Genomic DNA, 72,089 nt, shown 5'->3' on the forward strand with positions numbered 1-72,089 from the left:
CGGTTCGGTAGTTTAGGAGTCTATAGCGGAAAAACGACGTGACACGTAATTTATATATATTAAGATTATTATTTGCAAACTAAAAGTCATATCGAAATGTTTCTTGATTTGGATTTTGTAGCCTGTGTATCATCAAAATCGGTTTAGTTTCTGAGATAATGCTATCGGTTAAATTTATCAAAGATCGTTATATTTAATAAGATTTTTAGCTTGCGTGTGTTCAATTTGTTTAACACGTTGTTGCATAAATCTTAAACTTACAATAAATAATAGTGGAGCAACAGGCGGCCTTATCGCTTTGAAGTGATCTCTACATGGAAACCTTTTAATAAAAAATAAAATAAGGTGAACGCAAGAACGCAGCATTGCTTGTATATATAAATAACTATATACATATTTACTATAATTGTTAGGAACTGATTCACGCTGTCAATGGTATAAGTAGTGTTATTTCGGAATTTAACCGGTTGGAGTTGGCGCAATTCAAAAATAATTGAATGCCATCTTGTTTCCTGTTAATATTCCCCTTGAATCAAATTTGTTATACTTTTCCTTCAGTTAAAGAATTTGTATACATAATTGTTTAAAGTTACTCCAATAGCAGGGTTGTTAGGGTCTGCTTTTTAAAATGTTAATTTTTTTCTCGCTATATAATGGCGGCTCAAGGCTACTTCAAACAAGCTCATTAAAAATAACTTCTTGCATTAATTCAAGACTGGTATGGTCTATAATTTTAACGTTAATACGTTAAATGTCAGTCCCGCCTCGCAAAAAAAACTTACCAATAAGAATCATGTTGTTTTTTGATCAAGAGGCGGTGACTTCACAAGTAGGTACTTTACGTGCCCTTATTAAAACGAGATGCGAACCAGCATGTGGGGTGTACATACAATTGAAGTTAATAGGACAAGTTTTCGTAATTATGAATATCTCGTAACCCCCCAATGGCTCTTGTCAATGAAAAACGAATGACATTGTGTGAAATTTTAAATAACAAATAAAAATAAACCAAAGGTTGTAGCGCAACCTTTAGTTTTGTCCTCAGATTTTTGTATCTACATATTTATACTTTTCTCATGTTTCTCACAGTAAAATATTATATGTCGTTATAATATATTTAGAACATTCAACATAAAAGGATTGTTTTAAATCAATACACGGGTTATCAGAACTATACCTACTGTTGTCAATATAATTAGATAATTTTTGAAAAATTGATGAGAGTGAAATTTTGCGATGCGCGCGCACCGTGACACAAAATTAGCAGAATGAAGTTGCCCACTAATTGAAGTTCTACTTCTTTAGGCACGATATGAAAAATTGCTTCAATACAATTGACGTTAACTATCCGTATGTATTATTAATAATACCAAAGAAGTGTAACTTCTTACGCGCGTACATACCACGCACCCTTTTTTTTATAAGTGAATATATAAAGTTAGTGAATAAACCAGTATCAAATGTAATATATGCGTTGGAAAATGTTAAAACGAGAACACGGCTAAAACAGTTTTGCTAAATAAATATTCTAAATCCGTAGTAAAGCATTCTGTTACTTTATAATTCATGAATCAAAAATGTTCGTAATGTAAAATGTTATGTATTCGTACTTAAATTTTAATTAAATGAATATTAATGGATTTTATAACGGTAGGTTCGACATCCAACTAATCAATAATTGTTTCGGTTTAAGTTAATGACATGAAAAACATGACTTGTAAAAAACAAGTGTCGTAACGTTCTTCTACCGTAAAACGTAGTGTAATCCATGTATTGTCAAGTCTGTCAATTTATTCAGTTACTACTCAAGGGACCTCCTACCTTAAGTTATTACGTAATTAGCTTACCTGACAATTACTTATAGTGCTTATATAAATATAACAAATCGTTTATGTTTTAATATAATATATCTAGCTATGTTTGCTAACTAGTTATAATTCTGTAACTACTGGTTCAAATTTGAAATATACCGTGCTTATACCAACCCTGCTTGGTATCTGAAAGTTCAAGTTTCTAGTTTGACCTGATCTGTAACTCCTCCGGCCTCCCGATTCTGTAACTCACACAGCGGTTTTCGCATCGGCGGTCGCTCTCAAATCAGTCGTGAAGCAGTCATTTTATGATTTGGCATTCTGATAAACAATAAACTACAAGCTCCCACCTTTTCAGAATGCGTTCGAAAATGAGTTCGAAAAGTGAGTTACGGAATCGCAGGGCTGCTACGTGAAAAGGATTCCCCAGATAATACTTGCGTACAGGCTATAAAAAACCTGAAATGTCTGTCTATAGTTCGTTTTGAGCAAAAAATAACTTGCTACATCGTTAAATAATTCTGTTTATTAATTATTTTTTCCTCTCTAACTGGCAAGTATCAAAGTTATAATATTAATTAAAAAAGGGTGCGTGTACTTATGTACGCGCGTAAGAAGTTATACTTCTTTGGCATTATTAAAAATAGTTTTTGATTGCATGCAAATAATTAATTACAATTAAATAATCAAAGACTGGAAAAGGAGTCATTAAAGTCAATAAAGTTCAGTTTACATTTGAAAAATTAATTAAATAAATATTTATTATTATTCTCTTACATTAAACAAATAAAACACTATTTATCTTTAAAACATTTTTATTTCATTATACTATTTATTTTTAAGTGACTGTCTTCATCAGAATTTCGGTTTGTAATTTTAAATTAATCATTACTTGGTTGTGCATCTACGAGGCTTCTCCAAAACTAAAACTACTACTTGCTTTCTGCAACAAATAAGAGAATATTAATTTAAGCTCTGTCCATGCAAAACTTAAATTTTTTTATAATTCATATTATAAATTTTTTAACACATTTATATTAATATAATTATATAAATGTGTTAATAATATAATTTGTAGCACATACTACAGACCTGGATAGCAACTTTCTTTTATTCTATTTAGAGATAGAGATAATTTAAATATAATACCGGTGTCTTCCTTGTAGGTTTCTTTGGAGTTGTTTGGGGATTCTTGTTGTTCAGTTCGACATGATTTTCTTTAACCTTTCTTTAATCCTACAAAATAATGAAATTGTTAAGTTATGTTGTCACTGTTGTGCACACCTTTGTTTGGCTTTTTTAGTATTCAAGTTATGTCAAAACTGATTTATTACCTTGTCATTGTTGGCTTTTGGGATATCAATTGTTTCCAAAATGATTTTATTTGTAATATCCTGAAATATATAAATAACATCTATTAATTTAAGTATCATGGTGAGTGGTTCGCACTCAGGTATTAAGGTGTATTATACCCACTGTCCATTATAAGTGGGAATGGGCTCACTTCTGGCTGGACAGAGTTTCGGTACTACAAGTGCAACATGGATGTTTTGAGGTATTACAATATCTCTAACTACCTGTAGGGGAATAAAGTACTGTTGTGAGCATATGCCTATGCTTGAAAGGTTGAACCTTGAACATCACCATACATCATATTTATAATTAACATTCCTACCTCGACACCATCACAATCAAATTCATTGAAATCTACTTCAAACCGTTGCGGTATCATCTCTGCCATATCCATTGTGTCTCGAGAAGGTGATGGTGGCTTTGTTCCACCTCCAGTTTTAGATGTTTCACGGCGATAAGATGACAACTCTTTTTTTGTATTCAATTTAGTGCACTTCCACTGATTCATCAATTGTTTTTTGTCTCTTGTCCTTATATTTGCTAGATTTAATCTGAAAAATTACATGTTTTGATTAAATAATGTGGTCATTTTTTTGAGATGCAGGTACTTATTAAAATGTTTACTTCTCTGTTATATCGCTCCAAGCCTTCATTTTCTCCTTATTAGTATTCGTGCTTAAATCTTTGTTCTCAATTATTGATATATAGAATATTTCTAACACGTTGCTGTAACAAACGCAATAAACATAAGCAATGAATAATGGTTCATGTTTCAGTTTTAATCAACAATAATACTCGATAATACCTACGGATAGTTAACCTCAATTGTATTGAAGCACTCAGGAAGGTTGGCACAGTTTTTTCACAAATATTTTATCATATTAATTAGTTTTGATTTAGATATTAAATTTAAATCACTTCTGATTATAATTCAGACGCACATATAAAATTCGCACTTGTATAATGAAAATAACTAGATACATAGATAATCTTTTATTTTAAACAATAATTCAAACTCCTATATTTGTTTAAAAGGTAAATGTCAATGTCAGATGTCAATTGTCATGGATATTCAAAATTCTTGTTAAGCTGCTAAGCTAAGAAATAGAATATGCGTGAAGTTAGCTTATATTCTATTTCTTTTGTAGATTGCGCACGCTATAATCACACTCCGAATTTTGTGTCATAGGTGCGCGCGCATCGTAAAATTTCACTCTCATCAAATTTTCATAACGCGCCTAAAGAAGTATAACTTCAAAAATTAATACCTAAATAGAAAATTAAAACAAATTTAAAAAGTTCCTGTATTGCAGGCATCACCTCTAGGGTCATCGGTACAAACTTAAACTAGTACTGCGCTTAAACCCCACGACCCCAGAGTCTCTACTCCAAAGTCAATATATAAAAAAAAATGAATTTCAAATGCTTACGTCATATATAATATAATGTTTAATTTAATATGTATAAAGTATTCTAGATTATAATTGAAAACATTGTTACCCTAAAAATATGAATAACATACTACATGTTAAACAAACAAGTTTTTAAACATTTACGCATAGTTTTTGCTCACACGGCGCCACACAGGTCTTTCGTTCGTTTCGTTCATTCAGCGGTCTCATTCAATGAGGTATTTTAACAAGCAAGAAAGTGGACAGGTGCATGTAAGGTCATAAAAATGTATCATTGAGATCATTGACGAAACATTTTGAGGTCGAAATATTTTTTCTTGATTGTATATTATCTTTTATTTAAAACTTTCACAGATTTATTCGTAAAGTAAAAAGGTTTCATTTCACTTGATATGACAGCTAGTATTTTCATTCGGAATTGTTATTCCCGCCAAAAATTGGTTAGAGTTTAGTCGTTAGACATTTTCTAACTATATCATATTATAAATGCGCGTAGTTTAAACATGAATAATAAAAAAATAAAAACGCAAAATCTTGTCAAGTTACGAAGAATCTTGAATTTTATCCGCAGTCTAGTGTTCCAATAATATGAAGCGAAATTCTAACGCCATTTTCGCATTATTATGTTGTTGTCAGTATGTCAGAATACAGATTATAATCTAATAATTATTATCTGTGACTTTGACAAGCCGTAAGTGTTGACGTTTACAAAAAACGTATAAATTTTCAAATACAGAATGATTTCATGATAATTGACTATAATTAAAATATACATGCCATAGATAGAATATAAATCAGGTATGTGTCAGCCTACAAAATTCGAATATATATTCATATTTAAAACTTTTGTGAGGTAACATGTTACCTGGTCATGGGTTGATTACACCTTGTTATCTCCAGCTGAGTGAGGACAAGAGGGACTGAGGGTTATTTATGAAGAAGCTTGAATAATGAGGAATATCTTTATGACCCACTGAATAATATTTAGGTACCCCAAAAATTTTCATTTGTTGCGTAAGTTGTTCCGCTTTTGGATTACTTGGTATAAAGCCCTGACACGCAAACCCGTGTTCTACTTCCAGCTCTCGAAAAAATATAGTTCACTTTGGAATACTTGCTTCCTTGCTAAGAGAGAACTAGAAGATTCATATTTGTCCATACTTCCTTAGACGCCTTCATCATTAAGATTTATAAACGAAATTAGTGTTGATATAGACTAAGTTGATGTCACAGCCCTATTTCAAAATTTGACAGTAGACATTTTATAAATGACAATAGACATTTTATAAATGACAGTTGACATTTTGTATATGACAGTTGACACTTGGTCTATGTAAAACTGTGAATGTGAATCGTAATCTTACCTCCTGTTCTTTTTAATTTTAGCGCATGCATACAATTAAGTTAGCTAACGAGCGCAGAGTATTAATCAACCCAATTGCGCAGGGCTCATCTCTATAACAGCGTGGATATTACGCATTTATATTACGGATAATTTCATGTCAATTATGTCAGTGATTTAGCCGTAAATGCATAACATACAACCACGTCTTGTATACAACTTTGGATCCTGTATCTCGATGATATTCAGTAGTTTTATTTACAATAAAATGTTCGGATAACGTCAATTAGAGTGACATGTGTTTGTTGATGTGATTTACAGTCGGTCTGTCTGTACGTAACGAAGGCTTGTCTTTATATATATGTGCCTATTATATACAGTGGACCCTTTAACCTCAGTTGGCACGTTGGTTACCTCCCTCGTACTTTTGATTTCGGGTGACACAGTTTTTTCGAGTAGACGAGTATATTTATTTTAGACGTTTATCGCAATATTATGTGCCTTACTTGAAAAAAAACAGAGTTTTTAACTTAATAAATACCGTAAAATACATGATCCAAAGTTGTCCGTTTTTTTATAGAACAGGCCAATCTGATGTTAAGTGATATCGAGAGGGGTCGCGAGTGCGTTGCCGGCCTTTTAAAACATGTACGCTCTATTCTTGAAGGCCCCAAAGTGTTCGGAAATACAAATATTTTTAGAATTTGTTTTTATTTTTTTGATACATTATAAAAAACATACAACCCCTAATTTTCACCATTCTATGATCAACCCCTATTTTTTCTATAAATTTAATAGTTATGACTTGAACTCGGAGGTTAATATGTATAGGTACTAAAAAGGTAGGCTAAGTAAAATCACATTAAGGAGAAACGAAGTTTGCGGGGGCAGCTAATTAATATATATTATTGTGGCAATTAAGCTATCTAATTAGTAGAAGAATGTTTAGATTTGTATTTATTTTCATACAATCAAACACCGAATATGCTGCGGCCGAAATATGAAACTTCTGGTTGAATTACAGACAGCTGACCATCATTAATCGGATTTCATCTTGTTTATTTTAGTTCAAATTCACCGCAAAAGTTATATCGGATTTATCATTTGCCGCTGTAATCCTCTCTGATAACCTAATACTTTGTTATGTTTACATCAAACGAATTAACTATTAATATAATTATACCAATAGCTGATTTAGATTTATATAATTGGGGGATTTAATTACCGTTATTATATATCACATTTATCACCATATATTACTGTAGTTACTATGGTATAAAGTAAGCATTGTTCAATTTTGAAAGTTACATAGAAGAAACACTTGTAAAGTTATAATTATGTTTACATATAAAAAGTGTTTTGTTGTTAATAAGAAATAATAAATACGTAGACTAGCAAGTTTAATTTAATTATAATAATAAATAAACAAAGTTTTATTTAACTACGTTAAACTTTTGCGTACTTGAAGATTACGTTTATTAACAATCACACAGATTACTTTAGCGGTACAATCATTTATGGGTTTGAGGCTCAGATATCTGGGTTTGTTCTATTGTTATCTTTTTGACGTGACAACGTCTAATAAAACGATGAACGCCGGCTGCACGCACGAAATAGCACGACCCGTTACACTCATTGTCCTGTTACGCTCACTGTCCCGTTACGCTCATTGTACGCTTGCGCTGCATTTATGTCTCTTCCACTCAAAGATATAAGTATGAAATCATTTCATTAATGTTTTGTTATCGTTTAATTGTTGTTGTCACGTTAAACTATCGTCCGTAAACCGACTTTAGGCGAATGCTACACGCTCGATATTTATCGTGATATTTGGATGTGTAGTACATGCGTATCACGATCCGTGATACGGATCGCTGGATTTCTAGAAATCTAAAAATCCACGATCCGTATCAATTATCGTCGATAAATATCGAGCGTCTAGTCTCTGCTCGATATTTATCGCGTCAGTATTTATTCTGCCAGCGATGGAAGAGGACGCGCATATATGGAGGCGGAATAATATAGAGAATTCATACTTGTATTAGAAACATTACCTATAAGCATAGGCTGATTTACACGTATTAAGTTGCCAAGTCTTAACTAAATTTTAAGTAACCGTTTACACGTAAAAATACTAAATAATTAGTTAAACTCATTTATTCGCTCAAGATGGACGACCACAGAACAAAATATTATAGGATTTTCTCTTCCTGATTGGGGATTTACTGTATTGTATGCTCCAATACATGATTGTGAAGGTTCTGGGGACTCAACGTAATACGTATTTGAAGAAGGCGAAGGAGTAAAACGGCTACTATTATTCATTGGGGAAGCGGTTCTACTACTGTTCATTAATTGTTGTATACGCATATCGGACAAATAGTTTTGGATATGTTTTTGAGCTTCCAGCGCCGAAAGCAAAAGCATAGCTTTGCAATGACTCCGCCAGCTTATGCTTTTCACTTAAATTTAACTAAATTTTGCCTGTCCAAACGTGTCAAGTGATTAGCCACGCCCACCAACTTAACCGAAAAATAGACAAAATTCTATTCTACCTTGTTTAGTTGCAACTAAATTTTAACTTGCAACTTCTTACTAAATTCACTGTTTACAAGGGTTAAGTTACCTACTTAAAATTAAGTTAATATTTAGTAAATTTTTAGTCAACTTAATACGTGTAAATCGGCCATATGGGACACCTCAAATGCAAACTAGGCAAACTACAGAAAATAATTTAAAAAATAACAGATTTGAAACGATCTGGTGCTGCAGCGGAAAATGTTTACAATTCAAAGTCTTGGATATTGATGTATATCAGCATATACTGATAATAATAATAATAATAATGGCAACGCAAGCTTTCTTAATATTGTTACTCATATTGTAACACGAAATGTACGAGTGTACTCAATGAAATTTACCGTCGTACTGACGCGATCCGTATCGAGTGTGTAGTATACTAAAAAAATACAAGATAAATATCACGATAAATATCACGATAATTATCGAGCGTGTAGCATTCGCCTTAGAGACAACCATTTTTATAGACAACTAATCATCCTGTCACATATCGAATTTTAGATCTAAAGATCACGATGTTTCCCTTAACATCATTAACAATATTTTTTTCGAAGGGAATCGAATTTGGAAATCCCGTAAGGCAAGGCGCAATAGAAAAGGGCTGAGATAGGCGAAAATGAAATACAAACAAGTATTATAATACATATTGTTGAACTAAATCTTATATTTAATTAAGGTCCTTGAATACATTTTGTATTTTACTTTTTAACGCAGCTACCTGTCTTTGTATGACAATCAGCAACATAAATAACTCGTTTTCAACTTGTTTTATGCGCCAGCTCATACTTAAATATTCTGTTTTCACATTTGTTTTTTAAAACAAAATCAGGGCTTTTTATCCCAGCCTTCTCTCTATACGAAGCATTTAATTGCTGTCTACTGAATTGACAGTCTAATTAATAAACAAATAGTCTTTTAACATGTAAATACCAATGGCGCTACAACCTTTTTAGGTCTGGGCCACAGATTTCTGTATCTGACTCATGATCATTATATGTCAATCTAATAGGCAAGTAGGTGATCAGCCTCCTGTGCCTGACACAAGCCGTCGAATTTTTAAGTCGTAAGCAAGCCGGTTTCCTCACGATGTTTTCCTCCACCTTCACGAGTGTTAAATGCGCATATAGACAGAAAGTCTATTGATACCGGGGATTGAACCTACGACCTCAGGGATGAGAGTTGCACGCTCAAGCCACTAGGCCAACACTGTAAGTAAAAAATGAAGGACTGTACGTACTGCATTTAAATCCGTTAAAATAAGTTATAATTAAATTTTACAAACTTAATTATAGGAACTTTACGGATGCTATGTTCACTGACAGTGGTTAAGTCATACCTACTCCAGTAGGATACGTCTGACACCCCGTACGTCAAAAATGTTTAAGATTTTGACACACCATACATTGGTAGTTATATGTCACTGTCATTCTTCACATCACATCTGACAATTAAATTACCTCTTAATAGAAATACACATCACTTCTAACCCATTTCAGTACTGTTATCCGTGTGCCAAGCAAATTGTTGTGTGCGACAAGACATTGCTGTCCACCTAAAGTGTAGATATCTTATAGCTAGACAAATTAACTTATGTATAAACACGGTCCAATTCAATTATGCCCGATTAGTTAACGATTGGTATAACCATAGGGCATAGCAGTGACAAACCTTCACGCTTTCGAATGGATGTATTGTGAACTAATTTACTAAACAGCTTATCAGTCTAGTCACATCGTTTGAATATGTGTAAAACAAAATGATCAAATCACAGATTAACAATTCCAACTAGACGTACTCGTCTATGGTTTATAATGAAAATTGAAATATGAACTTTATCTATGATTCCCAGCACACACCGCAGAATTCAAATACATATATCCTTCAAGGGCTGTTACAAAATAGTCCTCGACACACATCAATCCTTTTATCGAAATTCGACTTTCCGTCATCAAATTTCACAAGAGTATTAAATGTCAAAGGCTCTGTTTTGGTAAGTTCCGGTTTTAGTGTAAATAAAGTATTTGCTGCCAAGGCAATTTCTATAGAAATACACTTTTTGTAGACAAACCTACCCCATATCTCTATTTTTCTTAGGTTACACTTGAAACTGACCTCTCTTACACATTGTTTCGCAGAGGTTTCTAAAAAATTTACAATAAGCGTGTTATCATTTGTGCTCAACGTTATAATTAGATTTTTCTCAATTCATAAGATGTTTTTAACCATGTTTTTGCATCTTAAATTATTTTTTGTATGATTCTATTTGTAAGATTTCACAGTCCGTTGGCAGACCGTTTTTTTAATAAATACTGTAGTGTAAACGTAGAAATTGCGAATAGTAGTTTAAATGTGGGCATTACACTATAATATAGTTATTCCGAATATCACTTTTGTTTACAATATTTAGTAGTTTGTAACATGTCATTTTCAACACTATTAAGAAGATTAAATAATGCATTCTCGCATAGAATGAGTGTTTATTAGTACTAATTCGCTTCTTTTATAGTAAATACTCAATTGTTTCGCATCGCAAAACTGTATAAAACTTATTTTTCATAGAATTACGGTTAAAACGATGAGTAACAGTAATAAATATAGGCCTATCCAGTGACCGTGTCTGTTGATAATAGTCGGCAATTAATTAAATGCCTGACCAGTTAATTTACATATTTAAATGGTATAAACAGGAAATGGAGAAGTATTGCCACTTTTATCAGGGTAGGCAACTGAGTTTGATATTTCTATATAATCGTCTCTTAAATTACTTTTGATGCAATAGGAAAATTATTTAAGTTTTAGAAGAGATTGGACTTGTGATTATTAGAGCCTTTTCAAGGCAGTGAATGGGTTGTAAAAATCTTTAGATTTGTGACCTGCTTAATTGAGTGGTATCTATAAATTTCGAAAGATTTACACTTTGCTTGATAATTACTACGATATTTGTGTAATGGCTCAGTCTACCTAATCACTCAATAAATAAGAGTATTTGCAATATACAGAAATAAGACGTGGTAAAAAAATCTAATTAAAATACACTTGCTTGTTAACAAAACTTTTTAATTTTTTTTATTTCATATAAAAACTCTTCGCGTACCATAAAATCCGTATGGGTTTATAGTTCACTTTATGAAGCGTCAACGAAGTTCGTATGAACACAGATGTTTTTTTTATTTAAGGATATTCGCGTTAGTAAACTAATATTAAATATTAATGAAATACTAGGTTATACGACGCTAGCAGCTTAAGACAAAAATGCGGTTTGAATATTTGTTTACATATAGTTGACAACCCTATACGTAATCAATATTAAAACTAGTTTAATGAGAAGACAGTTCTTCTAAACGGGTGTGTATAATTACATTTTTATTTATGTTAGGAATTTGACAGTTCAGATAAAAAAGATTTTATTAGAATTTAATATGACCTTTTTCTAATGAATTCGTATTAATCAGAGAGCAAGTCGTTATCTCCATATAAATTGTAACTGGTCGATGTCTACATATAATATATTAAGTCACACGAGGTACCTAGCATATAATTTTTTTTATAATTATTACTTTTTATATATTGCCGTGATAATGGTGATGGCATATAGTTGTATTTTATTTGATTACTGACGTTCATACGTGTACATAGCAGCCAAGGTCAATATGGCGGCGCCTATAGTTCGCAGCAGCTGACCGTGTAGAGTATAGACTATTATTTAATATGTGTATATAACCTAAATAATTGTTATTATTATGTGTATATAATCTAAATAATTGTTAAGTATTATGTATTTCGTACTCTCTAATACACAGAGTTCAATAAAAATATTAGTTGGAGACTTCTACTTTTATTATTTTCCATTATCATTCCAATTTTCCAGGTATAAAATTAAGATTTATAAAGCGATTTTTATACCCTTAATGGAATATTATTCCAATTTTTTTTAGTTAAATGTCTATAATGTGAAAAAAAGTTTCACTTTTACCGTGGTTTCATAAACCCACACAATCCTTTTTTATATGCACTTAAGTTTTGGAATGCCACCTTAATTTAATTAGAATAAATATAATATATTTATAATAATATATTTTGTTTTAGTGTTGTTTTTTGCTAAAACATGGTCAAATAAATAATAATTTTGATAACACAAATTAACGGACTGTTCGTATAGGTATAGTTATACCAAATGTTTGATAAAGCTGAGTTACTGCCGCTAACAACTTAGCTTGTTATATCGAGAATATTGGTTTAATTACTAAATAGAAGTTTCCTATAGGTACTGTATATTTCTTCAGCTGAATTTGGATTTCGGCTGAAACTTTGCTTACCTCGATATACCTTGATATAGAGATAATACTTAGACTAGTATGAAACCCTTAATTATGTCAAAAAATATAATAATTAAATAAATTGTGGAAATCGGAGGAATTGCGATCGAGAGGCCTGTAAATGAAACTAATAATTCAATTACTCTGTTTAATAATTAAAAATTACTTACATCTATAAACAATTTATTTAAAATAACAGTATTACAGTCTTTGTTATTAATAAAACTATAATTAATACTTTACAATAAATACTCAATTCAATCTGCAATCATTAAATGCAACAATTAATATTTACAACCTTAAATACGTAGACATAAATTCTATTCTCGACGAAAATATTTTTATGGAAAAAGATTTAAAAAAAAATGCGTTCAACGCTTTGAAATAAAAAAGCAAAAAAAAATCTATGGCGTGACAAGCTTTTAATACTAGATTCGTTGACACAAATAGTTCAGAAACGAATCTTGTCGACTTGAAGCCTCTGCCATCACCTATATCTAAATGACAAATGCATCTTAATTTAAGTCGAGAGTAAAAAAATCATATGTCAAAGTGACGTACGCAAATGACAACTGTCAAAGCTCTTGCCTATTCCTAATTTAAATTGTCACGAGAATAGTTTTAGGACCTGTCACTGACATTTCCAAACTTTCAACGTATCACTTGCAGTGCTTCCATACTCGGCTGTATTATAAAACAGGGACAATACAAGGAAAATACCTTAGTATTACAATCGATACATCGCTAAACAAATCTAGAGTACGTAAGGACAAGGTAAAGAAATCATAATCTGTGAAGAGAAAACAATTATTTATTACCTATACAGTATATTTTCGGAAATTGTTATGGCGAATCTTTTATATTTAGAAGCACTGTTCTTTCATAATTGAAATGTCAACGTCTTTCCTATAACTCGCGGTAACACAAAAATCACACAAAAACAATTCACTGGCTTCATCGCTGTGGCACTGTATTGGACGCTTCGTTCGGGGCTTGTTGGCGTTCTGAAAAAATATGTACATGAATGCGCGAAAATAGTTAACTTTTAGGTACCCTTGAAAACTTTGAAAGCTTTATGACTAAATAAACTTATTATTATTTTCGATTGCTTGAAAAATTAACTAATATTGCTTGGAAGTTCGGAACCAAAAACGCTGGACATTTTCAAAGTCAAATGTTATAACGTAATTTTAAATCTGTAAATAAAACATCATCCAGGATCGTTCCAATTTTAAAGCATGATTAATACTATGTAATACTATACTATTAATACTATATAATATAATACTATAATAATAAATGGGAGAATATTAAATGTATTCCAAAAGCATATCCTCAACGAATATCGTCAGATATCAACTTTCATTGCTCAACAGTTCTCTGAGCTCATCGCGAAATACGGATGGATAAAAGCAAATATAAACACATAATAAATACGCCTCAAACTAATATTCAGTTAGGCGGATGAATATTGCGAGTGCTTGCGTCTTGTTTCCAATTTTAGAACACAGTACAACATTCAGTATGCAAGTATTTGAGATAAACAATACCGAATACACATAATGTTTATTTTTGAAGTGAAAACTTCTTTAGCGGTGTTGTACACTTTTTTGGAACGGATAAAAAATGTTAAACTCGCGTCAGGACACGTGCCCTGTTCGAAAATTCGTAAGACGGATGGAGAGTAGACAGCTGGTGCGGCGTATTTAATTTAATATAAATTGTCATGTTTGTGTACGATAGCGCAATAAATAAATATTGTATTCTACCACATCAATGATAGTACTTTATACTGATTATTAAAGCAATTCGTGCAAAATTATTCCCTAACCATTCCAAAATATCAAAAATGCACAACGTTAATATTCAAGTTTTCACTTCTGCCGGCACTCCCGGAGTGCAACCCGTCATTTTTTTTTAAATATTTCTAAATGAAAGGCTAAGAAAAGCGGGGAAAACTCTTAAACAAAGACAACCTCAGCACTTATATATTTTTGCGTTGCCTATATTTGATGAGTGATTTCAATTATAATTGTTATTTCAATAGAAATTAGTATGAAACGTCTTTTATTATGCGTACAGCAATTCCGGAGTTAATTGAACAGTTAAGCGTAAAAATATACTATAATTATAAACAGTGCAGTTAATGTTAGTCTGGTGGTTCAATAAAATCGCGCGTCTTTCTTATTGTTCCGACTGCTCAAGTATTCTGCAGGGCTGTCACATCTAAGTAGGTCAGAGGTTGAAAAATGCAAGTTGTACACGCTTTTATTCAACGACATATTATGCAGTTAGCAGCCCTGACATATTATTATGAGAAATCTCGCAGTTTCTTTTATAGCGCTTGCTTTTATTCGTGACTTCATCTGGTATGAATGAAAAATGACAATGGATTTATCACGCATAGAAAGTTTCAAAACTGTATGGCGTGTGTTAGCAATATCAATATTTGTACCGTCAATTTAAGAGTTGCCACAAGCCTAATTCTAAAGCTAAAGTTCAAATAAAAACGAATAAGAATTTGAAATTAGAATCCTCGAATGTACTTGAAGTTATTCAAGTTTCATTTAAGTTCTGAATTTAGATTTCACTCAGCAATTTTCCCTCGTATTAGAATAAATTAAGGTTTTCGGAATTTTTCTTACTTTCATTTACCTTGGAATAATTTTATACTTCGTAAATAATAAGAAACCGCAATTTATCTGCAGTCCCCTGACGTAGTGTATTACATATCATATATCAAAATACATATATTAACGTACGTACAAGAACAGTACATTTACCATCACCTTTTAACCTGAAGGTCTGAGATCCGATTCTTGGCTATACCGATTCGTTTGGTAGGAATAAGACAACACAGAATGGATCAAGATAAACCTGCTTGCGTTAGAACATCTAAAGGGCCGTTCAAGTATTACGTAACCACTATAGGGAGGTTTTTGATTTTCATATTTGGTGATTACGTCATCAGTAATTATTTATAAATAATATTACCCACACATTGTCCTATATTTAAAAACGAAATGCATTTTCGAGGATTCCTACAAAAATTAATACGTTTAGGTACTATTATTTTTGAAAGCTTTGCTTACTTTTGCTGACAAGAGGGGGAGGGGGGGGATTAATTGCAGTAAATCTGCTTACGTAATACTTGAACGGAACAACACAAATTAGTTACTTCAGTACATTAGCTTCAATGTACCTGATGGGTACGTCAGAAAGCGACATCGTCCGCCGTTACTACATGTGCCCACAGCTAGGACTAACCTTCTGAAAAGGGCTCATGTGATTCGGTGTATTAATTTAGTTCACGAATTACATAGGTTAACGGACCTTTTTCATTGCCCATTGAGTGAACTGGCAAAAGTTCTATTATTTGTTAGTGCCTATAGTTAGTTAATTTCTTGTATTTTTTAAATATGTAATTTTGTTTCTCCTACTTAATTTGTATGTATTTTTTTTGCTTCTTCTTTAAATTTTTATTATTTATTTATTTAGGGCACGAGTGTTTTTTATAAATAAATTAATAGTTAAAAAGCAAAAAGTTTATTCTTACCATTCCCAGTGATTGGCTGTGCTTCATTCATTTGTGTATTATTGTATCTTGCTGTATTATTTTCGGGGTTTAATTGCAGCGATGGTGAGTATCGTTGATAATTCGACACCTCCAGTCGGCATGGATCCAGTTCCGGCATTTTGACCAATTTAAGGGGGTTCCGCTTGATGCTGCTGTATATTGAATTCGGCTGGGGCGTCAGTTGGTGTGGTGGGAGCTACGAAAATAAATATATGTTTAAGTGTTAAGAATTTAGTCTGTTCTGTTCTGTTCTATTTTATTACACTGACTACATATTATAATCTAGTCTGTGTAAAGTTTGAAAATAGAACTTTTGAATCTCTATAAAATTCTCGTGTCGCGGTGTTTATGGTTAAACTCCTCCGAAACGGCTTGACCGATTCTCATGAAATTTGGTGTGCATATGGGGTATAACTAAGAATCGGACAACATATATTTTTCATCCCCCTAAATGTTAAGGGTAGTCCACCCCTAAATTTTTTTAAAAATATTTAGATAAAAAAAAAATTATGATACAGATTTAAAGATACACACAACCACTAGTTTTTATTATAAATTATATACATGGCAAACGTCGTTTGCCGGATCAGCTTGTATTATATAAAATTCTCGGGTCACAATGTTCGTTCTCATACTAATCTGAAACGGCTCGACTGATTGTTATGAAATTTTTTATGCATATTCAGTTAGTCTGAGAATCAGCTACTATCTATCTTTCAAACCCCTAAGTGATAAGGGGGGTCCACCCCAAAATTTTATTTTTATACAAATTTTTTGTTTTTATTTTTTTATGATACAGTATACAAAAATACATACGTCTAATTTTCACCCCTCTACGCTCAACCTATTTTTTATTAGTTATTTTTATTGAACTAAAAAAAATGTTTCCTAGAAATAATATACATGGCAAAACGACGTTTGCCGGGTCAGCTAGTATAATATAAATGTATGTGTAATGTTATGTAACGCTGAATTTGAGCGTAGATAATGACCTAACTTGCCGAGGAAGACGTAGAGCGATCAAGAGGAATGGCAAGTGCTAACCGCCTACGCTGGAACTTAATACAGCTGAACGGTGTTACAGCGTAGTTTTAATATTTAATTTTTTTTTTTAATTTCTTTTGTTTTTTTTACTCCTATTGTAAGTGTTATTTATTCCAATATGTTTAATTTATTATACTTTCGTCTTAGTTGTACCTATATGTAACAATGCAATTGTGTGAGCAGAACAAAGCATAACATTTTCTGTCTCTATCTATACATATTGTGTTGTTTGCCACCACTGTTTGATACAGTGATGGCGGATTTTATACTACGTTATGTTTAACCCGTCTTGATACTCTTCTAAGCTTGTCAATAGTTTTTTTTACCATGACTGTAATATTCATTAGATTTGTATAGGAGCTTTAAATTTTCTCTGAATGTAATTATTAGGGATGCATCGATACGCCTTTTTGCCGATACGATACCGATACCGATACTCTTATAGAAATATCGCCGATTCCGATACCGATACCGATACTAATGCTTATTGAATTCAAATTAAATTAAGGTAAAATATATCAAGTCTGGTTAAAGTTTTTAATATTTATTATAAAATATAAACAGTTACAAACTTTGAATAAGATTAAAGGTTTAGTAAATAAAATTAAGAGTAATAGTTAAATTAAAATAAATAACTGTTAATAATTAAAATTAACATTGATAAGATTTTTGTAATTCTGTATTTTATTTAATTTGGTATTGAAAAAATACTCCGCGCGATAGCACTTAAAAACCAACTAAAGTGTCTAGCGAAATGCAATACGCGGAGACTAAGCGGGTGTGAGGGGCATAGATAGTCCGTGCCTCGTTTCCCACGCCCCAGATCAAACAAGATGCGCTTTTACATTACTTTTTTTAAAGCGCGAAATTTGAAAAGTATCGTTGTATCGGCAATTAAAATATCGCCGATACCGATATATCGGCAAATCCAAAGTATCGCCGATATATCGGTATCGGTATCGGTATCGGATGCATCCCTAGTAATTATACGAAAAAAAAAAATTACAACTTTTAAATTGTTTAAACGATCTATTAATCCCTCTTTCTGCTAGTACAACAAGTATACGAAGCGATAATTCGCTTGAATATTTATTATTCAACTTTCCTTGTACAAACTTTGAAATTCAAACTAAAATACTTTTGAAACTAGATAAACCCGGTTATAAAGTTAGTGAGTTGTGCAATATGAATACCTAATGTCTTTTAACCTTATTTTTACAAGCTCGGTTATGCGCTGGAGTATGTTTTGCTGATAATTTCTGTTATATTCAAGCGCTTTCATGATAGACGCAATTTCATTTTAAGATTTTAATTCCATCTGACGCGGTTTTATTTTATATGCTTTAAGCTTTATACTACTAATATTATATTCTCAGTAGCTACAACCTCTAGGTCTTGGCCTGAGATTCCTGTATATATTTCGTAATTAATTCTTCTTAAAGGCAAGTAGGTGATGTGATCTGTGTCCGATATATACCGATTTTTAGTTTTAATATCCATGACGTGAGGAGGAGAGCAGTGTTGGCCTTGTGGTTACAGCGTGCGACTGTCATACCTGAGGTCATAGGTTCGATCCCCGGCTGCGTACCCATGGACTTTCTTTCTATGTACGCATTTAACATTTGCTCGAACGATCAAGGAAAACATAGTGAGGAAACCGAAATGTCTTAGACCCAAAAAGTCGACGGCGTGTGCCAGGCACTGGAATCTGATCATCTACTTACATATAAAAAATTGATCATGAAACAGATTCAGAAATCTGAGACCAAGACTTAAAAAGGATGTAGCGCCACTGATTTATTTTATACATGACGCGCGAATGTTTAATTCTACTATCATACACATAATACAATCAATTTTGCGAAACATTTGGATTTATAATTTCGTTTTATAATAGCATTATTATTTATTGTAATTATTAATTACTGTAATTGCTTTTGATTTGAATTGACATATTGTTTTTTATATAAAACAGGCGGCTGGTAAGCGCGTTGCCGGCCTTTTTGTTATAACAGCGAATTGAATTAAATGATTTCTTTGGATATGTTAACTAGACAGTGCTGCAGGCTGTATACTGCAGATATAAACATGTACCTGGGAGCATATAAGATATTTTTCGTACAGTACCCGCGGGTGTACGTAGAACTTCATTTTATGCAGATATAGACACTGTATCATGTATTGTAAACTAACTTTACTTAGATATTCCCTTGGTTATTTGCATTTATATGTTCAAGATACTTAAATTGTGATTACAGGGATTTAGTTCATAAATTTGTCCCAACTATTACTAAATAAAAAATAAAAAAATGGGTGCGTGTTCTTATGTGCGCGCGTTAAAGAAGTTATACTCCTTTGGCATTATTAAAAATAGTTTTTGATTGCATGCAAATAATTAATTGCAATTAAATAATCAAAGACTGGAAAAGGAGTCATTATAGTCAATAAAGTTCAGTTTACATTTGAAAAATTAAATAACAATGTATGTGTGTAACATAAATTCTATTATTATTCGAATGTTGTTTTTAAATTATGTCCAATGCCGTAGCATCTTCCGTGGGTAACTTTATTCTGTTAATTTTGTGCGCACGCATCGTAAAATTTCACTCTCATAAATTTTTCATAACGCGCCTAAAGAAGTATAACTTCAAAAATCCCGCGTAAACACTCGATAATGTTAGCATAAAGTAGGATCAAACTACAGATTAAAAATGATAAAGAAAGAAGACTATATGTCATTTTGTACAAGTCTTAAATGATATGTCTTTGATAGGTGAAATAATCTCTGGCTAATAGGCGAAGCGGGAAACAGAAGCTGTTAGAATTATAGTTTCCTGATGCTACTGGTCTAACCGGATATTATAATTATTGAATTTCTCGGTGGATACACGTTTATTTAAGTGGAGTATGAATATTCAAACATAATTACTCACTCTATTTGCCTACATACTGACGTTCTAATGTCTGTATTAATATGATATGAACGTAAAGCGATCTCTTACGACTAAGCCATATTAATAAACAGTTGTTTGTGTTGATTCCTAGTTTGAAATTCGAACTAATAGATCAAGAGCCCAGGACTGCCAGACCTTCGTCATTTTATAAAAGCTGAAAGTTCTTCTGTGCGTGTCCCCTATACAGGTAAGATCGACCAGGGACTATAGAGTTTGGGTAGTGGTTACTTTGGCAGATAACAGGAACCATTAAAACTGCCCGGCTATTGAGGTAACATTTTTTCATAGGTCCCCAAGTAACATATATAAAATTTAGCTATTATACTCTAACGAAAGTATAATTATAATTTATTAAAGTTTAGGGGTGTCTGGCAGGGGGTAGCAACTGTCATAAGTGTCTGGCAATGGATGACGAGATTCCTTAAGTTATCCCTAATAAAATATAAAAAAATTGAGCTTTATACTTTAACGAATTTGAGGTACTATTTTATACACCTTTACTACCTGTTATCTGCCAAAGTAACCACTACCCAAACTCTATAGTCCCTGGTCGTTCTTACCTGTATAGGGGACACGCACAGAAGAACTTTCAGCCTTTCTAAAATGACGAAGGTCTGGCGGTCCTGGGCTCTTAGGATATAATTTCGAATACCAAATTAACTCTGCTACCAAAACGTTATGAAGCGCGAAAAGCCTTAGTGTAAACTGTGACCGCCGTATACTACACTTCAATACGTTTTTGACATCAAGTCATTTCTGAATCACCCTAAGTGGTCGAAATATCTAAGCCTTCCCCTTGAGCGAATCAAAGTCAGTGTTCGATCTTTGACATGAACTAAATCGTTATAATCGTTATTACAAAAATTAAAAATAAGGGGCCTCATAGCCTACCGGTCTTATTAAGTGGCAGCTAGGTGAGGGGTACCGGGTTCGATTCCCGGTTCGAGGGCAAGTTTTAATTTAATTTATATTTGTTCTCGGCCTTTGGGAGGGTTGTGCGGTACCGGGCGAGAGTGCCTAAAACCGTACATGGAGGTCGAATTTCTAAAGACAAGCACGAATTATAAAACATAACTACTTGACGCTGGCTAATGCACAAATCGTGCCAGAGCCATTCCCACAAAAAAAAAATGAAATCAAAAATGGCGGGCTGACTCTATTGAATAAGCTTTTTGGTAAATATTTTTGTACCGCGAAATTTTCTAGATAAAAATATACGTACCTACTCTTGCTTGTAGAAGACAAATAAAAATAATCCTTTAAAGACATGACTTTAAAGAATTATATTTGACAAATTGACCTTTGACCAAGTCACGATAAATATTCATTTACAAGCGGTCAAGTCGGTTCGAAGGACGTGTATTTTAAATATTTTTGGAAATATGGCGAGTTACACAGAATTGGAAATCGGTCCAGTGATTTTTTATAACAAAAATACATAAATTCACTTTATAACATTATTATAAAAATCAAAAACTTTTTGATTATACACGAATATTCAAAGCCAAATAATTTATTTCAATTAGGCCTATTAAAAGGCACTTTTGAAAGTCAAAATTACAAGTTATAAAATATTTAAAGAAATGACTAGTTGACCCTTCAAGCTCGTTTCATATGAAAAAGAATGGACAATAAACTCCATACTTACACTTTTAAATAATTAGTAACGCGTTTTAATCGTTAGTTTGAAATTGCTATCGAATATAAAGACATTATTAGAATGTTGTTGCTTCGCAATGCGTTAACAAGAACCAAGAATAAATGTTAATTATACTATGTGCTCTGTAGCATGGTGCGGGTGACAGTTGCTTAATTTTTCTTTCAATTTGATTTTATTTGTAGACTAGAACACTCTGGCTGGGTTAAATTTAAGCTACTACAGTTATTAATAAATTAATATATTACGAGAAACGTTACTGAAACTGTCACCCGCACTATGCTACTGCGCACATACTATAAAAAATTGTTAAAGACATCGATCTTAAACTTTTTTAAATTTGTTTTAATTTTCTATTGATAAATTTTCAATTATTATTATACATTATTCTACGAAGGTGAATAATATTTTAAATACTGTATATTTGTGTGTTGGAAATAAATAGTAACTATTTTTATACATTTTATTTTCAAACATAAAGTATTAAATACATAAACATAACATTATTACGTTCATTGTCCAGTAAGGAAGAGGTGGGATAGCCTGGCCAAGTAAATATATTACATGAACAGCTGAATTTGAATAAGCTTTGTCGTCGATAACAGAGTTGGATCGGATACCTGTTTTGTAATATATTGATGGTATGGGTAACAAATTTACACGTTGTATCATTAGTCTAAGTAAAGGCAAAATTTGTTCGACGAGTGAAAAATAATTAGTAATGTGTTTCATACACATTACAAATTATTTTTTAAAGTAATAACTTTCCAGTGGCGCTACAACAGTAAATATGTCTAGGCCTCAGATTGCACCCGTTTCTTTGATCATTTTTATCTCATAGACAAGTAGGTGCTCAGCCTTGTGTTTGAGTTTGAGACATGACGGTTTCCTCACTATGTTTGCCTTCACCGTTCCAGCAAGGGCACATAGACAGACTATTCAATTTGTGCACAGCCGTAATTTGAACGCACGACCTCAGGGATGAGGGTACACGCTTAAGCCTAGGCTAACTTTTTAAACTAAATTTAAAATAAATTATTGAATGTACCTTACTTCAACATACTACAAATAAATATTACATCAAAAGTTCAACTCACCAAATTACTTGTGTCCATGGGCAAAGCGTTCTTATACCTCAGCCAGTCTTCATACACCTTATCATGCGGCAATCGATACTCTGTGGGCAAATAACTTAATTCCAACGGCTCTAGACTCAAACTCGGTGTATTTGCATCGATGTTGTATGGATGCACATGATATTGCATGGGCCGAACTACATATTGGTCGCAAATAGGCCGGTCACAGCAATGCCCGTGAGTAAGTAACGGTTGCGCTGTCTCTGTCACGGCGATGTTCTTGGTTTCTATTGGTATTATGTCTGGGTTTGTGTCTGAATGTTTCTCGTCTTTCGCCTCTGATTTGTCTTCGAGGAGATCTTTGGTTGATTCGTCGCGGCCTTTCGCTTTTTCCGGTTTTTCTCCTAAGAAAAAAATTACAACGTATCAAGAAAAAATTAGGTATACCTATATCTAACCAAACAAGAAGTTCCACATGCGTGCAATCATAAATTAAAATTAAAAATAATCATTTATTGATGTAGGTAACCAACGTAATTTTTAAAAATGTATAACTGTCAGTAATTAATTCCTCTAAATTTACATTTACTGCCAGTTCTTAAATCAAGAACGTAGAACGGAGGATAAGAACTGGCAATAAACGCCCCCGTTCTTTTAAATCGCCAAGCTTTTTTTACATAATGTTTGTAACCTCTCACCAATACAATAATTAGAAACAGCCTTTTTAATTCTAAGTAGATTAGTTTAGGAATATGTGTGTGTGTATTAAAAGCACCATTTAGCTATAAACAAAAAAATATAACGAAACTTTAAAATTAAAGTGAATAGAAAGTCCACCATTGCGCCTAAAAGTAATTTTAAAAATATTAAGTTAATAGTTTAGTTATTGCGTTAAGATTTATGTAAATTATCTGTACATAAAAAATCTAATCAGTAATTACGAAAGCAGGTCACAACTTGCCCTAGAAAATGGAAATTACTAAACTTCAATATTCTGGAAAACGCGTCCCATGGGACTGCATTACCATTTTTAGCAAGCTTACATGGTTCATCGGAAAACCGTTAAAGCATTTTATGTAACATTTTTGATAAATAAGCGAATTTTAAAGACTTTGACATATGTTTTTAAGCCCTCCAAAACAAGTGAACTACGAACCGGTGAAAATTACACGTAGAAGCCTCTACTACGGAAATAGTACTATCATTTTTCATCAAAATTGATTATATTTTCACCGATTCTATAGGTTTCAGGCATTGGTTGAAAAGAAACGTTTTGACATATGACACTGGTGGGATAACATTAATTTTTGAAAATCGAAGAATCGTGGCGGTTGACTGTGATTGGCCGACGCTGTTAGCAAAGGGAGCGTTCAAGTATTACGTAACGCAATTTTTGGAGATTATTGACCTCCCCCCCATGTAACTCGCCGTAACGTTATAAAGTTACTATTATGTGGTGTAAGTCGAAAAAAATATTATAGTATAAGATCCCGCTATACAACGACCTTCACCGAGATGCTTATTTAATGAAACTTATTTTATATTTAATTTAATATGTCCAATAAATATAATCCATATGGGTTGCCTAGCAAATTTCAGTCCAGAGTATGTTTAATTAATATTTAAAAAAAATTTTTTTTTTATAATTAGCATGTAGTACATTTTTTGAACTTTTTTCAATCAATATTTTTAATCAGGGTAGTATTATATATGTATCACTATAACCTTCTTTTATACTAAAGATGTATATATACTTTAGTGACACATAAAAAATATACACATAAATAATTAATTGATTAAAAACAACCTAACTTTTGCATATTATATGGGCTTCATACTTTCGATTGGTATAGAATTTATCTAATAATCATACCGGTGAAATGTTTAAAAAAATATTTTTTTTTTAATTAATTCTGGACTGAAATTTGCTAGGCAACCCATATGGATTATATTTATTGACATATTAAATTATATATAAAATAAGTTTCATTAAATAAGCATCTCGGTGAAGGTCGTTGTATAGCGGGATCTTAGACCATTAACAATAACTCGTAATTTAATCCCCGCCCCGCATCGTAACGTTTTACAAAAGCCCCCCCCCCCCCCCCAAATACATTACGTAATACTTGAACGCTCCCCAATCAGAATCAACGCAATGTATGAATTTCAGTGTATTTCATTAAAAAAAAATGTACAAGCAGCGTTTTCATATGCTTTATAAAAAAAACTTTGTTAATAAATAGTAAGCTTTGCCTCACAAAACAATAAAACTTGTGGAACTTACCCCGTCTCGGCTGACAGTGCCGGTAGCACAATGCAAACGTTGCTAATGTGCCGACACAAATAAGTACACTCACAGCGCAGAGCACCGACACAAGCACGGCCGATAGTTGTACACTGACTGACGAAATACCTGTAAATATCTTATATTATTCAATGCAATTAATCAATGGTAATATAACATATACTGTTACAAAAAAACGGGCACCTTATTTCATTTATGTTCTAATGTCGATTTCAGTAAATTAAATTAAATTGTTCTGAAAAACGAATGAACGAACCGGTGAATATGACTGATTATTTGTCATTGATATAATTTTTACCGATTATTGACCGATACCGGGACCAAGTATAGAGAAGGGACAAGTTAAAAGTATCCATAATAACCCCCGAGCATACATGGTAAATGTCATAAAAGTAGATACAGCGAGAGATGTATGTAAGGACTGCTGCAAGTGGAGAACCGTGGCCTCTGCCTACACCTTCGGGGAAAACGCGGAATGATATAAATCAATATTATATGAACGGTGCTACGCTATAGTAATAATAGTTATCTAACTAATGATTTAAATAGGGGGCTTTCGGGTAGTTATTCCATTAATTTAAATTTTCTGTGACTCTCTCCCCCCACTGGTGAGATGTCGTGAGATTTTATTCAACCCCCTCTCCCAACCCCCAATCTCACGTGAGATTTTTCAAAATGTGGGTTTCTTACGTAAACGCGTTGGATTGTTATTGTAAAAAGAAAAAAAAAATTGCTTGCTTGAGTTAGCGGGAAGTTGCAGAGATGGCCATTAGGGTCAACCGTTTTCCTAATTTTTTTTTTCAATCAGAAAAAAAATTCCGTGATATTTGCGGAGACCCCCCCTCTGTCCAACGTAAGATTAAATGAGATTTGACTCGACCCTGTCCCCCCCCCCCCCCCCTAAACACCTCACGTAATTTATGGACGCCCCCTAATATAATAATTAAGTATTAAAGGGAAAATAGCTTTGTATAAAAATGTTTGACAGACCTATACAATAGCTTTCCTAAATAAATACTAAGGATAATATAGATCATTGTTTGCCCAAACCTCACTTCCGCATTGAAGAAATTACATTTGAATAAACATAAATTGGTTAGGCTAAGGGCAGGAAACGATAAATTAGCCAAATGCCAGAATTGGATTAAAATAAAGTGTACCCTGCTTAAATATTAACTCGAATAAACGAAAAGGGTTAGATATAATTTTAATAGAACATTTATGGCACGAACAATACTTTACACAGAATCGTTAAACTTTAAATAGTTTAAATATAGATAGGAATTATTTCAACATTTACTTTAAATTTTTGTATGATTTCGTAGCGCAAACAATACTTTTAATCGTGTTGTTTCTATAAGGGGAAGAACGTGGTTATGCTACGCTTGCCCCTGACAAGGGGAACCTTAAAAATATTCGGCAAATATATAAAGACATTTTTATTCAGACGAAAAAAACTAGAACTTAAACAAGACAAAATAGAGAAATGTAAGTCAAACTAAAACAAATCAACGGGAATATTATATAGCACTGCTAGTTGGTTTATAGATTGAGAGTAAGGTTTGAGAATACCATGAACGAACAATACCTTTAATTGGATAGTAAACGCAACCGAATGCTAACAAAAAAATTTAATACAAAACTGAGTAGCACTTTGCGTGTGCGCGTTTTAACTATCACATCATTACGCAATTGTAATGGGTAGTTATGTCATTAAATTGATAGAAAATTAATGGACATTTCCCCGGCTAATTTTTAATACTAAATTACCAACGCTTGAGTTGAATTTTCAAAAGCATTGCTCACTAAACCATATTCATACCGAATTATAGCACATTAAATTAATTTGTCATTTGAAAATATCGGTTGTCTGTAAAGTAGGTTTACTGACGATAGTTGAACGTGACAACGTCATAAGAAAATACTGATGGAATGGTTGCATTTTTTTCAAAAGAAAATTTTAATTTTATTTGTTTGATAGATATTTTGTATGGATATAGAGTAGGTAAATGGAAATCACAATTGAATTGATTAAGTTTCATTTATTTGTACGCATAAATACAATTATGTCAATTTTTGTGTGCAAGCGAGAGCGCGGAACGAGTGCTCTCGCTTGCACTTCAAGCCTTAAATGGAACGCCTCAGAGGTAACGCCGCATGAGTCATGTTTTTTCGTGCGTGCAGCCGGCTCCATCGAATTATAAGACGTTGTCACGTCAAAAATGTACTGTCATTTGACACCCAAAGCGGTACGAAACATTTCAAATTAATTAAATTATTACTAACCCGTATGCCGCTGCGGATGTTCCAGTAACCCAACAGTGACCGTATGGGGTTCGCTGTGCCCCACTCTGTTATACGCGTAAACTGACACGCGAACAGATTGCGCCCCAGACACGTTGCAGACCCTCCATTGTGCTGCCATGCCCGTCCTGTTCGTTATTAGCGCTCCATTTTCAACGATGAATACCTGCTTACAATTATTAGACTATATAATTCAATATTAAAAGGCCGACAAGGAACTTCCGAGCTCTCCGCGTGTATCATTTAATATCGGGTGAGCCTCCGTTTCATCCGGTTCCATAAAATACGTTTTAAGACAGATTTACATATGTGATATGAGAAAAATATCAAACGATATAAGGCCAAAAACAATGGTTGTAAAGCTTTTTGTTTTTTTAAAGGAGCTATCATGTGTAGATCACTACGCTGTAAAATATTCTATAGGATTCACATTATTAATTATACTATGTATAATATATTATTATACCAGTGTTGTTAGTAGACTAAACCAACTCAACAACAATAACAACTCTTCGTCAACAACTTAACCAAGAACTCTATTGACAAGAACTGTATCAAAACCCGTGATGACTTTATCATGATATTCGACTATCGTATACGACTTGGCGGAGGACTGAATGAAATGAAACATTAAATTATTTATATTAAATTAATTATCCAGTGATTTATAAAGACATCTTTGTAATAGATAAATGCTTGAGTTATTATAATTTTACTCATACTAATTAAGGTATAAATGTGGCCTCGTGACTTCAGCGTGCGACTCTCATCCCTGAGGTCATAGGTTCGATCCCCGGCTGTAGACCAATACTTTATTTGCGCATTTGACATTCGCGTGAACGGTGAAGGAAGTAATCGAGGAAATCGGCTTGCTTTAAGCCCAGAAAGTCGACGGGTGACGGACGACGAGGCACAGGAGGCTGATCACCAACTTGCCTATTAGATCTTGAAACACATACAGAAATCTGAGGCCCAAACAGATTTATATATTTTTACTAGCTGATCCGGCAAACGTCGTTTTGCCATGTTTATCATTTATAATAAATATAGGGGTTGATCGTAGAGGGATGAAAATTAAGGGTTGTATGTATTTTTTATTGCTGTATCATAAAAAAAATTAAATTAAAAATTAAAAAAATATTAGGGGTGGACTGGACTACCCTTAACATTTAGGGGGATGAAAAATAGATGTCCGATTCTCAGACATACCCAATATGTACACAAAATTTCATGAGAATCGGTCAAGCCGTTTCGGAGGAGTTTAACCACAAACACCGCGACACGAGAATTTTATATATTAGATACATTCGGACCGCGGGGAATAGGATTTTTCGTATAAACACTCTAAAAATATTAAAAAAAAAACTAAGTAGGTACGTCTTTCGTGATGTAAAAGTAAGATATAAATGTCTAACAAATTAACCTTTACATAAATTACAATTTAGGATACAATATTTTAAAGTTATAACCATAATGTCTAATTTTTGTAACCTGTCTCAGCGGGGGCGCTTAATAAATTTATGAGTGAACTCACCGCTGACTTCTGTTAAGGTTGACGATATATCTATACTTATATTATAAAGAGGAAACATTTGAGTTTTGACTATATGTTTGTAAAGTTTTTACACAAAAACTACTAGACCGATTTCAAAAATTCTTTCACCATTAGAAAGCTGCATCTTCACTGATTGATATAGGCAAATAACATTTAACAAAAAAATAGGGGTCCCTAATTAAAATGCAATAATATAACCTAAGGTGTGAAAAATTTATGCATAAAAATCTTTCATCGCGCTGTGAACACTATTAATGATAGAACAAGATATGATAACAAAAATATATCTATAGTCAGACTTAGTAGACTCTCCACTAACACGAGAATAGTATCTACGCGAGTGAAACCGCGGGGCATTGCTAGTGGTTAAATATAATGACGGTAAAAGTCAAGCAAAAACTGCTAAACCTAGCGAATAAAACCTATTTTTTTATTTAGTAGCTTAATATAATAGTAAATGTACAGTGTTAATATTGTTATTTATTATAAAATGTTCAGTTTTCAAGTGAGCCGTCGTGTGTCTAGACAATTTATCGTAGTCTAGTTTGTGTCGTTACTCATACTAAAACAGTAGTCATATGTAACGATGTATTTTTAAACTAAAAATCTTATGTTTTTTATATTGTTCGCAAGTTTATCCCTAAAACGTGTCTGTTTGGAATGTTTCATTTATCATTTTTTTACTAAGTTTCAACCATTGTATTTTCCTCCACATTATAATTAATCACTACGAAATCCAGCTTTTATTAAAGACACCCCTTTTTGAGGAAATGTATGTTAAATATAGAAAAACTATATCTCCAAATTGCGAAAGGGAGATACTTAGGCTCAGTTTCTTACAATTTTATTCCGAAAAAAACTTATTAGATATATTTTTGTTGCTTTTCCTTTCTATTCTGTTTCCTTTTTTCATGCGCTTTACCATATTTTAACTATAAAATATATATATTTTAGTGAAGTTCGAGTAATTTAGTATTTGAATAAGGGGAAATAGATACAGAAATAATGACATTGTACTAAAGAAATACGAAAACAAGTCTTTTATGCTATTCACATATTTGACATTAAAATACCAACAACTATGATTAATATCGCTTTTCTGATAATTATCAAGATTTAAACTACTAAATTTTATTAATATATGTAAGGTCTTTTCTTTTTAAACCGTCGCTACGTTGGTCTCTAACACGGCTGAACTCCAAAACATTTGGCAAATATTTCGTGACATTTTGATTAACTCGAAAATATGTTTTACTATTATGAATATATATTTCATCATAAATAGACAAACTAGATAAATCAAATTGAAAATAATTTTGCTACCTGAATCAAATAAAATAAACTTCGAGCTAGACAATATTGTGACTTAAGATACTAAGAGAATATAAGAGAATAAGTAAGAGATGATAATCGTACCTGTAACATGAACTCTTGCGCAAGTCCGCCATCATATCCCGGGTTACACTCGATCAAGAAGCACTCGTGTGTGACATTGCTAATGTCACAACTCTGCACTGCCGATGGTCTGTCTAGGAGGAAAATTGCTTTTTATTTATTTTATTACGGCTCATTGGTCTAGTGGTTAGTACCCCTGACTGCGAATCCATGGGTCCCGGGTTCGATCCCCGGCTGAGACAAACATCGATGTGATGAGCATTTGGTGTTGTGCTTAGGTCTTGGGTGTTTAAATATGTATTTATATGTCTACCTATCTATAATATGTATGTATATCCGTTGCCTAGTACACATAACACAAGCTTCACCAGCTTATCATGGGACTAGGTCAATTGGTGTGAATTGTCCAATCATATATATATAATCATATATATATTACAGCAAAAGCCTAACTTAAAATACTTATACACATTCAACTACTAACAACATATATCACATACATAAAACATAGTTAAAATCAACACATTATGACAAGTTCATACATAGAATATAATAAAACCTTATTTTTAAATAAACAGACTATAGAAAAAATATTTTAAATAATAAAATGTTCTTTTTTTAAATTTAATGAATCAAAAATAAACTACACTGACCGGCAGGTAAAATGTGAAACATACAGGGCTCAGTCTGACGTCCCACCGAGTTAGTTCCGGCGCACTGGACCCATCCATACTCAGATGAGCTGTTCACCCTATAGTCATATGCATCTGTGGAGACTAAAAATTATTAACGTTCTAAATTTAAAATTTAAACGAAGACTGAATAATAAATATAGAACACCAGTGGAGCTCAACATATATCTATCTGTCATTTTAACAGACAAGTAGATGATCAGCCTTTTGTGCCTGACACGGCGTCGATTTTTAGATCTAAGGCATGCCGGTTTCTTCGCGATGTTTTTCTTCACGTACGGTGGAGCCGAGGGCCAACCAAACCGAGCGCGCGTTGATACATAAAGAAAAGTCATTGGTACACGGCCGTGTACCAATATACGAGAGGCGCACCTCCAATATGATAAACAGGTGAATTTGACCTCATTTTTGGTAAGCGGATAAAATGATTATGAAAGTTGGCGTATGGGGACTTTACACGTTCGTTTAATCAAATCGTTTTAGCGTTTTAATTAACTTTTATTGAAATAGTTTCAATTTTATACAAATAACATCGACTAAAAACTTTTAACGGATTAAATGGGATTTTGGAGTAAGTAATGGATTCGCAATATTCAATTTACGTAGGTATGTATTTAGAAAAAAATTGAAAGTTTTAGTTGAAATTGATAAAATAAATATTATGTTTGTCAATTACATAAAATTCATTTTTAGAATAATCGAAAATTAGGGCCCAATAAATACAGAAAAACAAACAAAATTTCAATTTTGTTTTGCTTTTCACAAACACTGAATTGGCACATTATAATGCACTTTACGAAAGTAATGCGCTTTTAATTTTACTATAATAATATTAATTAAAAATTAAAACAAATTTAAAATGTTTGGCCCGTGTGGCAATTTACAATTTATTTTTGTTGGGTCTTTTTACAATTATTCATACATATTATCTGAATCTTGAAAATAATGAAAAATTAACTTGTATAAATTTATTTAAAAAAAAACTTACTTCCATTGCTACTAGTCAACTCCCGCTCAGTGTATGTTGAACTGTTGAACCACCACCTAAACGACGATGGCTAGAAGAAAAATAATGGAACTGTATTTATGGCATAAATTGAATAATACAAACTTCTATACCGATTAGGCAGCAACCAATGTCTATAACACGAGGTACACTTCGGATAAAACTGAACTCTGATCTATAATTCTCAAATCCCGATAGATCTATTATAACTTTAGTCTCGCAAGAATACCTTAGGGAATATTCAAACATCGATTACTTCCAATCTTAGGGCAAACATTGAAATCGAATTAATTCCACCCGGGATTAGAACCCAAGAACTGCGAGCGTGGTTATACTGAGGCTAATGATTCTAAAGCATATTAATGCGATCTTTATCAGAGGCTATACACAGTCGTCATTCAAGGCGACATGTTAAGAATATAAACATTTAATATGACAAGTTAAACATTAGAATTGAGACATAAAAAGTCGGATTTATGGTCTTTTATAGAAATAGTCAAAGATAAGTTCGAAAAAAACGTCTTACCATAGGATTAGCGTCAACGTCACATTTTATGGACATAGTCTCTCCTCGGGCGGCCCGCAGCGCCACGCCGTCCTTTTTTGTGCACACGGGACTGACTATATAAATAATATTAAAATTAACGCTAAATATCGCTTGAGTAAGACAGCAAAACTTTTATAAACACTTGAGAGATCTGTGTGTAATGATTTTTTTAAGAAACAGGAAGCATACCGGCAGGCGGTTCACCTGATGTTAAGTAATAAATAAAAAAAATTTTTTTTTTTTTATTACTTTCGAAAAAGTTGTATAAAAAAATCTATGACTTTTTATTTATTAGACATTTGGGTCTAAGACTTCTAGATGTTAGTTTAAATAACTTATAAATTAACCATATTCATATCTAGAGACCAAATTATTCAAGAATCTACGGTGGTATTATGAAGAGCTTTAAATTAATATTCGTAAACCGTCTTGAAAGCTTTTGAACAAGCTTTATGCTTTCTGGAGTACATTTGCCAAAAGCGACTAAATGCAAGTTAGTAAATTAATCATTTAATAGACTCGCTTAATAATTTTTGAAGTCTTTTCATTTCTATGTTAGTATAATATGGAGGCTAAGTAATGCTTCATTAAATTCCCAGTCTCGTCAAAACATCTGTCTCATAATATTATTTATGTTAAAAATAATTCTGCAAATGATTCAGAAAACTTTTGTTGCTACACTGCAATATTATTAATAATTTTAAGTAAAAATAAAGATAATAACTGGAAAATGCTGATTTGATGTAGCCTTTTTAGAAATACATTCGACTGGCTAGGAATATTTCCTTCAAAAATACGCTATTAAAGTTAATATGAAATAAATCGAGACTTGAATATAAATATTTACAAATTGTGTATTAAGTATATTATTTAGATAATAGTTTTACTGATTTAAATCATATTTTGACATTGCAGGCTAATTTGACTTGGACTCTTGTTGCACATAAAGGAATTATTATTTTACGAATAAATTACATTTAGTTTAAATTTTCTTTGTGTGACAGATAAAAAAATATTTCTCATTAAAATATATTATGTACGAAACGAACTTTTGTGAAAAATTATAATCGGGTATAAACCCATGAGGTCTGAGGGTCTGGTATATTAAAAAAGTCTGTTAGTAGGTTGTACGACCGAATTAAAACCCAAACAGAACGCTATAGATAACGAAAGGCGAAGAGACCGCGCCGCGCTACTTTAAATTCGCGAATGTAGTCCGAAACCAAACATTCAACAAGAAATACATGTGTACCTAGCTTAATTTACATAAATATAGTTTTAAAATTCATCGATATGTATACAATTCAAAGAATAAAGAATAAAGATTTTAAGATTATATAAATATGTTAGTCGATTTTTTTCAAATAAATTCATTAAATGTTAATTATTACCGAAATTATTAGCTAAAAAATATTTTTCTCACAGCTAAATTAAAGATCCGCAAAAATGTGTGTGTGTATACACTGTCACCATAACCTGTATCTTTTTATTATAGCGTAAATGACGAATTAAAACCAATAGATAAAAAAACGTCGGAGAGATCACGCTACTTTCTGTCTAAATTCACGAATATATTCCAAACCAAACATATTTCTTACATGTTATGTACCCTAAATTACAATAATTTACATAAATGTCGTTTTAAAATTTATCGATATTTAATTCAAGAAGCGATCAAGATTATATAAAAAGTAAATTTTCATGAGTTAGCCGTCCTTAAATCGGGTTAATTATTACCGAAGTTGCCAGCACAAAAATGCGTAATATTTCAAATAGCAACACTAACAACGAAACTTGTCGCTAATGGACGCCTGGAATATGAAGTGTGGAAATAGGGCACGAGTTTATACAGGATGTTTGCAAACTAAAATAATTTGTGGAATAGTTTTCGAATTAATTACTTATAACATACCTAGTATCCTAGTAGTATCCTAGTAATGTTGTTAAATGATATTTATACTATTATGATACATTAACGAAATATAATATATGTTCAATTTCTTTGGTTCATACTGTTGAAGATGTTTGAATAAGCAAAATTACTGAACCGATTGAAAAATATTTTACCAGTAGAATCTTACATTATCCTTGATGAACTTTTTTGAAATAATTCTATAGGATATATACAGAATATTTTCAAAGGTTAGGTATATAAACTTCCCTAAACCCTATGTAAAAAAATACGAATAAAAATTCCTATATCATGTACGCTGCAGAAACTATTGACAATAGAGGAAAGTGATGTATTACAGTTTCAAAAAGGAAATCAATATTTACAAAAAAGTTTATGATACCATATATCTAAACAGTTACATGTTTAATCAAATAATTATCCAGCCGTGCAATACCGGGAACACTAGTTATTATTAATATTAACTTTCATAATTATACTAAAGTATTGTAAAACCTAAACTTATGTTTTTAAAACTATGTGTTAAGTTAAAGGTATACTCACAACACTGATCTAACCACATCTTTAATTTAACATTAAATAAATGACTAAATTCTCAATTCATGCTACATGTTATATTTGCATACTAACGGCCTAGTAGTTGTTTCAATTAGTTAAAGACGATTTTTCTTATACAACGAGACAATAATGACACCATCTAGAATTGTGAGGTTTATTTCGTTTGGAGGTAAGGTTTACCCTATACAAGGCAAATAACCAGCTATAAAAGTAAAATTTTCAACATTTTACCATACTTAATATTCTGGTCGTGGCGAGCGTCATGAAAGCTTTTACCAACGCGGGGTGGATTAGTGATCTCATAAATTAAGTTCACGCGTGAACTTGGAAGTTTGATTCACCTAACTTTGATTAAGAGGCGGTTAGCGTAAAATCTTATAAATTTCGTTAGGAATTCTTCAATATTTAATTAAAAACCACATTTCCTAAAACATTTCTTTTTTATGGCTCAAGTATAGGATTTTTTTTTATAATTCGTGCTTGTCTTTAGAAATTCGACAGTGACCTTACCGCACAACCCTCCCAAAGGCCGAGAACAAATTTAAATTAAATTAAAACTTGCCCTCGAACCGGGAATCGAACCCGGTACCCCTCACCTAGCTGCCACTTAATAAGACCGCTAGGTTATAGACCGATAGGCTCCTAAAACATTACAGACGCTTTAAGTTTTCTGTTATAGATATTACTACGAATATATTTTTTCTTTGATACGTCAAACAGTAAGGCGGATCGTGTCGCGTGTCTGTGGTAGGACTAGAATTGTTGACCAATCACAATCTAACGAAACATTTCATCGTTTCGTTTGCGCTCCTTTATACAGTATATACCTATTTATCAGGTCATAAATATTTTATTGTTATAAATACCAGCTGGGTCGCAAGGATTCGATTCTACTTTATAATTTTAATAGATATCGGTTTTAGAGAAAGCATTGTGGGGTGCCTTTCTCGAACCTAATTCGCTGTTTTGCTGATGATTTTTCTTTTTTTTTCTGCTTCAAGTGCCTTATTTCTATAATTTTATTGTATTTTGTTGTGTGCTTGTATTATATTGTACATGTTTTAATTGTATTTTTTAAATTTTAAATTTCTATTTTTTTTTGTGAAACTTATGTTTACGTTTATTGTCACACATTTTAGATGTAAGATTTTGTAAAATAATTAGTAGATTAAGTACTGTGTGTGATGTCGAAACTAAATAAATAAAAAGATACGATTATAAATTCATCCGTCATGATGCTTTTCATCGAGTCTTACTTGCAATAATTTAAAAAGTACATTAAAAATAACACATAAAACTTACATTTAACATCAAGATGTAATGGATCACTACTGCCCTCCCCAAGCGAATTCCGTGCAACACACACATATGCTCCGGCTCGCTGTCTCGAAACACCCTGTAGCACCAAGCTCTGACGAGACACGAGCACTCCACCGCTGCCTTTTACAATCACCCCCTAGATTAAAAAATAATTACCTTATATTAAAACTGTGTTGCCACTGTTCGTTGTAAAATATCGTAAAGTATATGTAAGCCCTCTGGGCTAGTTTGATTGATAACTTTATGATTGCCTTTACGAAACAACTTTTGGTTTAGCAAGAATCAAATAACTTATTCTTAACTAAGTACTCGATATACTTAATGATTGACGGGTTATTATATCAAGCCATAATTAAAAATATCAATTAGTAAAATTTGCGATATTTTTTTACAAATAAATTAAATAAATAAATAAATTCGTAATATCACGACTCATAAATTTTCATACAGTCAAAACAGATCAGACAACCAAGACAAATTATAAAAAAATAACATTTACATTCCTGAACGGCATCCCATACTCACATTATATGTGAAATATACGTGGTCATGATCCGGCCTCGATCGCACGTCACAATCCAGGTACACGTCCGACCCCTCCATTATATTGTCAGGGTCTAAATTGGCACCCAACTTAAGTTTCGGTATGGGTACATCTACGGACAAAAAGTTAGATTAGCAACACAGATAATGAATGCTTTTATTTTTTAATACAGAACTGGACAGACTTTGCCACAATTCCACCTAGTGTTGAGTGAGATACGGCCTCTTGGAGGACACACTTGTCCAGAATAATCCAGCAAATCCAGGGAAGATGGAAGGGGGCAAGAGCCGCCATTGCTGTTTTATAAGAAACGACCAACCAAATCGTGCAGTATGGCACCGGGTTATGTCAACAACGAAAGGGTAAAACTCCATCGTACCTCTAGATGAGCGCTGTTTTATACGTTATGTGTTATTTAGGGAGTTATTAAATGATATTAATTCTGATGTTTTAAAGAAACTTTAAATAACTTGATAAAATGACGCTTAAAAAAGAGTCATGATCGTATCTTTAAATTTTCAAACATAATATTATGTTACATACTGTATCTGCGATTCATTTAAATTTATATTAAATTTATCTATTCTATTCACATTCCTCAAAAAATGGCCCGGCAGTGAGTATAGTAGACCGAGGCGAATCGGATCACTTTTTCTTTGAGGTTGAGTAAATAATACTAAAGTGCTATATAATGCTACTTTTATTGATAAAATCGTAAGAAGTAACAATTACCTATGAAATAAATATTTGAAAACTGAAATCATACATATAATCTCTTAATTAGCTATTAAAAACTAAAAAAAGGAAAATATCCGATTCGCCCCAACATTCGGGGTGAATCGGATCGTGCACAAAATATAACAAAATTTTAAAGTGTAGTGTTAAATAACTTTGGAATCAGTAAAAATATATAATAGTAAGATAAATTTTAATTATTGGCACATAATTCACATATATATTATGGTCCTTTTTTTCTGATAGCTCGTGAACGGTACTGAAAAACTCTTAGCAGCTTTACGCAAGGTCAACTCTTTGTTCTGGACTTAATTTACAGCCTCTTTCATTTTTTCTTGACACCATTCTCCGGTGGTCATGAAATAAATATGAATCGATAACCTCAAACATGTAATAAATCAGTTTAAAAGTATCATCCAATTCGCCCCTAAGGATATGATCCGATTAGCCCCGTAGTTAAGACTTTTGAAATAAATATTTTAGACGTTAACCTCTAAGATTATACTTAAAAGCGAATTGGTTCTTCAATATTAACACCTTACTTAACAATATAAACCAATGTAGTTAAATTTTAAGACAAATCCGTCATATGACACAAAGAAATCGTAAGTACGTAACCTTAGATGAGCGCCAAATTGCGACACACACAAAAAACTGAGTGGCCGACGAGCGGCATTGCCACTGATCCAAAAGCCCAATCGAAATACTGCTTATGTCGGGAGGTGCTCAGTAAATGGAGAGACACAAAACGCCGGTTGAGTGCGTTCTATGTGAATGTGATATTTGAATTATCAACACATTTCTTATTTTGATCCGATTCGCCCTGTGATCCGATTCGCCTCGGTCTACCCTATAGTTTCTTTCAATAACCGCAATTAACATTTGCTTGTACGATGAAAGAAACTATGTCATGACACCCAAAAACGACGTATCAGGCATATCAGGCATCACATACTTGCCAATAATATAAAAATTATTAATTAAGAAATTCAAGGTAAAAACTTGGATTTAAATCGATTTATAATTTAAATGGAAATAGCAATTTCCGTTTACAAGCTTATGCAATATATTTTATTTTTCTATCACAGATTTATTTCGAAGCTATACAAAGGAGAAATTGAATGAGGTTTTATATGGTTTTAGCCTTAGTAAAAACAGAATAAAATTAATTAAGTCGTTAGTGTTACTATTGTTTGTAGTAACAAAAGCTTTTTATTTCGAGTTTATAGTTGAGACGTTAAGTAATAAATATTTTAAATAGAAACAAAAAATCTAATTGTTAAGTACTGAAACAAAGGTGCCTGGTGCATGAAGGCATAAGTAATTTTTAATAAACTAGTTATTTAAAATGTTAATCAAAATCAAAATACGTTTATTCAATTTAGATGCTTCTTAGAGCATGCTTATGAATGCCAACAACGTTTACAAAATTCACGAAAGAGCAAGACTACGCCATCCGTTCGCAAAACTACCAGGAGGCCTTGTTCTTAAAAGAACGGGCAAGAAACTCAGCAAGTTTTACCCTCCCTCTACATTACAATTATTCAAAGGAAAATGTCATAAACCACAACGTCATTATGGCCGATTTACATTATCTTAGTGTTTAGGAGAGTGCTTTAGTACAACTTGAAAGGCAAGTTCTTAAGCGTAGCGTTTACTAAAGCAAGTAGCGTTTACATGTTTCAACTAAAGTACTATCCTAAAGCACTCTCCTAAACACTAAGATAATGTAAATCGGCCTTTAAAGTTACATAAGTAAAAAAAAATAAAAAATCTGCTCTGTGATTTACCACATTCACCATTACACACATATTCACAATACTTAATAACATTTAAGACTCTGCCTTCATCACATCGTTTTAATTACATCATTCAAATCCTACCAAAGAGTTCTCTGTATAATGCCTTTGTGAACTGACTGACAAAGACATGTATGACACAAACGCCTAAATTCTGTACAATTTCGCTTAAATCACTTTAGTTTTGCCGGGAATTCGTCGACGTACACAGACTATATAATTGCTACAAATTTAATAGACAATATTTACCAATTTTATCTAAAACCGATAACACTTAGTCTTGATTCAGATTTCTTTTACGTGATAATTAATATTTATATGTCAGCTTTTAGTTAAACGTTTGAAGGACTCAAGTCTTTTCTTAATCGGTAAATATTTCTGTTAAAATCTTTAAAAAGTTGTAAACTTATTATTGTATGAAATTTATTTCGGATATCTCCTTGAAAGAATTTTCAATCTAGTCTCAAGTCATTTTAAGGTACTATAAAAACAAAAGCATCACTTAACAGCGCAAGAGGAATTTAATTAAATCAAAATCAGGTCAACTGTTTTAAGATGAGCGCTTTCTTAGTTGAGAACAGAAATAATTAGACATAGTAAGCAGTTTTTGGAATTTTGAAAGAACGCATGAACTGTGTTTTGTGTTCAATTAAAAAAAAAAATATGCTGTAATATACAGGATGGATGTATTAATACGATTGATATGTATATTATTGATATATATACACTACCTGAACAGGGTTTAAATAAATCGAGCAGCATCGTACAACATATATTATATTAAATATGTTGGAAATATAGCATATGCTGCTACTCGGAAAATATTTAGCATTATGAAAATTATATACTGTGTAATTCCTTTTCTGTGTAAATCCTTTTTATAATATAAGTATAAATAAAATTAAAATCGAAATATTAATTTTACAGCATCTTCTCTATTGAACTTTGCAAATTTTCTCTAACTTTCAAAACCCTTTCAAGGATTCTTCTAAAAACACAAGACTCTTTATTACACTTACGTACTCATAAATTAATTTAGTTTGTTGTTTTTACTTCAGAACTTTAATCATTACTTATTTGTTACAAACTTAATACTTTATACTAAATAGTCGAACAGTCCTGGTTCTGTCTATAAAACGATATAAACCTCAAAACCTACGGATTACGATTTATTTTATTAATTGAAAAAGATTTACAGCTTAAAACTAACTTACTAAATATAACTTTTATATGTTATAATATTTATGTAAAGTTTAAAAAATAAAAAAAATCAGTGGCGCTACAACCTCTTTAGGTCTTGGCCTCACATTTCTGAATCTGTTTCATGATCTATTTAAAATCTAATAGGCAAGTAGGTGATCAGCCTCCAGTTCCTGACACACGCCGTCGACTTTTTGGGTCTAAGACATGTCGGTTTCCTCACGATGTTTTCCTGCACCGTTCGAGCAAATGTTAAATTCTCACATAGAAAGAAAGTCCATTGGTGCACAGCCGGGGATCGAACCTACGACCTCAGGTATGAGAGTAGCATGCTGAAGCCACTAGGCCAACACTGCTCAATATAAAGTTTAGTTCTATATATATAAAGTTTGTAAGGTATATTCAGAAATATGTGTTTTAAGTTAGTCAACACAACACATCATTTAAAAAATTATACAGTATAATTATTGATATACAATATCAATATCAAAGTAAAATCTAAAATATACGTAGAAAATTTTAATGATACACTTACGAACATTTTTATGACCAATTAGTTGTACAGATCGCATTTCAATAGAAATTTTGATACCACAAGACGTTTGAAGGTCAATATTCCAATTAAAATCCAATTGAGGAAATACACAAATTGGCTCTATATTTGAAAGACTCGTTTGAAGTGTTACTGAATTTCAAGAATTTTCATTGTTCTTTTTGAATGTTATTATTTAGATGTTTTTTTTTTAAGATTAACTTTTTCCTTTTCAATTATAAATGACCTGCGTCTTGTGTGTGCATGGATATATCGTAAATATAAAAAATAGAAATGAGAGGGTAGATTCAAAATTATTTGAAAGGTTTTTGGTGTACCTTTATTAATACAAGATTTTTTTTTCAGAAATGAAACTCAGACTTTGATTTTGACTAAGTATGCTGACTTACGTTGTATCTCCATCTTCCATCCATCTTCTCGAACGGAATGCTTTAGGTTCTGCTGAACAGATCTGCATGAGATTATTCGTCCCGAATCTTCGACTGTCGGTATTATGCTCAAGATACTACTTGTCACGTTGCCATCGGGTGATATCTAGAAAAGAACTCGAATTACGATATGGGTTTACATGACTTTGTGGTTGAATACACTTTGTTTTCTTGAAAAAATATATATGCCAGGAAATGTTATGATGTTATGATCGAGTCAATTGACCGTTGATCTTTATTGCAGATTTGGTTAATGAGTTAGATTTCTTCTACTTTAAAGAATTATTTATTTTGATTAGATTTGGTTTGTTATTATTTAATTGTATTATAGTTTAAAATCATATCTTAACGAATAAAAGTACGAATATTGTATGAATATCGGTCGAGGCGCCATCTTGATTTTGGACAGTGCGTTCAGAAAACGGAAGACAGTTCTCATATTCAGTGGAGCGTTGTGATGATGAGACGTTAGACTGGGGCTAGTAGCTTGTGATTAAAATCGGTGCCCTGAACCAGCTGCTTGTATTTTGTGCTAGCACTAAATCCGAATAATGATGTCAATATTGATGGAGTGATGATATTTTTCGGATATATTTTTTGGGATTTCGGGCCGGAGAGTCAGTGGTGAGACTGGTCAAGGATCCTTCCTTTAGGCTGCAGGAATAGTACACCATCCCTCCTCCACACGTGACTTATACAATACACATAGAGTCCGCGCCACCACTGAATGGCGATAGACGCGGCGCTAGCGAGTAGCGCAGCGTAGTAATATGTTGCTAGTGCTAGGTGCAAGGCTATTTTACCCCAACGAAACATAAATTAATATGAAATTCGCGAACTACTCTCCAAGATTTGCTTCTAATGTTTTAGCTTAAAACGAATAAAATAATATTTCATTGTAACGACAAATTTAGTTCCCAGGGTTCCCATCGACAATGAGTGGTGGCGCGGACTCTATCTAATAATAAGTAACAATACGAACTGACTTATCGCAGTAATCTCTTTTCTATAGATAAATAAGCTGTCAAGTCAATAGTTGCGTGTGTTCTCTGATAGATTTTGCATTTTTATTAAAATTTGGCATACGATAGCTTTGTCATGGCGTGGACTGAACACAATAAACAAAGCAAATCTAATCGTTGTTTCCCCTCTACTAGCTTTAGAACCAGAACAGAATATTAATTTAAAAACGTTTCAAACACAATATCTGAAAATTCATGAAATTAGCTTCCACATCGAAAAATCGCTAGTGTAAATAAAATCCTTGGAGGTTTCATTAAAATGCGATTGATGCGCTGGGTGTACACAGGCGATCAATCTTGTGTGTCCAGTTACTTTGAGATTAAGATTAAATACACGTTATTCCAGGGTAGGCTATTAAGGATTAAGGTCTCTTTCTATTTCTAGAATACAGTTTAAAACAAGGAAACGTAGCGCCTCATTTTGATTCGTCAATTGTATTTCTAGACCAATCACAATTAAGCGACGTGATCTATAGTCACTTTTTTGTGTATTTCATTCAAAGTTACGCTATTTAATATTTTTATAGAAAGGGTCTTGAACGAAAATATGTTTGGTTTTGAAAAATCTGAGATAGTCTGAGTACAAAGAGAACCGTCGAGATGTGAGGTCTAACAGTGCTAAATTACATTATTTCTTATGTTGACTACACTGTTACGATAATAATAATATTAATCTATGTAAAGCACACAGTCATAAGTTCATATGGTTATTATTGTGTTAGTTACAATATTGTTCTAAATATGATATACATAGTAGGTTAGCTTTAAAGTATATTCAATCATACAATTTATTATGAAATTACTCCCGCAGACATAGGTAGATAATCATCTTGATACATTATATGTATATATAGAAAAAAAATTCACATATAATTATCAAATCAATGTATACAAAATATTGTAAAAACTACTTTAAAAGAGTAAGTATGGAGTTTCTTGCTCATTCTGCACCATAAGGTAGTTTACCTTTTTGAAGGGGCAACTAGAGTATTTTTTTATATTATTAACTTCAAAAGTGCCTTATAAATAGACCTAATTGAAATAAATGATTTCACTTTGACTTTGAAATGAAATATTAAAAGTATATATATAACTGTTGTAGATAAATTACGCGTAGCAAATAAGAATTATATGGGCGCCGATGTTCTTTCCGCATAGACTCTAGCAATGGAGTTGTGAGGTCAAATGTAGGATTAATTGTATGGCGAGGATGATTTTAATAATTATTTCAAGTTTCAGGCCAAAGGTCAAATTACAGGTAGACTCTAGTAGTAGCGAAAAAATGAATGTATTACACATATAGTTAATATGAATAATTTATTGTTTATTTTACATACATAGAAGTTAACATTAGTAACCACTTGTTAAGATATATTTTTAATAAATGTATGTTAGCCGTAGGACTTTATATAAGGGTATATATGTATTTGCCCAGAGGTACTAATCAAAATTACTCATTATTATACGGCAATCATAAAATCGTTAATAAAAGGTTTGAGAGGTCAACTGTATATAAATAAGTTATTAGTTATTTTTGATTATTAACTCGAAATAATATTAATTATTAGTCAAATAAAACCTGATTTTTATTTTAAATTTTTATCGGCGAATCGCTTAATTAGTTATTCATTATCATAAATAATAATATTAATTAGGGTTTTTATGTTTTTCCAAATATCCAATCAGATCGTGCTCTTTTATTATATGTAAATAATTTTAAATACTTATTTAATGAATATCATTAATATCGAAGCTTGTTTATCGAACTTTATATAAGTTAAGATAGCATAAGGTTACACCCGGCCACATAGCAGTAACCTTCTGCCAACATAAATAAAAAAAAACTTTAACCTTAAAGAACTGGGTGTGGTCCTTTGACCTCAGAAAGCATATCTTGGCTAGGTCTTGGACGGTGTTTGTAATAAAACTCATCCGAAATGGATCGACCGATATTCGTGAAATTTTGTGTGCCGATATGGTTAGGTCTGCGAATCGGACAACATTTTTTTTCATCCCCCTAAATGTTAAAGGGGTCCACCCCTAAATTGTTTTTAGATAAAAATTTTTGGTTGTATTTTTTAATTTTCAATATTTTAATTTTTAAAATTTATATCCTTAAATTTCACCCCTATACGATCAACCCCTATTTTTTATTTTAGTAGATAGTTATTTTTATTGAAATAAAAAAAAATCCTAGAAATAATATACATGGCAACACGTTTGCCGGGTCAGCTAGTTTCCATATAAGAACGTTAGTATATATATAAATACTATGCAAACATAGTCACATAATATGTTAATAGCGACTATTTAAAATGTACAACATATAAAACAGCCACACATTAATCTTAGCTCAAATTTCCAGCACTTTCCACGTTTTCATCGTCTCAAAGTGGCATAGAAAAACTGCCCTTTTTCTCAAGTCTTAATAGTAATTTAGAGCTTAGCGAAGAAAATAATCTAGATTTCAGTGGTAAAATCTAGGTCAAGTCTGCTTAGAGTGAGGCCAGCTCAAAAATAGCTTTTATAGTATTATACAATGAAAATGCATAATTCTGTAGGGCAAATGATTTTGTTTACGACATTCAAATTTTTATTAAGGTCTGCAATAAAAGATGTGTATGTTTTATAGCGGGCGAATTATATGGGGCTGAGTGTGCTTCGTGAGTTTTTACTATTCCCCGTTAATTTTTGTTACTGTCACACATAACATTTTATTGAAGTAAAAAAAATCAAAAGATATGTTTGAACAATACTAATTTACGTTGCACATTTTTATATAGCCTATAGGTACCTACCACTAAAAGAATACTAGTTAGGTAGTATAGAATTAATTAGGAATAATTATTGAGGTCTGATTTATGAGTAATACGATACCTAGTCTGATTAATAATAAATATGATAAAAAAAGTTGCCTGATTATAAGTTTTAAGAACAATCTTAAATAAAAGTTGATATTTTAAATTGTATTCTTTGTTTTATTGCTTCTAATTATCTCCCCTGTCAAATACGTATCTACCCTGATCTTCATGTCTCTACCCTGCCTGATGTATTTACCCTGGCCCTCTAAAAAGTGACAAAATATGTTTTAAGTAACTTGCCCTTCCGTGAGTAGATACATAAACGGGCCAAAAGTTTTTTTCCTTAGCCGTCTCCTTCATAGACGAAAAACCTTTTATTAAAGAACTACCCTTATATAGCCTATAGGTACTACCATAGGTATAGGTGTCATTATAGTTTAAATATTGTGTACGAATGCACATAATAATTATTCAGGGTTTTATGCATATCTCTACTAAATTAATGATTTTTAATTATTAACACAAAATTGTATTATTGATTTTTAAAACACAATACAATAAAGATTTTATTTTAAAGTGTTTATATAACTCAACGACGCATTCTCTACGTTTGTTAATTTTATACTTTGTTAGTAATTTTTGTAATTTTACCTTTTCCCGAATTGTATGGAGTCTAGTAGCTCCCTTCCACCATGATATTGTAGGGTGAGGACGAGCGCCAACTGCTTGACATATTATTTCCACCGCTCTTCCCGCTACCAGCGGTCTGGCACCACCAATTATACGCACCCATAGAGGATATACTGCAAGAAAATAACGAAATAAACTTATATCAGAGAACCAAAAGCTTAAAAACATTTCATATTTTTGTACTACAGCTTCATTAAACATTAAAGAATCTTAATTAATAAAAAAACATCTACCCTTTACTGGCAACCGTAATGGTATTATTTGTAGTTATGTAAATATTGATACTTTTGATCAGTTTTTGTCATTTATGTTAATTAATTAAATATACCCTAAGCATTATGTTTGTGCACGCCGCATCTTTAATCGTAACACATTCATTATAGTTTGTGTAAATTAAAATAAATAACGATTTCATTAAAAATATCAAAACTTGTATAATGTATATAGTATACATTATACAAGTATATAGGAATGTATATGTATAAATATATAGGAAATATTAAATGTGCAATGTAATCCGTTATAATCCATATTTAATTATATTCAAGATAGACTTACGATTCATATCAATAGTGATGTTTTCCGACAGCGGTGATATCGAAGGGTCAGTGACAGCCTGTTTATAAAAAGTAGATAAAGATTTATAGAAATACTTTAATAATTGTCGAATCATTGCTTTATTAGACGAATTCCTCTCGAAAGAAATGATTTGGTTGGAACAGAGTTATAATAACCACAGAAATAAAAAAGTGATAGCAATGTTACTTGTAGGCAATCTCTTAATGTTTGCCTACAAGTAACATTGCCATACTAAGCTAGGCTTAGCTTATCTGAAATTCACAGTGCATCGTAGCATCTGCAGGGCTTATTTCGCATTTTTGTTATGTTTTGTAACGTAATTATTGTTCGACAGTAATCTTGATACTTATTATGAAAAAAGTTTTTGTGAATAAATGAAAAACCGCGTAGCAAGAATTATATTAGTTATAACTGCTACGCCGGTTTTCTTTCTTCTCAATAATTTCTGAATTTTACAAATAGAATTTCAAAACATGCTAATCTTAATTATATACAATACATTTGTATATTTCGTGATCATTTGTTTTTTCTTATAGTCAAGTAGGTGATCAGACTAATGTGCCTGACACACGCCATCAAATTTTAGGGTCTAAGGCAGCTGGTCCAGTCGCACGCTGAAGACTGTATGCCAACTCTGTTCTATATATATATATAGTGTATATACGTATGTATATGTGTAGATTGTAGAGATTTTTAAAAATAAAATTTATATTGGTAAGAAGGAAAAGTACTAGTCCTTCTGAACTTTATGAATTCTTTTAACTTTTGACTTGTGTGACCCTAAATTAATTTGACATTTATTTACTTCAGTGAGTAGTTGTTGCTTTCAGTTTCGGATCTTGTCTGTACCTAAGATACTAGAAAGGGCAAACGTTTGACCTTGTCGCAATGGGGTGTCTTATAGGGTTCGTTTCAAGCTTATTAAAATGACGCGTAGAACTATTTTAACATAGGAAAAGCGACGTTTACAGAAGTGCATAAGGCTTATAATTCTTTGTGCGTTTTGTTAAAATGGGTACGAGTGTTGCACGTTTTTAGAAATGAGCTGAGGAGCACGAACTTCATAGTTTCATTTTGTCTATGCATACGCTAGTATATTTTGCTATAATATCAGTTTTTGACAGCTCGAACAAATCGAATTTCCATACAATTTGTAGTATAGTATTTTATTCGAACAATTCATTTGTCAAAATCTGTTTTGTTTTACGATACCAATTTCTAGTGAAAACTTTTTTGATTGTGTTTGTTTTAGATGTGTTTTCTTCTATAGTTTAATAAATTATAACTTGTTTTTCTTTTGTCGTACATTTGTGATGTGTATTTTGGAATAAATAAATGTATTAATTACTTAGCTATGGATAAGTAGTATAAAAACCGTTTAGTTGGTTGGTTTTAAATTGGCACATTTTTGGTACATTTCTCAACTCTGCGACAGCGCGTTCGAATCACGCCTGTGCTGCAATGGAGGTTTCTATGTGATGTTCGTATGGTGAAGGAAATTGTTTTGTTTTGTTTTTTTTTTTTGTTTTTCATTGTTTGGCAAACCTAAGACCCAAAAGTTTGACGACTCGGCAGGCATAGAAGGCTGATCACCTCTTTGCCTATTAAAAATGATCACCAAACGTATACAAAAGTCTGTGGATAAGACTTTTGACGTTTTTTTTATACAATCAAGTTTACGAATTGAACTTACCTGGCAAGTGAGAGTTGCAGGATACAAATCTCTCTGTAGTGTGAAAGAGACGGACGCCCTCGACTCAGAGTTGGCTAAGAGTGCGTGTGACTGCCACCACGATACTCTAGCTGCGGGGCGACCTATGAACAAACACCAAGGACTGTAATTTACAGATAACTGATGTTTCATGTCATTGTTATTGGTTTAAATTCTATGATTTGAATGTATCAAAGATAAAAATGGCGCCAAATTAAGTTTACAGAGTGTTTTATGCAATGAATTGTGAATGTTAAAAAAATAGTTGTAATTTTTACAAAACTCTTAAAGTAGTAGACGTAACTATTGTTGTTTTTCAACACGAAAATTATACTATATTTGAATTTAACTATGTTTTAAATTCAGTAATAACTTTTTTCTGCCATGCCCTTAGTCTTTTTACAAATTCTTATACATAATTATTAATGTTAGAAAATTGGATTGTTCAGTTAAAAAACTTATTTTTTAAGTTTTAGGAAGAAATTACTGGCAAATTGTAAACGAACAAAATTACATTTTCAAAACATACAATTAAAAACTGAAATTCGAATTCCAAATAATTTAAATAAAATTTCGAAAAGCCGATGTGGGGCGCCAAATTGGAAACCACTTCTTCTTAAGTGCATCAAATTTAAACTTTATACACATTGTTACAAAAAGTTAATAGGTATGCATTTTGTCTAGTTATTTCAACACCTACAAGAAATACATGCACACATACGCACAAGTACGGGCGGACAGTAAATATCTCCATTTACACCGTATTAACATAAGCACTGGTCTGTTCTTTTTCATAAAGTATACCCATAGCGGAAATAGAATGTGAACAAAAGAGACAAAATAGTACATTAAAATTTTGCAATAGCTTTTTCTTAAATAAGGGTGTACAAGAAATTCCTAGAAATTTCCTTCACTATAGTATGTGTGCTGTAGCATAGTGACAGTTGACAGTTGCAGATGACAGTTGCTTAGTTTTTCATTTCACTCTTGAAATGAAATAAAATCCAATTGAAAGCTACAGCGCACATACTATAGTCTATCTCAATATAACTCACCACCAATAGCCACGCAAGTAAGATTGACTCTTGTCCCTTCATCGAAAGGCCCCATTGCCCCACCACGGAACTCTTCTCCATCTTGGTCCAGTATCACTAGCCGTTCCGGAGGTACTGTTGAATAATTGTTTTCAACAATTTAAAGTAAAATTACAAGTACAATTAAAATTGAGAAATAAATTTCTTCAGGGAAAAAATCTTTTTCAAGAGATTATTAGATTTCGTCAAGTTTCAGCGTGAAAGTACAATTTATATTTACTGTATTTAATTGAATCGACAAAAAATCTAAATCATCATAATTTTTACAGACGCAATAGAGAAATAAAATTAAAATTTCGTTTAATTTGGTACAAGGATTGCAACTTCCATTACATACATACAAAATCTATCTCATCTGATGTTAAGTAATACCGCCACCTATGGACCACTCACATTGCCAGGGGGCAAGCAAGTGCTTTCCCGACCCTTAAGGAACTGGTGCGCTCTTTGATTTCTTTGTCCTTTGTTTGAGTCGAATTGGTACGGAAATATTTCAGTGGGCAAAAACTGCCTTAAAAATGCTCATTGTGGAACGATATAGTAAACATATATTATATAGTAAACAAAGGTTCTACTTACTCAATACAGTAAGGTTGAGCCTTGTGTTCTTGGTAGGTGACTTTATGAAGTCAACCCTACATCTATACTGACCGCTGTCTTCAGGCCTGGTGAAAAAAAGTGTTAAGATAAGTAAAATAACCAATACTTCAAATGTAATTTAAATCTACTTTTTAACGCTTCACTAAGCCGTCGTGTAATTGCAATAACGCACACACACCACTACACACTCCCACAGACAGCTCAAGATTTATTCATCATCATCATTGTTCTCATCTATATGTAAAGAACCATGCAGTCTGAATAAGCAACCGTCGTAGACCGACACGGCTTCCCTCATAAAGGTATGATAAGTATTAAGTCCATAAAATATTTGAAGATGGTATTACGAATTCGAATTGGTACCTATTGTATATAGTATTGTATTTTATTGACATAACCTTTACACATTTAAAGAAAAAAGTTTTTAACAGGATTAAAGTTATGTATTATTATAAATTTACAGTTATATAACATTATTTTAAATTTATCCGACGTTTCGCGTGCTTTACAGCGTGCGTGGTCACGGTGACTGCAGACAAAAGGTGTTGGATATCAAAAAGTATCACAGATGTAGAAAAAGTTGCATTATCTGTATTTATATCCCCGGAGCTGGTATCGACTAACGTCGAAACGTCGGATAAATTTAAAATTATGTTAAATAATTGTAAATTTATAATAATACATAACTTTAATCCGGTTAAAAAGTTTTTTCTTTATACCTATTGTATAATTCGTTTGGTTTAACTAAAATGCACAAAAATTAATAAAAAATCGTTCATCTTTTTGGTATATTTTAAGCTAGTGCTCTTGTGTCTTGTAAATTACTGTGTTGTCACAGTTCATCAGCAGCCAGCTCTGGGAGTAAACTCAGGCACGCTTACCCAACTCTAACGCCCAGTTTCTATATTCAACCCCTACCAGTAGTTAGCTCTAGTTCAGTAGCGCATTATACATGTTATTTAGTATAAAAACAACAGCTGCTATGAGTCGTCTTAGCAACCATTGGTATTTGGCAAATAGAAACCAGATTTTAGTTAGACCGTCTATTTGACACTACAGAGAAAATTGTGTCCATCAATTTATTTCCCACCTGGCACATATCTATGTACTATACAAGAAGAAAAAATGTCAAATAATGTTGATTTCTGTCAGTTCAATTTTAGCGAGCCAAATATAACTTGTTAGTTCGCTCCCAGTTCCCTCCCAGCTGACATTAATCCGGATTTTCCCCTTTTTCGCGAAAGCTCAGTTAAATTTAGGTCAAATGCAGGTTCGTAGATGACAGGTTCTCAAATTTGCGGTTCTAAGAAGTGTCGGTTTCCGTATTATGTTTTCCTTTTGCTCACGAAAGCGGTGATGTTATAATGGACTAAGCGCGGTTCTAAGGTTTACTATTTTGTAAAGAATTTCGTTTGGAAAATACAGAATGTCTAATTCTTTCTAAACTTCCGGTAAGGATCTAAGTTTATCTAACATATAAAATTCTTGTCTCACGGAGTTTGTAATTAAACTCCTCACAAAAAATGGCTTGACCGATTTTCGTGAAATTTTGTGTGCATATCGGTTAGGTCTGCGAATCGGACATCTATTTTTATCCCCCTAAATGTTAAGGGTGGTCCTACATTTTTATTTCTAGGGAGTTATTTTTTTTTATGATACAGCATACAAAAATACATACAACCCTTAATTTTCACCCCTCTACGATCAACCTCAATTTTTTATTATAGTAGATAGTTATTTTTATTGACCTAAAAAAATGTTACCTAGAAAATTATATACATGGCAAAACAAAGTTTGCCGTGTCAGTTAGTTTTATTATAAAACTGCCTGTTGCAGTTTACACTTCTGAAAATTTAGATTTTTTTTTTAACTAGCGTTAAATCAGCGCCCTGTGCCTGACACACGCCGTCGACTGTTTGGGTCTAAGGCAAGCCAGTTTCCTCACGATGTTTCCCTTCACCGTTCGAGCGAATGTTCAATGCGCTCATAGAAAGAAAGTCCATTGGTGCACAGCCGGAGATCGAGCCTACGACCTCAGCGATGAGAGTCGCACGCTGAAGTTACTAGACCAACACATCACTAACGATTAATACTTTATTAATTTATTCACAAAAATATATCCTTACAGTACTAATAAATGTCTAAAACATGAAAAATAATAAAATACATAAGATACACAATATAGCTACCGTGAAATCACTTTGCGAACATATAAAGATGTCGATAGCGTCGTTATTAAAGTATGGGATCAGATCTAATATTGATTTTCGTTTTCATTTGTATAGAGGAAGCACTAGTCTAGTAATAAAATCTTATAATAATCTTTTTTTTCTTTCTTTCTTACTTCTGCCAGGCACTTATTAATATATTCCTGATTTCAGCTGTTAATTCAAGTATTTAAAAAGTAAACAACTCTATTAACTCAATACAATGTTCTAAGATCATAGTTGGTGGCTATTCTTCACAAACTAATAACTAGTAGAAAAAATATTACCTTATCTTAGTAAGTACAAGTAATGCTGGTGTAGTGCTGGTTCGGAAGGAGGCTCTGGAACCGAGAGTAGCTGGATCCGACCAGTGCGTGTCAACGCCATCTCTTGTGTCGAAACTGTAGACAATTATCCTTTAATCGGTTGATCGTTATAAAAACAAGTGCCAAAAATTAAGTCGCAATAACGAAAAATGTGAAATTGTATGATTAGTACAAGCGAGCTGCATTTATAGATTTTCTAAGTTAAATAATAATTTGACCAAAGACAAGATTATTTATCTAACAAAACTTATTTTTGTAACTTACAATAAAACTGATACATTTCCAATTGATACAAAAAAAACAATTGACCGCCAAGATTTACGTTTTGGCACATAAGCGCGCGAAACTGGTGAAATGATTGGAAATTTGACAGCTTGCGACATGACATATGACAACTTAATAAACTGGCACCCGCTAACTCCTTTGAAATTAAAAAGAAATTCTGACAGAAGGTATGTATTAACTAAATATAAGATTCGATGAATGTAGAATTATTACATTGAATGTTAACTTAACAATTTGTTTTATTTATAGCAATTCCCCGAATCAAACATCGTTTTTTTAAATTATTCTATCATTTTGATGCTCTGTTAAAAAGCTACTAAAATAAAAAGATAATTAAAACATGCGTATGACGGCCATAAATCAGGCATCAACGCATTTATTTCAATTACGGATAACATTGTCACCACAGCTATAGGTGGAATCCTATTAAGGTAGATAATAATTACAGGAAGTATCCGAAATGTCACCTCCATGTCATTAAAGGTTATTTTTCCGAGATAATTACATGGAGCGTGATTTTGACTATACTTTTATTTCTACCTGTGTATGTCTCGTTCTTATTCATTAACGCAGACCACGGAATACTAAATAATTTACGCACCGCAAGCGTGCCGCCAGTGTATTTATATTATCATATATCATTTACTTTGCATATATCTTAAATGTCAAAAATGATCAACGCGTCTTTACTATAAAAACCTAAAACTTACTTCTAAAATAGCCTAGTCAATTTATGTCGAAAACCACAAAACCGATAAAGTATCCCAAGTATTTGTCTCAAATAATCGTATTTTTGAACTTTTGAAGTGAAACTTCTTTAAGCACGACTTGGATTTTTTCTGACGGTTACTTCCGTCCGCAAAACTCGTATCGTACAACGATAGCGCGTTTTATAAGTCCGTCAGCGCCATCTAATGGTGCATTATTTGAACTGATTTAAGTCCGTTTCTTGGTAGTGTTTATTTAGGATAGCATTCACTCGTTTTATTTGATACTGATTCTTGTAATTATGTTATTATTAGTTTATTTATATTTAAAATGAAAATCCATGCAAGTAACATGTGAAAGAATTAAAATTCCACTAAAGAGGGAAGGTTCCCATCCTAGCTTGCTTTTCTATTGTTATAGGTACATACGGCCAGCTTTTTCGCGTAATTTCCTATTTTACCATTTTGGAAGAAGTGAATTAAAAATTAATTATCCTAAAAATCTGGTATATTTTATATAAAAATAACAAAGTTGTATTAGAGAATAGCAAAGTGAATAAAAAAAAATTTAAGAGTTATAAAAAAAATATTTTTAATTGCAAAGTTTTTTTGAAAATATAACATAAATTCAATAACAAGGTTATATTGACCAGTGCTGATCAATTCTATATAGACCTTCGTATTTGAATAATCTTTGTAAAGCACATGAATAATAAATATAATTAAATTGTAATATGACATTAATTAAGTTAATATTTAATCATTTCAGTGATATATGCCTTCAACGCCAAAGAAGTTTTACTTCAATCGCGCGTAAAGGTTACACGCACACATTTTTTTTTTTGTTTTCCAATGACAGTTATAGTTTATTAATTGCACATGAATTAGTGTTAATGTTTGTCCAATTAATACTTATAAATGTCCCGCAAGTTAAAACCTAAAAATCGATGTCTAAGAATACTTGACAAACAATTCAAGAATAAATTAATATTCATATCATAAAACACTTTTAGTTCTTCAATTATAATGTTGTTAAGCGCATTCCATTAACCGTGCATTAAGCTCGAGTGTCAATCCGTATCTTGACATGTCAAGCACATCCAGAGTTCTCTTGAGACGTAATTAATACTGATCACAATTTAATTCCAATTTTAACTTCCTGTTATTAATTAAAAGTTTTTAAAGCGCAATTTTGACATTTATATGTACCTTATATATATACGGATTTAATATAGAAGTATTTGTTTAATTTAGAAAATTCGCTGAACTTATTTAGGTAAGTTCTGGTATATTAATCTCGATTATTATATTGCACACTATAAGCAGTATAGGCCGTAAACATGTATTTTATAACAAAATATTATCTATGTTTTCTTATCATACACCCTAGATGGCGCCATAACACAGTTAAAACGCGCTATACAAATACTTTGAGATTAGAATAACAATAGTCCCTGATAGAAGAGCAACTATATGATATGAGTCATTAATAAGGAATTTTTTGATAGTTGGACAATGATTTCATGCGTTGAACCAGCTAAAACAAATTTTTAATTTAATGAAACGTAAATAATTTCTCATAATATAAAATAACCATAAATAATAATTATTGTTATGCCTTAAACAGTAACACTATAACTCATAAGTGATAATATGAGTGTTAGGCAAATATTATAATAATTACTTTTTTCATTAATACTCCATAGATCTACCAGAGACAACGTGTCAACTTAAACAAGTTTCGGCACGATCTAAACACTTATAAGCTATGACAACTACGATCTTCGTGATCTGTGGATTATAAGCATCCACAGAACACAATTATATAGTATTCGCGCCAAGCATAGGAAACAATATTTGACAAGTTATTTTTTTTTATTAAAAGTGAAAATAGCTCATACTGACACAAAACATTAATATTCATATTTTTAAATTTAAATATACTATGTAGATTAAATTGTACAAATTCCATATTTCTACTTATTAGAAGATATATTTATTCATTACTTTTTTGTAGTTATCATTTTAATACTTACGTATACACAGGTGTGTTGTGTCCCTGCTTGTACCAAATGACCAATGCGACGCTGTCATGGGCAATTGCCGGCGTGACGTCACAGGGCAACTCCGCTGCCCGCCCTAGCGCAGCATGTACCGATTCTATGGACGCTGTAAAATGATCAACGGTTTAAACTTCGGTTACCTATATGACCTCATAGCAAGGCGATTTTGTATCTAGAGTGACGCTTGGGCTATCAGGTTCGAAGTCCGGTCAAAGCGCAAATTATTATAAAATTTTGAATTTGCTCTTCACCTCTGGTGGGTTCCGATCAGAGAACCTAAAGCGTTATGACGCGAATTGGTTTTAAAATATATGTATGTATTGTTTGAATCTAGTCTCACAGAAATATATATATATAGAATGTGTTAATAAATTATCCAATAATTAGTCCACACCCACACATCACCATACTTTTTTTTTGTATCGGTTCGCACTTGTGACAAGGGCATTAGTTATAATGCGTCTCCAATAGTTCTACAAAGATCTGTGTCAGTACTCTGTTGTTCTCAATAATAAAACTAACAATGAAGTGAATAAATCAATACAACCTCTTTCAAGGGTTTTACATAGAAACACACGACTGGCTGTCAATATAGATGCTATCCATAGATAACGCAATTTTAAAAACGGTAATTATAGGGTCTATAACAATAATATGTAGATAACCTCTTATTGAGAACTGCAAAATATGGTTTTTTCACTTTAACTGCTGATAACCTTGGGTTGTGGTCTGATTCGCCAACAATGAAGTTTATAAGACTGTTGAATCTTTTAGCGTGGAGTCGTGAATTGCAACTTTCTATAGAGAATATTTGTTACAGTTTTTTAGGTCAATACAACTATAACTATACAAACTTAAATCGGCTGTTATAAGTACAACTATTTAAATAAATCGATAAGTTAGCGTTATTCCTTTGAATTTTAAATTCGGTTAAAAACTGGGTTATAAAGAGCGTAACTGAACCCATAACTTGTGAACTCAATGGATTTTTCTTTATGCGCAATTAATCTGTGCGTAGAGAGAACTGTGGCAGTTATGCGAACGAATATAATAATAAAGTTTATTGGCCTCTTCACAATATTGCATTTTACGGGTTTACAAGCTGCAGATATTGACCATCTTTGTGAGACTGGTGCCTATAATGAAGTCCTGTTATAACAAGTAACAACCAGCCTTCCATCGCGGACAGAAAATATACAATTTCATGACTACATTGTTTAACATAACTAAACTAAAGTAACAAAAAAATGTGGGTGTGTGAAAAAAGTTAAAAGTTTGTCCTGTATCAGGCACAACAAAAAAATATAGTGGCGCTACAACCTGTTTTAGGTCTGGGCCTCAGATTTCTGAATCTGTTTCATGATCATTTTTAAATCTAATAGGTGATCAGTCTCTACTGCCTGACACACGCCGTCGACTTTTTGGATCTAAGACATGTCGGTTCCCTCACGATGTTTTCCTTCACCGTTCTAACGAATGTAAAATACAGAAAGTCAATTGGTGCACAGCCGGGGATCGAACCTACGACCTTACAGATGAAGCCACTTAGCCAACACTGCTCTTGGCCAAGGCATGTGGCATCAGGCACACAAAACACTTATTAATCCTAAAAACGAAACAGAAACACCCCATTGAGCAATGTTTCAAAAAACAACTTCTATACGAAGCGACGCCCATAACTTTAGTTCGAAGAACTATCTCTGACCTAAATCTTTTGCGGCCTATTACGCCCTAAGTATTCTAAATCAACCACAAAAAGGGGCCATATTTCACGCCGTACTGTCAAAGGCCTTTGTGTAACTTTTTGTGAAGTTTTTCCTTTAATAGATATCCAGTTAATTAAGATATCGGAAGAGATTTAAGATTAAATTTAACTGTAGCGGTGTCAGCTGTCGGCGCCATTGAATTAATTCTTTTGGAAATAATTTATCTTTATTCCTTTATAATGGTTTCGCCTAATAATTGAGATTTGGAATTCATATACGGATATCGGATATCGTCATGGAATTTAAAAAAGTGTAACGGTATATCGTTTACATTGGAAAACTAAGTCAATCAGCAATCAGCCTTCCAAATCGAAACAACAACTTCGGACTATCAAAACCTATAATTAATATATTTCTATATATATATAATGAAAATGGTCTTCGTTTGAGGCTCAATCACGCCTAAACCACTGATCGTATCGACATGAAACCATTCGATGCGAAATTTTTCCTAGATGGTTTATGGCTATTTATTTTTCGAATTCTAACGTTCCTTCATTTTTTTATTGCTGTTTTACTTTTATGAACATTTATCCATACGGACTTCACCGCGGAAACATTCGGGGAGACTTCCTAGAACCTCTAAACGTCAACATCTGTTAAAAACTCGATTTTCGAAATATTTCAATTTTCTTAGCGGGAAGTTAAAAAGAAGAATAATAAAAATATGAAAAAAAATTAAATAATGAAACATAAAATTTATTTTAATTCGTCCAGCAAAGCGGGCGCGAAACGGCTAGTATACCTATATAATCAAACCTAATAATTATTAAAATTACTAATATCTAAGTAATTGTTATACTAAAAAGTAGTAATAAAAATAATTAAAAATTAAGTAATAAAAAGAAAATCAAAACAAATTTAAAAAGTTTGGTCCCTGTGGCAGTGTTCCTTTAACGCTGGCAGCAAGAAGAGGAAATTGTAAGTACTGTTTAATTTGATTGTTATGAATAAATAATATAATAATTATTTATTTTCTCCCATATAACATTAGAAACAAACAATACGATTACAGTTAAGAAGGTATTGGGAGACTGGTTTCAAAGCTAGGTAAGAACCTGTGATATGGAAAACTGAGCGTCCATTCCACAGCAGTTAGGCAGCCTACGCACTGGCGACCATAGACGCGGCCAGGCCGCCGCGACCATGGTCGCTGGTGCGTAGGCAAGCGCGACATGCGGACATCAAATGTGAAAATCGCGTGGCATCAAATTAGACGCCGCGGCCAACGGTGGCCGCTGGTCGCTGGCCGCTAAGTGCGTAGGGGCTATAGCGATGGCCATATAAAGTCCAGAATTCACTGGCCGCCGCGGCCAGGTCGCGGCGACCATGGTCGCCAGTGCGTAGGCAGCCTTATACTGTGTGGTAACAAAAATTTACATATGTAGGCAAACAAATTTAAAGTTTTAAAAAAGAAAGACAAAACAAAACCGACAACTAGATAAGGGAGCGTTCAAGTATTACGTAACGAATTTTGGATTGAATTACGCGTTATTGTTAATATTATTTTCGACTTTCCAGTACTTAACACCACATAATGGTAACTTTTAAGTATAAAGAGTCACTAGGTGGTCACGAAACCTTTTACTATACTTGGGTACTTGGGAACGTTACGGCACGTTACATGGGGGGGGGTGTCAATAATCTCCAAAAATTGCGTGACGTAATACTTGAACGCTCCCTTACTACAGAAAATATGAAAAGACACATGGCCATAGATACAATAGATTTTAGTATAAATTTTGTTGAGAATAAATACTAACAAGATTCCTCTATAATAACGTCTTGCTGGCTCTCGGCGCTCCGCTGCAGGACTGCGAACATCACTAAGCACGCTACACGAATTTTGATCATTGTTCTTGTTTTTCACATTTTCACACTTTATTTCTCACATTGTGACCTGAAGCGGCGGATACTCGAGCGGATATCTGAAAGGAAATGTTTAAATTATTATTTCAATTGCTTATTAAATTGGATAAATAAATTTAGTTTTGTCGTAGGATGAACTGACTGAATCTATGGTTAAGTGTATTAAATCTATTTGTTTGCGCTAAATTGGTTTCAGTCAAATAATGGTGACAATTTTCGATTTTGACTTTGACACACGAACCGGAAGTAGTAAGTGTTGTTCCGGCGTAATGGCGCAAGGATGAGTAGTTGAAACTACTGTATATTTAGGGGCCTCATAGCCTAGCGGTCTTATTAAGTGGCAGCTAGTTAAGGGGTACCGGGTTCGATTCCCGGTTCGAGGGCAAGTTTTAATTTAATTTAAATTTGTTCTCGGCCTTTGGAGGGTTGTGCGGTACCGGGCAAATACCTAAACCGTACATGGAGGACACGGTCGAAGTTCTAAGTTGCCTTGCACGAATTATAAAAAATCTTGTACTTGACGCTGGCTAATGCACAAACCGTGCCAGAGCCGTAAAAAAAATAAAAAAAACTACTGTATATACGGACACGCGACCGCCATACCAGAGCATAGTATTTCACCGAGGGAAGGGAGCATCCTGGATATCGCTTCCGGATACCCAGGCCCACACACTATTAACTACTCTCTCCATAGTAGCTTATCATTTAAACAAATCAAACACACCACTACACGCAATACTCGTCGAGCGAGTTTGCTTATCTTACCGAAGTCGCGTACAAATTATTTGAAGTGTATTAAGTATGAGCGTGTGCAATTATTTAATCAATTACCGTCTAAAATTCGTAATATTAGCGCGTTTAACCAATTCAAAAGGGAAAGATACATATCAGGAAGAGTCTAGTAGACGGAGGACGGCTGATGGCGACGTGTATCTCGTTCGTATAATATATTAAAAATCTCGTGTAAAAAAAATATTTTACTGTAATAAGAAAGAACTTCTTTAAACATTTTTGACGTGACAACGTCTTATAATTCGATGGAGCCGGCTGCACGCACGAAAAAACATGACTAATGCGGCGTTACCTCTGAGGCGTTCCATTTAAGGCTTGAAGTGCAAGCGAGAGCACTCGTTGCGCGCTCTCGCTTGCACACAAAAATTGACTAATTGTATTTATGCGTACAAATAAATGTAACTTGATCAATTCAATTGTGATTTCCATTTACTTCCTTTTCTATATCCATACAAAATATCTATCTAACAAATAAAATTAAAATTTTCTTTTGAAGAATGCAACCGTTCCATCAGTATTTTCTTATGACGTTGTCACGTTCAACTATCGTCAGTAAACCGACTTTACAGACAACCGATATTTTTTTACTCTGAATATAAATCTACAGATTAAAAGACATGGCCTAAACATGAATGTGTTAAGATTTACAATTGTTTTTAGTAGTTAAATAAATTCTTCAAAGTGTAATAATAAACAGATTACAATAAACCCTGCTCCAATTCACAGAAATCAACACCATGTGGTTTATTGATCTATGTTTGTTTGTGGTTTCTTTCCTGTATACAGGCTGGTATCGGAATAAATACGTGATTTTAGGTATATTTTTAAAATAAGCTCAAGAGTTAAATGTATTCAATCATTTGTTTTCTATAAAACATTTAATTAAATAGGTTTTATCGTCTTTTGTTTTACTTTAACCGACATTAAGATTGTGTGCTAAAACGTGTTACTTGGAGTAATAACTCTCATGTCAGTGTTATTAACCGAACTCCACTGGAGCGCCATGACTGATTTATATGAAAGTTGTGTTTATGAAAGAAAGAAAAGAAAGAAAAAACTTTATTATGCACAATATACAAGATATTTAGATAAAGTAAAGTGCACTGGCCCCCACACTAGGATTCCCTGTGTTGTGGGCAGCCAGTCTCTTCCTTTTGACATGAAAACAGTATTTTATAAGTTATATTAATTATTTCTACACATTTATATTAAAACTATTTTTGTACAATAAGAATATTTTCAGTATCAGAATACGACAGGTTAACAAGATATCGTTTGAGATGTTTAGTAAATGTATGTAGTGTGATTTTTGAAATGTTAGTGATAATTTTGTTTTTATGAAGTGTATATTAGTATATAATCTCAGACTTACCAAATATAGTATATTTGGTAAGTCTGAGATTCATATTCTGATTTGTGTCTCAAGACAAACAATCTCGCCTTGACCGCCATCAAATATGTCAAATACTTCATACAGAAAAGAGGTTTGTTGGTTGAATCTAGATTTTAGTTTGATTGACGTTCTAGAATGCGGGCTTGAGAATAGGTCCTATTTTTAAGACCCACTCAAATTTATATTTAATTTTTTTGTATTCTTTTTTTTTTTTAAAAAAGCCTTAATTTTCACGATTTTACGATAGCGATTAGCTTGAATTTCGTATTTTTTTTAATTTATCGTATTGCGCGTTTTTTAAGGCAGTTTTTGCCGCGCACCACCACTACGTGGAATCAACTGCCCACTGAAGTATTTCCGAACCAATTAGAATTTGCCAGTTTACCCCCTTTCTATAAAAAAAAATTGCTTTACCAAAGCCAACACTTCGACGGATTTTAGTACCAAAGCAAGTACGTATGTACATTATGAATAAAACCGCGCCTGACCAACTGCACAACAAAGGAAATACTCAATGAATTCAAGGGCTTCCATAGAATTTTATTCATTAGAATCGTATTATCATTACAAAAGGCAAGGTTGGGCTGCCCATATTTAACATAATAACAGCTTTAGAAGAGAGTTTTAGCTTTATACATATTTCAGAACAAATTTACTTATAACCTACAAAGTATTAATAATCAGGCGCTACAATTTTCTTATAGGCAAGTAGATGATGAGCCTTATATACCTGATAAATGGATCTAAGGTATGTCAGTTTCCTCACGATGTTTTTCTTCGTACGAGTGTTAAATGCGCACATAGAACGTCCGTTGGTGCACAGCCGATCAAACGAAATCAGGGATGGGAATCGCATGCTGAAGCCACTAGGCCAACACTGCTCTCTCCTTAAAATAATGTATGTACAATGTACATAGAAAAAAATATTTCTATGAAGAATCTGTGTGTACTAACAAAAAGGTACAAAAAATACTCTCTTTAAATTGGGGTATATATATAATATTGCGACGCTAAGCTTGTCCTATTTAACGCAACCATTTTTTTTATTTTTTTTTATTGTTGGGAAATCAATTTACTACCGCCGGGGCAACGATTTAAAAGTGACGCAGGGAGTGTGGGAGTCAGTCCGTATGGTGCAATGGACACAACCCACTAAAACCCAACAGCCCCATCTGGTTACTATGGACGGTAGGCACGGTAACAGTTTCCCTTAATCCGTGCCTTCGTCATAAGTCTGCTGGTGAGCACAACTTCTGCATTGCCCAATTCTGTTCTAAGGTCCCAGTACGTGCGTAATCGCGACGCCTCCTTCCAGGCCTTTTTTTGCGTTGAGGGTCGGCGTCTGGGTTACACTCCCGAACCCTCTCCGCATTCTCTTTAAGTGTAATGACGGCCTCACAGAACGCTTTGAAAGTGTTCCACGGACCGTCACTGTCAGCCTCCATCATAGCTTTATTTAACGCAACCATAGACAACCGAATATCTGTGTAATAATATATCATATGTGTAAATAACAGTATTGAATATTTAGACAACTAGAATAATTCATATGAAAATCAATGTGTATATTGGTAGAACATTGTTCAGGAGGTAATATACACCACAAGACCACAAGGGCACCGCAACTTGGTCGATATTCCGTACTTAGCAGAAGCACTTAGCTTTGAATATATTATCTAATTATTGTTTAGCTACAGACTTCTATTGCTGTTTAAGAACGGCTGGAGCCGAGAGATCTGTAATATATGGATATTGTTGTGTTTAGACGCTGTTCGATTTGGTACACTAAAATTACTTATAAAAATTGCTATTTACTACTAGATACAGAAATGCATATTTTTAAAGCTTCGTAAGCTTAGGTTAGACTTGTAAGAGAGGCTTTGTTTAATAACATATGGATGTAACTGTTTAATTACAGTATGTTCTTAAGTACCATTTTCATATTTAGACATCAACAACATACTATACATTGAAATAAATAACTAAACTTAACATAAACTAAAATATATTATTAAAAGGAGTCCCTTTAGGCAAGGTTCCGAATATACTGGCAGCGTTCCCCCTTTAAATCGCTAGACTAATTCTTTGTCCGAGGTAGCTGCCAGATCTTCGGTCTCCTGTGATGTCGACTAACCTTTTTGAAATTTCTTATAAAAGCCTTAAAGCGCTAGGACCCCCAAGGGTCTCGACACCGAATGGGACAAAATCATATTCTGAGCCTAGACCCCTGTATTTGCATGCTTTAGTTTTTTCAGCCGCTTCACAAGCCGCACCAGCTCTGTAGTTGGTTCCATGTAAATGAGAAGGGGCCAGCGTGTCTGAACAGGTTGCATCCCATACCAGTACCCGGCCCATCTTCCATGGAATCAAACTTAACTAATGTTATAAAATGTTTAATTAATTGATTGAATCTGTATTAGAATCTGTTTTGTAGCAAAAGAGATCTACGCAAGGGTGGGAAGGGACTGTGTCTAAGTACATTCAGTTACTGTTAGGACGGCCTAACTGTTATAAAATGTTATATCTAACCACAAGAAGCGAAAAAAGTTAGTTTTAATATTTTTTACAGGACATGAGCCACTTTAAGGGAATGATACGCTCTTTTCTTGAAGTCACTTAAGTCGTATCGTCTAGGAAATATCTAATATTTAGTGTAAAGAAATACCCAAACCATACTCTGCGATAAATATTCAAAGAAAATATAATTATATTCCAGTTCTACTTTATAAAACAGAACTCAAATCTTTATTAATTCTCTGGACTTAACCCAGTTTATTTACGAGATGTAAAACTCCACTTATAAGCGGGATGTAAAAAACGTTGTAACAAGTTTAAATATTCACGGGAACCGAGGATGTTATAAAATGCACCCAAAGGGCGATAAAAAGTGTAATCAGTGATCCTCAACCAATAAGATAAGGTAAAGAAGCCGGCAGGTGTTTTAAATGAAAATTGTTTATTTTTTTCGAGAAACTAGTATAGGTTTGAGCAGGATGTTGAACGACTTCATTTTGTATAGGTCGAAAGTGTTAGCTTCTTACAAACTACTGTAATTCGATACTCTAGTATTCGTATACGTTAATGCGATGTATTCGTATACGTTATTATTACGATGTACTAACGTATACGACAGGTCTAACAAATCCATATATCGTCGTATTAGGTGGGCTGAAAAGTTCGTAGGCTAACATTTTTGAAGTTATATTTCTTTTGGCGCGTTAGGAAAAAATGATGATGGTTAATTTTTGCGACGCGCGCGTACAGCGTCACAAAAATCCGACACCCTGAAGTTATAAGCTATAGTCTACCTCTTAGTTTTTCTATTGTTAGTGTCGTTTTTTTCTACAAACGTAGAGTAAATTTTTTGAAAAGATTTGAAAGATCTTGCTACAAGGGCAGTTAGCCCTATCTGTTCTGTGGTGATGTCATGTGGAGTGGCTTCCAGGCATTGGAAGCATCTACTCATCTTCTGCCTAGAGCTACTGCCGGTCTTCTAGCTCTAGTATATGGTGTCGTTTTAGTCGTCTCACACACTGTTACTATGGTCAGTTGGGGATTTGTTTAGGGTGACAGATAACCCGGTCTTTGTATTTAGCTGCCAGTCTCCGGATTTCCGTAGGCTAATATAGAAATCTATTCTTTATAGAATTTGATATTATTCAATATAGGCTTCGTCGCAGTATGTTAATCTATAAAAAAATTCGCTTGTCTAAACTTTGCAATCCCTTAGAGCGAAGCTTAAGGTTTCCGTTATAAATCTATCAGTTTTAATGCTACTACGAAAATACATTGATTTTACTTGCTTCTGGAGTGAAAGGTAACTGGGAAACAGTGCTTTATCAAAATAACCGCCTGTTTGATGACAAAAAGTTGTTGTTTGATTGTTTAAGGGATTTGGTAAGCATTAAAGGCCTGTATGCTCTATAGGTTGTCAATAACGAAAATTGCCTCACTCAGAGACGTCTCGTATTTTATCTATAGATTAACAGTACTCCCTCAACTTATAATTAGCCAACGCCTGATGAAACACTTTTCCCTTTACATTCTCTCTCTTTTTCTGTCTCTCATTTTAAAACCTGCTAAAATCAGTTTCAATGTATGGTGAAAATACTACATATAAACATTCTCAAGTCATCTACGACATAAAACCGCTCATAAAAATGTTTTGCAGTAAAACGTTTGAGATTGATTGACGCATTGAACTATATCCGTCGGCCATAAACTATACATTACTATAAACGAAATTGTACTAAAGTTCAGGATTTATTGTTGAGATAAAGATACCTTTCCCGTTCTGTGTATGGGTATTTTTAAAATTGTATTAACTAGTGTGACCAGAATCGAGACTTAACGCTAACTGTGACTCTGATATGTCAACAATGTATTGCATTTAACAGACAGAAAATATGTGTCGTTTCAGATTTTTTTCTTATGTATTTTTTTTTATAGAACAGAGGCTAAACGGTCAGAAGGCTCACCTGATGATAAGTGATCCCGCCGCTCATGGACACTCACATTGCCAGAAGGCTCGCAAGTGCGTTGCCGGCCTTTTAAGTCACTTTACTTAGGTTGACGATATTCATTTATTTCATTCGAATCAAAGACAGTCAAGTGATTACATTCTCAAACAAACCTTGTTTATCATGATCTTAATGAGTAAGTTTACATTAGGTCTGCCTTGCGATTCTGTAACTCACTGTTCGAACTCACACAGCGGTTTTCGCATCGGCGGTCGCTCTCAAATCAGTCGTGAAGCAGTCATTTTATGATTTGGCATATGATAAGGTGGGAGCTTGTAGTTTATTGTTTATAAGAATGCCAAATCATAAAATGACTTGTTATTATTATTAATTTTTAATTGTTATTTTGTGTTTATTTTATTGTTTTCCTTTGAAATATTACTTAGGTTCTAATATAATTGATGTGCATGTATTTTAAATTTGTAATGTCATATTTTCTTGTATTTTTTTAGGCATACACGTTGTTTTAGAACGTATAAATAAATAAATAAAGAAACAATGAATAATATGTTTATTCACACATTTACACACCAAACGATTTAGATAATTTGCAATTAAATTAGACAGTGATAGGGATAATTACGGGCCACTGTCTCCCAAATAAACATTTCTGTCCTTAGCGTGACACAGCCCCTTGTGCAGAGGAATCAGCCACCCAACGAGCAGAAAGCCTCGGAGCAGTGCCCAGGAAACTTCTGAGCTTCTGGGTTATTTAGCCCTTAACGTACAACGGACCAAAGGTGAAGAAACTGCGTCCACATTACTACTATTACAGTGCGGGAGGTAATGCTAATAATTCCTAATTTAGGCTGAAAATGGTAATGAACAAAAAATACTGGTATTATTGTGAAAAAGCGTGGGTTGCTCGATAGACGAAAAATATGGCACAGAGCGCCCCACGCTTTTTCACAATAATACCAGTATTTTTTGTTCATTACCATTTTCAGCCAAAATTAGGAATTATTTTTCACTTTTTAGTTTGATGTGCTTTAAAAGCGTGTTTTTAAGTTTTTTTTAACTATTATTTATTTTTTATTTTTTAGTTTAATTTTTTTAATTTTTTTTTTCGGATTATTGCATTGTCATCGATCTTTGACAGGTGCGCAATTAAATCTGTCCGTTAAAAGTGGGTCAAAATCGAGTCCGAAGGAGTCGGTTACATACATACATACATACAGGTGAAGCTAATATAAAGCGTGTAAAAAGCTCTTCCAGACAACCCTAATTATAAATATATATATATGTTAAGACTTAAGACCAATCACTTATGTTACTTTTTTATTATAACTCGTAGACATCGACGTGTGCAATGTGCATACACTACAGACTACATTTAAAACTATATCTTAAAACAATATACAACCCACTAACGAGCCTTCATTTGCACAACGCTGTTGCAGTTTTAATTATTTTTAATTATTTCTACGAAGATGATATCAAGTGAATATGACAGAATTCGCTTCTGCTTATTAAAAATGGCGCTGTATTGTACTTTTGATAAAGTAATGGTTGTGTTATTAAATAGCATCCGCGCACTAATATAAAATATATTTATAATATTTATTATTTATAATATTTATTATTTATAATATTTATTATTTATAATATTTATTATTTATAATATTTATTATTTATAATATTTATTGAAGTGTAACTTCTTTATCGGGGTTGGAAAAAAATTTAGTGTAACATTTTTGCGTTACGCGTCACATTTTTCCGTTACGCGCCATGTTGCTTTTTGAAGTCAAACTTCTATATCGGCGTTAAAATATGACATATATGTAGTATGTTTTTGACTTTGAAGTTTGACAACGGATTACATTTTCGACTTGAAGTTTGCTAATGGCAATTTGCAGCAATTAATTTGTAAAGTGTATCAAAATTTACTGTGTTTAAAGAAATAGTTTCGGACCTCTAAACTTAAAATAAACCAATTATGGCTCTGCGTACAACAAAGGATTTATATAAGTTTCACTTCTTACGTGTGTACACCTAGTACACGCACACACATTTTTTTTTATTTGTAATATTTATTATTTATAATAATATTTTCCATGTGAATGCTGAGGCACTACAACTTCTAAACAACAGAAACAAGACGCCGAAAGAGAAGTAAACCTTTGAGTATATGATACGATATGATTGGACAATTCACACCAATTGACCACCACACTTGGCACAATTGGCAACGGATATACATGCATATTATAGATAGATAGACATATAAATACATTTGTAAACACCGAAGACCTAAGCACAACACCAAATGCTCATCACATCGATGTTTGTCTCAGCCGGAAATCGAACCCGGGACCCATAGATTCGCAGTCAGGGGTACTAACCACTAGACCAATGAACCGTTTGAGTTACTTAGTGTAGTGAATATAGGTGCAAGTATCTCGGACACTAACATAGTGTCATAACATTATAGAACACTAGGACTTTCAATGAACGTTACCTTAGTTTAAGCTAGTCATTAGTATTGTACAAAATTAAGTCATAATATTACTTATTAGCCACAATTATTGTATTGATTAGATTGTAATTCATGTCATACTTCTTTTGTGAACTTAATTGTAAAAAGAAAACAATAATAAGTTTGTGAGTATGTTCTGTTAGGTGTATTAAAATTACCAATATAGTCTATACTTTATATCTATATTTTGCACAGGAATATCATAGTAATATTAACAATAATGTCACTAAATCAAGCCAATGTTGACACATATTTAGTTACACATACAAATACACACCAACAGCCTACACGCATTTTCTCTGTAAATTATATTATTGTTTTCATTTAAAATTTATTTTGTATTATATTCAAGTAATTTGTAAGATTTTAATAAATAAATAAAAAAACTTAAAGACATGGTGCAACGGGCAGTTTTATCGCTACTTAGCGATCGGTTCCAGGCAACCATAACATTATATCGCGAAAGAATATGTTGTCAAAACTTTGTGTCCAATCATTGAAATTGGACGAAGATAAAACCCACGAGAAGTACAAGGTACGCATAAAAAAATAATATAAATATTTATATAGGTTTATAAAGTATATTTTATTTTATCAATCTAATTTTAATATTTATTATAATCAACATATTATCATATACATGGTAATAAAATTAATTATAAATTGATAAATAGAAAATTAAAACAATTTGAAAAATTTCGTCCCTGTGGCAGTGTACCTTTAACGCTGGCAGCATTTCCTAGCGATTATTATTACGATACTTATTCGTTGAGCGAGGAAAGCACCAGCTCTAGGGTCATCGGTACTACCTACCAGGCGCCAACTTAAAACTTTAATTAGCGCCTGTGCACTTGAACCCCACGGTCCAAGAGTCTACTCCAAAATCAAAACAAGAGGAGACTCTTATATTTGAGCCGTTTATTATTTTCCGTCTGTTTTAATATTCTCTCTTCAATTCCTCGAAATAGAAAAATCTTCAACGTCTAAAACGTCTAATTAAATCCAAAGCTTCCAAGTTTATAAGCCACTTAAAGTAAGTTTTGTCTCTAAGCCCGACAGTCGCAAAGCGAAACTTATTTTGAGTTTAGTTTAAGTATAGTTTTCTTGTAGGTATTTAAGAAAATTTATATATTCTGCCTTTTTTATGTTACAGGGGGCAAACGGGCAGGAGGCTTATCTGATGTTAAGTGATACCACCCATGGTGGATACACATACTTTAGGCAAACCCTACAATTATCGTTATATTACAACCGATTTACACAAAACCTTAATTACAAACCTAAACCCCAAGAAGACTAAACCAACTCAACAACAACAACTCTTGGTCAACAACTTGACCAAGAAATCTATTGACAAGAATTGTATGAAAACCCGTGATGAGTTTATCGTGATATTTCACTATCGTATACGACTCGGCGGAGGACCGAATGAAATGAAACATGATTTATAAAGACATCTTTGCAGATAAATGCTTGATTAATTATTTACCCATACTAATTAAGCTATAAGTGTGGCCTAGTGGCTTCAGCGTGCGACTCTCATACCCGAGATCGTAGTTTCGATCCCCGGCTGTACACCAATGGAGTTTCTTTCTATGTGCGCATTTAACATTCGAACGATGAAGGAAAGCATCGTGAGGAAACCGTGCCTCAGACCCAAAAGTCAACGGCGTCAGGCACACGAGGCTGATCACCTGCTTGCCTATTAGATTGACAAAATGAAACAGATATAGAAATCGGAGGACCATACCTAGAAAGGTTGTAGCGCCACTGATGTATTTTATATGCTACGAAAACAATGTTAATCAAATAGTAAGACTGGTTATAAAAAATCTCTCTCTGTATCGATTGTTAAACCAAACTACGTAATACCGCAATCTGTACAATATCAACGCGTAGGCGCATAAATTATTCTAACCACGCGTTACTCGTACCTAATAAAATGCGGTAGGTTACGTATTGGATAAATCGTAGAGCGCGATCTGGGTTCATAGTCAATTAAATAAAAGAAAATTGAGCATTCACTCTTTTACGAATATAGCAGAAATGTTTGTGCTTATTCAATTAAAACAGAGCTAAATTAGTTCAGATCGTTCCCTACAACTGAAAAACATCAAACAAGTACTTGAAAATTTGTTTACAAGTGGAATGGAGAAGGGTGACCATTCACAAGACTACTTTATTAATTAAAACTTAAATAATTCAACAAAAATACGCTAACAACTCAGTCGACCATTAAATTATTTGTAATGATTAATTATTGAGGTTATATAAAGAACGGTGAAAAGCTGCAACGATATTTAATTTCTGATTATTTATTGATACTTCGTTACAATAATACAGACTGACAGTACAATTAAAATAATTAAATAAAAAGGAAGGCAACTGGCGGCTTTATCGCTTACCAGCGATCTCTTCTAGGCAGGTGAGCGCAAGAATTGTAAAGCTACATAAATCATAAAATTACTTAGACAAAACTAATGGATCAAAGCAAATTAAAACATATGTAAACAGTGAAAGGGACAATATTAAAAAGGACAATATGAAAAAGAAAAAGGGCTCATGATTAATACACGACTAACTTCAAGAACCAATTAAACCCCTTTCCAACGTCAAATTTATTTATAAAAGCTCGCCAACGCTTGGCTGATACATTGGTAAAGAACAATAAAATACATTTTTTAATGTGACAATACATAACATACACGAAAAAAAACAAAACAAAACAAAACAATTACATTATAAGAACTAAACGAAAATCGATTTCAAAGTGTGAGGGGAGCATGGCTATCCAGACCTTGCTCGTCTATCAGAATGCTCAATCTGGATATCGGTGAGTTTTGAAATTGGAATTATGGTGAACTTCTTTTAATGTTTGTAAATGGCTACGTCATGATAACTCTTCATGATCAATCCAAAGAACGGCTAAATTCCTATTATATATGATAGTTTGTATAATGACAATCGGATTTAAACTTTATTCTAAATTACTGTAGATTGTTTTCTATTAAATTGAATATATTTTGTGTTCATATTAACGAACGCGCTCTAGCGTTCATCCAGATAGATTTTGTTTTAAATGAACCTATAAATCAACAACAACTTTATGGAAAGTTATGTTTACAATTGTAGCAATAAATAAGAGACCCTTTTTATTGACGCCACAAACATTGATTTACGTAATCTGATATGCATATAAAAATTTAGGATAAC

The 72,089-nt window shown here is 32.8% G+C and overlaps 1 protein-coding gene across 2 annotated transcripts; it reads right to left on the reverse strand.

Annotated features, from left to right (window-relative positions):
- Positions 1-13,611: 13,611 nt before the first annotated feature.
- On the reverse strand, positions 13,612-59,726 carry LOC125052482 (protein turtle homolog A-like). 2 transcript variants are annotated; one of them, XM_047653361.1, is made up of 20 exons: positions 59,590-59,726; positions 56,034-56,166; positions 52,967-53,080; positions 50,452-50,537; positions 49,834-49,947; positions 48,761-48,882; positions 47,047-47,104; positions 46,450-46,601; positions 41,937-42,081; positions 37,242-37,372; positions 36,699-36,852; positions 32,906-33,000; positions 32,362-32,431; positions 31,335-31,448; positions 30,703-30,815; positions 27,714-27,897; positions 25,407-25,535; positions 23,144-23,526; positions 16,371-16,587; positions 13,612-13,818 (listed from the first exon to the last, which is right to left on the reverse strand). In XM_047653361.1, the coding sequence occupies exons 1-20, from the start codon at positions 59,678-59,680 to the stop codon at positions 13,769-13,771; spliced, it is 2,655 nt and encodes an 884-aa protein (XP_047509317.1). In that variant the 5' UTR covers positions 59,681-59,726; the 3' UTR covers positions 13,612-13,768. The 2 variants fall into 2 exon arrangements, with proteins under 2 accessions (XP_047509317.1, XP_047509316.1); XM_047653360.1 differs by having other exon boundaries at positions 31,335-31,457.
- Positions 59,727-72,089: the final 12,363 nt, after the last annotated feature.

This window comes from Pieris napi, chromosome 9 (assembly GCF_905475465.1).
Source record: "Pieris napi chromosome 9, ilPieNapi1.2, whole genome shotgun sequence".
In the NCBI taxonomy this organism is placed as follows: Eukaryota; Metazoa; Arthropoda; class Insecta; order Lepidoptera; family Pieridae; genus Pieris; species Pieris napi.

Bases quoted from the DNA above. Each gene is read 5' to 3' on its own strand.
- LOC125052482 (XM_047653360.1), bottom strand. From the start codon at position 59,680: ATGATCAAAATTCGTGTAGCGTGCTTAGTGATGTTCGCAGTCCTGCAG. The intron at 53,081-56,033 runs GTAAGTATTAAA...AATTGTCTACAG, and splicing joins CACAACACACCTGTGTATAC to TTTCGACACAAGAGATGGCG. The intron at 32,432-32,905 runs GTAAGACGTTTT...TTTTTCTTCTAG, and splicing joins ACGTTGACGCTAATCCTATG to CCATCGTCGTTTAGGTGGTG.